Here is a 72,089-nt window from a genome sequence, read left to right on the forward strand (position 1 = left end):
AGGATGGCCTTGATAAATGCAAGGTCAATATCTAATAAATCGTTCATTTTAAATTACTTTTTCATCACAAACTCGCTGGACTTTTTATTTGTGACTGAGACATGGCTGAAACTGGATGAATTTCCATCTCTTGGTGAACTTTCTCCCCCGGATTGTGCCTTTTTTAGCACTCCAAGACTCTCTGGTCACGGCGGTGGTGTTGCTACTGTTTTTAAAAATCATTTTCAAAACAAACAACTACAAACGGATGTGTATTCAAGTTTTGAGGTACAGTTAATGAGAATCAACATAGGGGGTCCTGTATTATGTGCATTGATTTACAGGTCTCCGAAATGTAACAAGGATTTCATCCAACAATTCTCTGAGTTCTTCTCGAATATCGTATCTCGCTGTGATAGACTATTGATTCTAGGAGACTTTAATATTCATATTTGCTGTCCATCTAAACCTTTGGTGAAAGAGTTTTTATGTCTTTGTGAATCTTTTAATCTGTCACAATCAGTCTTTAGCCCTACTCATAAATTGGGGCACACTTTGGATTTGGTGTTGTCACATGGTTTTCCTGTAACAAATCTTACACCGTGTCCTAACCAGACGCGATAAGATTCCAGCGACAAATAATTTGTCTGTCCACACTAGACGCGACACGACTACGAGATGCGTCAAAATCAATGAAAAAACCCACAGCCAATCAGAACAGTGTGTGGGCGGAGTCTCGCGGCAAGTGCACAGCACCAGAGAGTAATCTTGACGGCACTCGCAAGAAAATGGAGTAAGCTACATAATCAAATTCACAAATATTACACCAATTTAAACATTATTAAAAATACATAGGCTACTGAGTTAGTAAAACAATCTGTGTCAAAGAATACACTTGTTTGTTCACAATTTAAACATTCTTGTTTCCATTTGTTTAATTTCAAGATCTGAGGGGAATTATCCATTGTTGCTTTTACAGCTTCAAAGCTGGAGCACTAAATGATATTCAAAGTCACATTTCACGCTTTTAACATTAAATAAAGCACATAAACAATACCTGAGATTATCATTGCCACACTTTGTGTTTGTTGTTCCAGCGTGTAGTTAGGACACGGTGTTAGAGTAGTTGATGCTGCAATTTCAGACCATCTGCCAATTGTGTTTGAATCTGTCTGTGTTCTTCCCACCTCGACTCGCACTCAGTCTGTGAGTTACTCTCGTTTCATCCAACTTTCCACTGCCAGTTTATTTTCCGAGTACCACCAAGCCAACCTTGCGGATGCTGTCCCCTTCGACGAATTAAACACTGAAGAGATGGTGGAGGTTTTTACTAAAGCCTGCTCCATTTCTTTAGACTCTGTTGCTCCCCTTAAGCCCGGAAAGCTAAGGGAAAGGGCCCGCCCAGCCTTGGTCAGTGTTGGGGAGATGTGAACTTTGAATTGGAACAGTACTTGGGCAGCGACTGATGACGTTTCACAAGTCCACAAGAACACAAGTACGGACAAGAACGCATATTGAGAAACGCCTTGTGTGTGTGTGTGTTTGTGTTGCGAGCTCTGCTCACGCTCACCGGAAAGGCAAAGTCCGCTAAAAAAAAACGTGCCGACATGAAGTTTCTCTGGACTTGTTTGTTTCTTTTTGCAATAGCACTACTGTGCTGTAACATGCTGGTATAGCCGTGCTGGGCAACACTGGTAAAATTACACGAATCATGATCCTCTCGTTCTCCCTGCTCTGCTCATGCTCTGATAAAAATAGCTTTGTAGGACTATACTGTCACTAATAGCGCCTCTGTGGCCCTTTCCGACCGAACACAGCGGGAACCATCACCCGAATATTAGTTCCGCCCGGACTCTTTTCTCACACGGACCCAGTACTTTTCCATCCCAGCTGTGGCTCATCATCCCATTAGTTATTGCCTTTATAGGCACGGACTTTCTCTTGTTCATTGCGAAGTCTTATCGTTCCCTATGGTCGTAATTCTGAGCGTTTATCTCCGTGTTGGATTTTCTGTGTATGACTCTGGACTGTGTACCCCGTTGACGATTCTTGCTACCTGCCATTGCGACCATTGCCTGTCTATTGAACTGTGTCCCGGATTTCCTACGTTGTTCCTGTTTTCTGGTGATTATTCCTGCCTGTTGACGATTCTTAATAAAGCCTTGCAGATGGATTCGAATGTCTCTGACTCCGCGTTACAGAAGACTTCGCCACCTCAGGATCCAGCGGCTTTAGATCAAGTAGTGACTGAAGTGACACGGCAAGCCTCTCTGTTGACTGTGCATCACCAACAGTTGGATCGGCTGACCACCATGACCGAGGAGTTGGTGCGGTCTATGCGGTCGCTCACACAGGCTGTGCAACAAGACCCCACTGCATCGAATCCTCCCACTGCAGCCCCCACCGCGCCGCCTTCCGCGGCCCTCACCACGGGAATGCACGCACCCCGCTTGGCACTTCCAGAGAAGTATGACGGCTCTCCAGGCAAGTGCAGGGGCTTTCTTATGCAGTGTGCCATCTATGTGAACTCGCTGCCGCCGGGCTCTGTGACAGAGGATGGCAAGGTTTCCCTCGTCTGCACCCTTCTCACCGGTAAGGCCTTGAGCTGGGCAACGGCCTTGTGGGAGGGCCAACAGATGGTTTTCCCGTCATATCAACACTTTCTCACCAAATTCCGGGAGGTGTTCGATCACGCTGAGGATGGCAAGGAGGCGGAGGAGGAACTATTAAACCTTCGCCAGGGATCTTCCACCGCTGCGGGTTACGCTCTCACGTTTCGCACGCTAGCAGCCCAGGCGGGCTGGGAAGGAAAACCCCTAAAGGCCATGTTCCGTCGAGGGCTTCGCACGGACCTGCAGGCTGAGCTCGCTTGTCGGGATGAGAGCAAGACTTTGGAGGAGTATATGGAGATGGCGATCAAACTGGACCATCTGCTCCGCTCTCGCGGGAGTCGCCAACCACGATTACCTCTCACCTCACCCCAGTCTTTGGCTCACGCCCTGGAAGAGCCCATGCAAGTGGGATTTTCCCGCCTCTCTGATGAGGAGCGCGAGAGAAGGATGAGAAATCGTCTATGCCTCTACTGTGGTCAGTCTGGTCACTTCCGAGCTCAATGTTCCGCTCGTCCTCCTAGAACCACCAGCACTCGGGTAAGCCACAATTCCTTGTCACCCTCTCTCTTGTTGGATGTGTGCTTGATCGTCCACGGCCGCCACATCAAGACTAAAGCCTTTATTGACTCAGGGGCGGCCGGTAACTTTATTGACCAAGACTTTGCTAATCGCCATCGCATATCTCTTGTTCCATGTGACCCTCCTATGGCGGTGGCAGCCCTGGATGGAAGACCACTAGGTGCTGGAAAGATCTACCACATCACTGAGGCCATCACACTGATCACCAGCTCCCTGCACACCGAGACCATCCAGCTCCATGTCACCCAATCACCTCACCACGCCATTATTCTTGGCCACCCCTGGCTCACCCTCCACGATCCACAAATTTCCTGGAAGGATCAGGACATCACCCAGTGGTCCCAATCTTGTCTCCAGAGGTGTCTCAAATCCCCACAGAGGAACCATCACGTGGTCCCAGTTCCCCAACCTGAAAGTCAACCCCCGCAGGGCCTTCCCGAGGTTTACTGGGATTTCCAATCTGCATTCAGCAAGTCCCGGGCCACCCTGCTTCCACCTCATCGGGACACGGATTGCGCCATCGAGCTCTTACCTGGAGCCACGCTCCCCAAGGGTCGTGTATACCCCCTGTCTCAACCCGAGACTCTGAGCATGCAGCAATACATCGACGAGGAACTCGCCAAGGGGTTCATCCGACCCTCCACCTCACCTACCTCGGCGGGCTTCTTTTTCGTAAAGAAGAAGGACGGATCCTTGCGTCCCTGCATCGACTACCGAGCCCTCAACGAAATAACAACCAAGTACCGTTATCCCCTACCCTTGGTACCCTCAGCCCTGGAACAACTCCGCACTGCCCGTATCTTTACCAAGCTCGACCTGAGATGCGCCTACAATCTCATTCGCATCCGGGCAGGTGACGAGTGGAAGACGGCCTTCTCCACGACGACTGGCCACTATGAATATCTGGTCATGCCCTTCGGTCTGTCCAACAGTCCCTCTGTCTTTCAGGCCCTTATCAACGATATTTTCCGAGATATGCTCAACAAGTGCGTCATAGTCTACATTGATGACATACTGATCTACTCCGACACCCTGTCCGAACACGTCCAACACGTACGGGCTGTGCTCCAAAGACTAGTCCAGAATCAGCTGTACGCCAAACTCTCTAAGTGTGCCTTCCACCTCTCCACCGTCTCCTTCCTAGGATACATCATCTCTGCTGAGGGAGTCACGATGGATGATAGCAAGGTTTCCGCCGTGCTACACTGGCCCCGTCCCCAAACCGTCAAAGACCTCCAACGGTTCCTGGGGTTTGCCAACTTCTATCGAAGATTCATCCGGGGTTTCAGTCAAGTGGCAGCTCCTCTAACGTCCCTCACTCGCAGTGGAGGTGGATCCAACAAGCTGGCATGGTCTACGCTCTGCGAGAAAGCGTTCCAAGATCTTAAGACTCGTTTCACCTCGGCTCCCATCTTGAAACACCCAGACCCCCGACGTCAGTTCACTGTGGAGGTGGACGCCTCCAGCACAGGTATCGGAGCTATACTGTCACAACGCCAGGGAACCCCAGAGAAATTGTACCCGTGTGCCTACTACTCTCGTAAACTCAATCCCGCGGAACGTAATTATGACGTCGGGGACAGAGAACTGTTGGCCATGAAAGCGGCCCTGGAGGAATGGAGACACTGGTTGGAGGGCTCGACCATACCCTTTCTCATTCTAACCGACCACAAGAACTTGGAGTACTTGAGAACCGCCAGACGTCTCAATGCCCGCCAGGCCAGATGGTCGTTATTCTTCTCCAGGTTTCTCTTCACCATAACCTATCGGCCCGGGTCCAAGAACGGTAAGGCGGACGCACTCTCCCGCCAATACGACTTGTACCAATCAGACACCTCTCCGTCCACCATCATTCCCATCTCCCAGATCGTCTCCCCCGTGCAATGGGACATCATGGCCGAGATCACTGAGGCCTTAGAAACAGATCCTGCTCCTCCGGAATGTCCTCCTGGACTGACCTACGTCCCCGCTCCCCTACGGCATCGCGTACTGACACTGATCCATGAAAATCCCAGCGCCGGCCACCCCGGCGTCCAGGCGACCAGGGAACTCGTTCTCAATAAGTTCTGGTGGCCTTCCATGACTCAACAGATTCTAACCTTCGTCAAGGAGTGTGTCACATGCAACCAAACCAAATCCCTACGCCAGCGCCCTGCCGGTCTGCTCCAGCCTCTCCCCATCCCAGAGAGACCATGGTCCCACCTGGCCGTCGACTTCATGACCGACTTGCCACCTTCTCACCACAACACCGTGATTCTCACCATCATTGACCGGTTCTCCAAGTCATGCCGCCTTATTCCGCTTCCCAAACTTCCCACTGCATGGGAGACTGCTCAAGCCTTGCTCAACCAGGTTTTTAGATTTTATGGTTTGCCCGAAGACATAGTCTCGGATCGAGGACCCCAATTCACGTCCCGTGTGTGGAGGTCCCTCTGGTCTCAGTTAAATGTCAACGTCAGCCTCACGTCAGGGTACCACCCGCAATCCAATGGTCAAGTGGAGAGGCTGAATCAGGAACTCTCCCGCTTCCTACGAGCTTACTGTCACCTCCATCAGGAGGACTGGAGCGAATACCTCATGTGGGCTGAATACGCCCAGAATTCCCTAAGGAAGCCCTCCACCCAACTTACCCCATTCCAATGTGTGTTAGGCTTCCAACCTCCACTATTCCCGTGGTCCGGGGAACCTACTAACCTCCCCGCAGTGGACACCTGGCTACGGAGGAGCGAAGCTACCTGGGATCTAGCACACACCAACCTACGGCAGGCAATCCAACGAGTTACCCGCCAAGCCAATCGCCTCCGGAGAGCCGCTCCCCCATACCAGGTCGGACAGTGGGTCTGGCTCTCCACCCGGGACCTGAGACTCCGACTCCCCTGCAGAAAGCTTAGCCCAAGGTACGTGGGTCCGTTCAAAATCCTCAGACAAATCACTCCTGTGTCTTTCCGTTTAGATCTCCCATCTCATTACCGCATCTCACCCACTTTTCATGTTTCCCTGCTCAAGCCCGCTGTGGAACCGGGAGGAGAGGGGGACCAGGACGAGGCCGCTCCGGCAGAGACTCCTCCCCTAATGGACGCAGAGGAGAGCATTTATCAGATCAACCAGATCTTGGACTCTCGGCGCCGAGGCGGGGTTCTCCAGTATCTCGTGGACTGGGAGGGATACGGCCCCGAGGAGCGGTCTTGGGTCAATTCTAAGGACATGCTCGACCCCCAACTTACTGCTACATTCCACCGGGAACACCCGGAGAAACCCGCTCCTCGTCCTCGTGGTAGACCTCGGCGCAGAGGAGGAGCTCACGTCGGGAGCCGTTCGCAGGGGAGGGGCTCTGTCACTAATAGCGCCTCTGTGGCCCTTTCCGACCGAACACAGCGGGAACCATCACCCGAATATTAGTTCCGCCCGGACTCTTTTCTCACACGGACCCAGTACTTTTCCATCCCAGCTGTGGCTCATCATCCCATTAGTTATTGCCTTTATAGGCACGGACTTTCTCTTGTTCATTGCGAAGTCTTATCGTTCCCTATGGTCGTAATTCTGAGCGTTTATCTCCGTGTTGGATTTTCTGTGTATGACTCTGGACTGTGTACCCCGTTGACGATTCTTGCTACCTGCCATTGCGACCATTGCCTGTCTATTGAACTGTGTCCCGGATTTCCTACGTTGTTCCTGTTTTCTGGTGATTATTCCTGCCTGTTGACGATTCTTAATAAAGCCTTGCAGATGGATTCGAATGTCTCTGACTCCGCGTTACATATACTTTATTTTGACAAAAAATTAATCTGTTAAATCTGATTCTGCTGCATAGAACTGATTGAAGAATAATATATTGATATTTTATATTATTTTAATATAATAATATATTAATTTAAATATATTACATAATATTTAATATAATATGTACCAGTATTATCCTTTTCACCATTTGTATCACTCCGCTTGTCTGTGTTTGCGCCACTTGCATCATTAAGCCAGTAGGTGGCGACAAGTGACTGTCTTTATGAGTGAACAATTGAACTTTAAACTGATTAGTGCCAAAAACATTAACTCAAGAAAGAAACAAGTTGCTGAAACCAGTCTTTAATGCTAATATAAATTGCTTATTTGCCTCTGGACACAAAAAGATTGCACTGTTTTTTGATTGAAATGTAACATCTATGCAAAATAATCCTTGAAAGACTTCTCATTTAAGGCCATTCCTGTTTGGAATATGTGATTGTGTATTGTCAACAATAAGCAGAAACATTCTGCATTTCCATTTTGTAGTGTGGATCATTCATTGCAATATTTATCCTCATTCTCATGTTTAAAGGTGCATTGCGCGAGAGTCTGAGTTTTCGCAGAACTACGCCCCCTCTGGCGGCAAGCGAAACTGCAACCAGAGGTGTGCACGCTCACGGACCACACGCACACGCACGCTTGCACGAGCTCGAGCTGGTCATATAACCCAAGAAGCATCAGCCGCACAAATCTTTTGTTTACAATCATAATGTCTTCAGAGGTAATAAAGTTTTAAATCTGCAAGTAATTTAAAATATGTGAAAGGAAAGGCAATTGAGTAAATAACACTTATGTGTGAGGGAAAAAATGGGGGTAGTAGAAAACTTCGTTTTTTATTCCCATCTATCTCCATGTTGAACTGTGTTATGTGTTTACTGTATCCACTTATGACTATTATTATGGAAACACGTTCATGAACAATATAAGTTATAACTTTGTAAAAGCTCAAAATTGTAATCATGATACCATACCATACACAGTCGGTCAACAAAGTACACCCAAATGTCTCAAGGTAATAAACAATCAAGTGGCACTATGACGTTACCATAAAAGCCAAACAGGCTAATCCGCCGAAGATTTGCGGGGGTTTAGCCTGTTTTATTGATCAGCTAAGTAGCATATTCCAATAGCAATACATCGTAATTAAGCAGTAATTTGCTCAAAATTTGTGTCTAAGTATCTAACTTATATATCAGCATTTTATATCACAATCATTCTGAACCTGATCACTGACAATGGTAAGTTAGTAAAACCTATTCCGATTGTACATTTATCTAGCTTACGCTAAAGCATTACACATTTTATGGATCGTCATTTATTGTCATTATTGGCCGTATCAGACATTAGAGAATGGGATATATCTTACCTTTTTATCAAGAAAAAAGCCAACTGAGGATCCCGTTTGAGCCCTAGAGCAGACCGGAGATCTCTCCATTTGTTGAAAGCCTTCCCTATGTTTACTCTCGTCTTACCCCGACGCCTGTCTGACTCCAATTTGGACCTTTTGGTTGCACTAGACAAAAGTTCTCTTTTTTTTTTTATCTGACGTGGAGTTTGCGTTGGTGTTTGAAATGAACTACAAGCCGGTCTCTTAGAATCCATTTTCTACGGAGAATGGCGGGCGGCGTCGGCGCATACACAAACCTGCCAGACATATGAGCGTGCCGTGAACGCGCATGACGTCACGCCCAGTCTCAGATTCCGACCCGAATCCCTCTTATTTATTTTACTGTACAGGATTATAGAGGCAATCGCAGTGATCAGAGAAGGGCTCAGTCAGCCCATCAGGCAATTGTTTAAGCATGTATGGGTTAGAAAACGGGTATTTTTAACATGAAAAGTTGCGCAATGCACCTTTAAGAATCTGTTATCTTGACAAATAATTTATGCTACTGCCCACTGACATGCTTTTAAAGCTATTGTTATCCAAATTTTTTGGCCTTTAAACACCTTAAAATGCACATATGTAGGTCCGAGAAATCCAAATTTTATCGAGGGAGCATGTCCCCGAACCCCCCTAACTACCTCACATTTGAATATGCATGACTGTGTGGTAATGTGGGCTTTATTGTTCAAATAAAACTGTTACCCATCTCTAAAAGTTGTCTGATTGTTCTCTATAAATCTTTCAATTTGAGATGATATACAGTGCTATGCATAAGTTTAGACACCCATACTAAAGTACACTAAAAAGAGAAATAAAAAATCATCTTTTGGAAACTGAACTTAATGCCTTAATTAAAAAAATTTGGAAAAATCCAACATTTAAGGACACCAATTTTCTTTGTGAATGAATAATGCATCGTAAATAAATAAATGTTCTTCCTTAAAATACAGGGTGCATAAGTTTGGACACCCCTATGTTAAATTCCCATAGAGGCAGGCAGATTTTTATTTTTAAGTATTTAAAATTTTTTTTTTTTTAGGATACTATGCATCCTGATAAAGTTCCCTTGGCCTTTGGAATTAAAATAGCCCCACATCATCACATAGCCTTCACCATACCTAGAGATTGGCATGGTTTTATTTCAGTTAGCCTAATAGCTAGTTTGATTTGCATTGAGAGATGATCTTATGGAAAGTACCCCATGCCAATCTCTAGGTATGGTGAAGGCTATGTGATGATGTGGGGCTATTTTAATTCCAAAGGCCAAGGGAACTTTATCAGGATGCATAGTATCCTAAAAAAAAATTTTTTTTAAATACTTAAAAATAAAAATCTGCCTGCCTCTATGGGAATTTAACATAGGGGTGTCCAAACTTATGCACCCTGTATTTTAAGGAAGAACATTTATTTATTTACGATACATTATTCATTCACAAAGAAAATTGGTGTCCTTAAAGGTTGGATTTTTCCTAATTCTTTAAATTAAGGCATTAAGTTCAATTTCCAAAAGTTGATTTTTTATTCCTCTTTTTAGTCAACTTTAGCATGGGTGTCTAAACTTATGCATAGCACTGTATACAACCAAATTACTTTTAGTGCATACGAAAGTGAGCCCTGCCCCCTGATCTGAGCCTCTTGAGTGCAGTTCTCATTTGCTGTTTATATTGCTTGTAATGGGAATGAAGTAAACATCTGTAGAGTTTTTTTAACATAAATTGTTTGATTATGTTGAATTAAAACCCCAAAAATGCAGCGGGTGCACCAGACCCAGGAACACTGGATGAATAACAAAAATATGAACACCACACAAGGGTTAACACACATTTGCACTTATTGAAAACTATTTTAGAACAAACATTATAAAGAGATGTAACAAAACATTTTTTATCAGAAGGTAACAATTCATTTCAATATTTACAGATGGTGGACAACCAGAGTGCCTATTACCGCCGCGCCAGCTGCCGCGGCGAAATCACCGCGGCGAAAATAAACCAGCCGCATTTCAAAGTCGTTCCCGAAATGACCGCCAGGTGGCGCAAAGGGACATTGTGCAAAACAGCAGCAATTGCCGTATTTTAAAATGTAAGCGGGTTAAATATAAAAACCCTAAGCCTAATAGGCATATTTTTCATATATATAAATAGGCCTATTAGGCTACAACAGAATAGAACCAAAGATAGAATCAATTTTAGAACTGAAAAAATAGAATCAAAAGTTAAAAATAGAGACGATATTAGGAGCAATGACGCGGAATATTTTTACTATTCTATTGAGGAATTAGATAAATGAAGAGCTCTCGTGAGCGATACAATTGCATAGTAATTTATAGTGATTTCAAAAGCAGTCCTTAAAAAAAATACATGGAGTAGTGTGGCATAATTTTTGAGAGATTACTCGGAACGCATTTTAGTTAAGATCCTGGTTTCAATGCCCTTAATGTATATAGGCTAGGCTACTGCTTTAAAAAAAATGTCACAACGCGTTTTGAGATTGTTTTGAATTAAACATTGAAGTTTAAAATGTAGTGTTTTGGCACACCAGGCCGAGTGGCGTTACGCATTGTTCAAAAATCAGGTTTTATTCTGGCATGTTGAATTAACGTTAATTTTTTTTTTTTTTTTGATTTATTAGATTTAGATTTTAGATTTCGTTAGATTTATTTTTCTCATAACAGCTAAAATAACTAATATATGCCTTGTCTTAATATGACCTACTTAATATAGGCAATAGGCATACACTTTTGTAATAATTTAATTTTATTAAATTGAACAAGCGCAACAATCAGCATTTAATCAAATATTCTAAAATATGTATTATTAATAATAATGTTATTTCAACATAATATTTCGTTTTTTCGACATAATGTGTGCGTGCAACAAGCAAGATGTGTATTTGTAAATCCGGTGATGCGTGCATTGATTTTTATCAATAAACTAGTGTTTTCTGACAGTGTCGACTGCAAAGATGAAGTTGACGATCGCCATATTTGTAGTGAACGCACCTAGAGAGAAATGCACATAAAGACATAATCAGAGAGTAGCCTTTTTCTTTTCGTTTTGAATTATTTCGTTTGAAGACATTTCAAGCTTTGTGTATTTGATGTATTTATCATGTCTGTGTGAGGCATACGCTGAGTTTCGTTAAGTTAGGAGGATGAGATGCGCTTCAGCTGACGTGCAATGCAAGTGACCGCGCGGGCGCCTCCATGATTAGTGTCTGTTATATTTGCTTCTCTTACTTATTTAAATCCAGGCAATTGCTTGATGAAAAATTGATTAAAATTAAGATACAATTTATAGAAAACGAAATTCACTTTAAAGAAAGGTTTTCTACTAAACAAAACTTAATGAAGTGGTCAAAATCATGTCTGACCCACTCCATATCCATCTCTCGATATAATGCATATCTTACTCATGCTGTTAACTTTTCATATTCAACAGATGGAAAAAAACATAGATGGAAAAAAATAACATTATAATATTTTAACAAATATGATACTAAATGAGATTATTTAATGGCTACAACAGTATAGTAGGCCTATAGACTTTTTTTTTTAGAATAGAATTTTGCTGTGCACTTGCATATTAGTGTCAGCTGGGAAGGAAATATAGAGACCAGACCTCTTGGAACTTTAATTGAATACATAGCGTTGGTAAAGCATACTGAAATTACATCCCTACAAATTTATTAGGCCCTCCTGAAAATAAATGTATCGAATTTAAGCAAAGTAGCCTAAATGTTAAGACTGTAAGCCCTTTGCTTTTTTACGTAGCCTATAAAGGACTCTTATAGCCGACTTTGTGTTAATTTAATTTGTAGAGGATTTTTTTTAACTCAAACATTAACACTGAAATAAATGAAACTAAATTATTGTAAATTTTTTGGCACACCACGACGAGTGGCGCTATGCATTGTTCTAAAGCCAGGTTTTATTCTGGCATGTTGAATTAGTGTTCGACAAACGCGGCGGTGCGTTCATTTGAATGAGCGAACACACACTGGAACGTTAGGCCATGAAGCAACGAGTGAATCGTGGCCGAGTGGTTGAACTTACGTTACGATCATTTAGATGACACGGGTTCGAATCCCGAACTAACTTGGACTACTGATATTTTTATATTAGCCTATTAATGCATTTTATAGTCTATTGTTGATGCAGAGAGATTTGTCTAGTTCTAAAACATAGTTTTTTGCTTATAGCCTATTTACAAAATAAAATCACCATGCATTTCCATTTTACACTAAGGAACAAATATTATACAATGACTTTACTTAGGCTATAGCCTATAATAATTCCAATCGTAATTTCAAAAGCAGTTCTGTTTAAAAAATAAAAAAAATATATAGGCCTATATATATTATCGTTTAAACGACAAACAAAAAAATCAGAACCAGTATTTGCGTTCATGGTTCCAGTGGCAGTAATGCATCCACGGCTTTTCAGAATGTCACAAAGCGTTTTGAGATTGTTTTGAATGAAATATTGAAGTTTATAGTTTTGGCACACCACGACGAGTGGCAAACTCTTTGTTTTGTTTTGCAAACTCCGCTAGCCTGTGGGGGGTTTGGAGAAGGCAATAGTTGCTTTATTGTGGGGGTGCAGGACAGAGGTGTTAATGTTCCGTCTTTCATATGGAGAGTGTCGGAGCCAGCCTGATGAGCAGGCAAAGGCAACATTCTTCTAAGGATTAATCTCAAAATCTCCAAAAGTCCATAGCCTATGTACAGTAGGCCCTATATCTTATTAAATTATATATTGTAGTTTTATTGATTGTATTTAAAGGTTTTCCACACACAATTTCAATTTAGCAGATACAGAGCTCTTTAATTCGCGACCCACCTCGTTTTATTGTAAGGTGAATTCAGCAAGGCATGTTGTATCTTTGAAGGAACAAAAGCTATTTGTTACAGTTTTTTCTTTCGTGATTTGTGTATGGTGTTTTTTACGCTGAAATGCTTAATTTCGAGAAAGACCCGCCGCGCGCGGTGAGGGAGACCAAACTTAGCCTACTAAAAAAAATATCCAGCGCGAGAGAGGCAAAGAAAAACGCCTGTTCTTAATTTATGTTGCTTTGAACTTTTTTCGTTTTGTACCGTTTTAATTTTTTAATTTAGCTGCAATTTCTTTGACAATAGAAATTTAAAATGTTGCAAGAATAAGATTCTGTGTTTCTTATTTTGCATCACAAAGGGAATAAACTCTATCGATGCAACCCTGTTTAAATAAATAAACTGTCCCGACACTTTATTCATACCTTGAAATGTGCGATGGGTTTTCAAACTTAATTAATTTTCTTTTTCTTTTACATTTTCATTGTTTATTTTTTAATTGAAAGTAATACTGTATTGAAAGTATTTTTCTGATTTGTTCGATCTGTTTTGAAAAATGTCTTCCGTTGCTATGGCCGGGTATCACTGTCAGTCATCTCAATCTCGTGAATGATTCACACACAAAAAAAAAAATAATTTAGCAGATTAAAGACGAGCTTCATCATCTTCATTTTCTGGTGCAATCGGCTGACAGTCTTCCTTCATCAGACACAACTGGAATGTTGCAAATTCATGTTGTAATGTACAATTGATAATTAAACAAGACGATTGACTTTAAACAGATGCATATTTAAGCATCAAGAACGGAAAAACATAAACACTGTCGGCTACACTGAGATTCGATCTCAGATCGTTTGAAACTCCGAGAGGCTATTGTTAATGCTTTGACCACAGACCTATCGTCTGAATAGCCTAGGTCGACTACTGTTTGGTCGGGATTTGAACCTAGGGTAGCTATTTTTACATAGGCCTATTTTTCTTTCGTTAATGTTAACCAATTCTGTTGTAGCATAATAGGCCTATATTTTTTCCCTAAAAGTTTGTTTTATTCTCTGCTTTGTTTGTTTATATTTTTACATATTCAATCAGTCTCATTTTTGTTCAAATAATAAAAAAGTTTTTTTTTTTTGCGCCATGTTTCTTTTTTTTCAATTTTTTTTTAAAATAAACAGATAGGAAACTTACCTTTTAAAATGCCGCAGTTGCTGCTGTTTTGCCCTGTCACTTGCGCCACCTGATATAGCCTAGTCATTTCGCGAACGACTTTGAAATTCGACTGATTTATTTTTGCTGCGGCAGTAATAGGCATTGAGGTTGATTATTTATTAAATAATTTAATTGATAATCATAACAACATGTAAGCCTATTTAATTCTGAATATAACAAAGAATGCTTAAACCGACTAACATCGGTTAGTAGCCTAACTGCAAGTCCTGAAAATGTTTTAATTTTACGTAAGTAAATGACAAGTAACCTATTGACATAGCCTTTCTAAATTATAGAAAAACTGGCCACACAATTTTAACGTGTCTACTTTGTTTAAATTTAATGAATTTGAATTCGTTTAACCACAATATTTATCTTGAATTTATCTGTGGCCTCAGCTCAGATTACTGCCGCGGCAGATTACGTCATAAAGAGAATAAACTGACACTTTTCAAAGTCTGTGATTACAGCGCCACTCAGCGGTAAAAGGCAGCAAATACACATCCCAATTCTGCCGCCGCGGGAACGGCGGCGGTAAAAGTCTCATTCTGGTTGTCCACCATCTGTAATTGAATTACTATACTTGATTGTTATGATACTTGATTAAACGAAATTATTTACAGAAATAGCACAAATTCAATCAATCCAAACTTGATTCCCAAGCAACGGAATCGTAAGTGTCTTGTGTAAGTGTCTTGTGATGCAAGTCAAAGGGAGTCAAGTTGTGAGGTTTTAGAAAATGTGTATAAATAAAGTATGAATAAAGTGTTCGAATAGGCAAAAAATTAGAGAGTCACACTTAGTAGGGAGACGTGCATCCCAGCAGGAGTTCCACATCACAACAGTATCAGGTGAGTGTCTCCAGGCTGAACTATAAACAGAAAAGACTGACATTAGTGATGTGCAGACACAAATGCAAATGTGAACCAAGTGTTTGAGAAAAAAAAAAAAAAACTACCAAAGGGAGACGTGCATCCCAGCAGGAGTTCCATATCACAACAGTATCAGGTGAGTGTCTCCAGGCTGAACTGTAAACAGAAAAGACTGACATTAGTGATGTACAGAAAAAAAGTATTAAAGTATTTTAATTTTCAAATTAGTAAACACTTACTTAAGAGAGTCGTTGTCTCTTGCTCCGAAATGCCCGGATTGTTCTTGCAGGCCTCCCTTGCTCCTCACATGCCTTGAGGTAAGCCTGGTAGGCTTGTGCATGGCTCAGACCTGGGTTAGCCATAACTAACTTAAGTTCTTCATCCGACCACATGGTTTTTGAATTGGCTGGCACAGTCTTTGTTTTGAGTCTTTCAATGACCTGCTCCATTTCCACTTCTTCCTGGTCCTCTTGTTCAGATAGTTGGGGAGATACTGAACGCTTTGGAGGTTCCTTAGAGGTGGAGGCTTTGGGCTTTACTGGCTGCCGTGGTGGCATCTTGTGGGGAATGGACTGGTGCAGCCGGTTGAGGGTGGGTGTGTGGACAAGAATTAACGGAGACATTATGTTTAGTTTTTGCAGTTGGCTCTGGCTCAGGGTCATATCTTGAAGTAGGGATCTTAAACATGTGAATGATACAAAATCGCCATTTTGTATCAGCCCTGCGCAACAGACCAGGGTGAGGGTGTTTATTTTCTTCACTCGCTCCAGGGTCTTTGGGAGTCGACTTATTACCGCTTCCATCCAGGGAATCCCATTCTCCTTGTACCTCTGGAGGTTGGTGGAGTAGCACAGGCCCCGCTTTTCTATTTCTGCGCATACATCTCCAAGAAGTGCAGCTGCCTCTGCCGCATTTGATGGTGCCTCAGTTGATTTATATAGTTCAATGTAATCTTTCCGATTCCATCTTGCTTTAGGATGTCTTTGTTCATCCCAGAAAGTAAACGCTGGGAAGAACTTTAACTCCTTGGTACCTAACTCCAGACAGGAGTAAACATCATGTCCTGCCGCCCTTGCCATCTCCTTTGCCCTTCCAAAGGTCATAGGATAGTCAAAGCCTTTCCTCTCTGAAAGGTCCCGGCACAGCTGTTCGACTGTCCGGCACCCGACCAACTTCGACAGCAGAGGAGGAGCGTCACCTTTCAGGCTTTGGATAGAGATTCCCTCGTTCGAGACAGGATGACCCGCACGAGTGCCTCTCCGATGACAGCCGGTCCAGCCTCAAGCGTGTCAGTGAAGGGAAATATCCGTTCTATTCTCATCCTTTGTATTGGGTCACTGATCCAGATTTTGATCGATGGTGGAGACTCCCCGACGCTGGCACTGCCGACAGGGGAAAGTCCCAGGAAACCTCTTCTTTTCGTAAGGCTTTTTGGATCTGTGGAGAGGGTCCCGAGGCTGATGGCGTAAGTCTGAGATAGAGGATAGAACAGCCTTCCAAAGAACAGCTCCTCAAGGGCAAGCTCCATTTGGAAAGCCATCCAGCTGTTCTTGTATCCCCCTTTACTGTGTGAATTCCTTAACAGGCCTTCAAGGGTGCTGGTCAGGTATGTGGCAACAGGTTTCACCTGCAAAAATGTGATTTTATCATATCGTTGGGCACCGTTATATACGTCAAGTACGATCTTGTCGACAGTCATGGGGTGCCGATCCAAGTTGGACTGGAAGTTTGCCACCTCTGGGATGCCGGTGGTGGTGTACAGGTTCCCCCTTCTTGGAGCCCGTAGCGTGACCACAAGAGATCTACCCGGGGGTCCTTACCAGACAGGGTACATGCCGCGTGGCATGTTAAACTCTCCACTCCTTGCCTGCTCACCAAAGACGCTAGATCAAGTGGGATGGTTTGTTTTTGTCCAAACTTGGAGAGAAAAATTACTATTCTCTGCGTGGGATCCTGGTCAACTTCTCGTATGGCCTGCATAAAGATGTCTAGGATGAAGTTTTGGTCGTCACTTAAGATATTCATGCGGGTAAGGTCATTGATGTTGTTCTTCATTACAGTTGGACGCTGCATTTCTTTGTCTGGCAGTGTCTTTAATTTCGCTGTGAAGACCTCAATGACAGAATTGATCAATTGCGCAGCGTTGGCTCTCGCTGCCACCTCGGTTCTGAACACTGGGTGCGGATTGATTTTCTCCGCAGTGACGCAGCATAGGTTCAGAAGGTACCCACCGTCGACAAACCCCAAGGTGTGCCCAAAGGTCTTTTTCAGGGCAGATATCCCCTCAACGCTAAAATCACAGAGGTAGGTGTTTCTTCAGGGAGTGCCAATGTGTTTGAAGGTTTACACCTACAACCTTGGTCACCAACAGATAATGAAGGGAAGCCTTGAGTGCGGTGATTTCCCTCAGCTCAATGACGAGGCCATCGATGTCATAGGCAAAGTTGATGGTGTCCTTTGAACTGTCCACCACAGTAGGGAAAAGGGGGATGTGGACATCTTCGTCCCTCAGGAAATCTTCCACGTCCGCATGGTTGTAGAAAGCGTCAAGGAGATTTTTTGCATTTTCTACATCTGCATAATGGTGCCTATCCCCGTAGAGAAATTCAAGTTCCTCTTCGGTGTGCTCATCAATGAGTGTGTTCTCTGCCATAATAATGGTTGGCCAATAAAAAGAACAGGAACCTACAGAAATACCCCAAAATAGAGATCACTAGTGTCAGACAGAAGTATAAGAAAATTATCCAAGAGAAGTCAAAGTCCAAAAATTGGGACTGAAACGCTGGGAAATAGGCGTAAGTGCAAAAAAAAGAAAAAAAAAGAAAAACAATGAATATTTCTCCAAAATGTGTGAAATATGGAGAGAAAAAAAACAGAATCATGACCGAAAAAGCAGGTAAGACCATCTCGGAGATGTTCAGATATGTTGAGAATGGCCTAGTATCTCCAGAACTTCATGGAAGTCAGATACCAGTAACATGGTATGTGACAAGTGGTTTACTACAATGAAAATGATCTCTAAGAGTCCACAATCATGCATGATTTGCATGACACTTTTTGGTTTTATACTTGTTTTTGTTGTGTTCTGGTTGTGAAAAGTTTTTGGGTAACTTAGAGTGAGGCACAGCCAATGTCAATAATTAACTACTGATCTTGGCACAGCGGCCCAAAATGTAAAAACATAAAACTACTCACTCATTTGAGTTGCATTATCCGGGTTTTTATTTTATTTTTATTTTTTTCGGCAAATGAATCCACGCTCTCACTGGTGTTTAATTCACGACTTCGTGCATTCTCGATTGAAAAAAACTGATCAGCTGCATTGTTGCTCTCAGCCAAAGACGTGCAACTACTAATATTAGCTGACAAAACTTCTCTCTCACCTTCGACATCGTTGTCATTCGCACTAGGTCGGCCAAAAAAGAAAAAAAAGAAGAAAAAAAAACACACACTATTTTAACAAACTTCAACTTTCTCTTTTCTCTTTAAAAGGGTCATGACATGAGAAACCAAATTTGCCTTGATCTTTTGGTATATAAGAGGTCTTTGTACCATTAAAACGTCCTGCAAGTTTCATAGCTTAAGACGTCCTCCCCATTATAAACGAATCATTTATTTAATCAAGCTCTAAATACAGCCCATTTTGGATCCATGGTAAGATGTGACGTCACGGTACGAAGTGACGCACCAGTCGTTTGCATATGACCGCCTCCAGCACAAGACTACTGTCTGTGCCTCATAGTCATTTCGCGTCGACGTGCAGCGAGTGGGTGTCTTTACAAGATTGCTATGGGGCCGCCAAAGCCTTATTTGATCGGTGAGTGATGTGTAGAGACGATTGTGACAGGGCGCATGTTACTGAGAGAGCGAGCGAGAGTGCCCCGGCCGCGCGCGCGCTCTCTCACTGTCTTTCTCTCTCTCCCTCCCTCCCTCGCGCATATGCATCAAAATAACCCGTATTCAAGTGTTTCTGGTTACAAATCTGACATATTTATTCAAAATAGCTTCACACTGTCCATGTGGACACGGGGTAATCCATTCTTAATTGTTAGTGGTGGACAGATGGTTCATTTTCTGGCTTTCTATATCTATGTTAATAATTGATGCATAGGCGCTGACGTTAGCCAATCATAACAGTGGGCGTTAACACTGAACTCTTAAAGGGGAAACACCCCCAAAACAGACTGTTTGAATCAGAGCATGAGAAACAGGGTGGGAAAAGGTCATAAATCACTCAATTTTAAACGTTTTTTGTCCAAAAAACTATAGTAATACTATAATTGCACCTAAGGGAACATAATAAAATAAAAGAAAAAACCATGTCATGACCCCTTAAGGCCCCACTTTTATGGTTATATTTTCCCATCCTTTAATATTCATTTAGCTAGCGACATATACCTGCGTAGTAGCTGCGGGGTGCCACAAAAAGAAAAAGAAACGCATTCAAGAAATAATACAGAAATTATACATTACGGACGAACATGAAACTACTACACATGACATGCATTCAAAAATATATTTACTGTGGCCACAACTGAAAAATTAATTCCCTCGTTTTAATTAAAAGTTCCCCATGGGCGGGCCCCCTATCAGCCCAGGCCCATTTGCACGTGCACTGATGACCCTTATATGTTTATCATACTGTACACCCGTCTGTGGTTTTGGGAGATATTTTGTGAATTTTTGGTTATACATCATGCTTTATTATAAACACGTGTCGGGCCTGTGCTACATCAAAGGGTTCACTCAATATGTCAATCGAAAAAACAATATATATATATATATAACTAAAAACTAACCCAAATCTAAATTGTATTCTTTTGCTGCTTTGATGTGCGTTGTGGGTCAGTTCTTGGAGACAATCTTTTGAAGGTTTTGCCGATCGATCGTCGTCTGAGGATTTCAGGGTGGCCGCGGGTCCTTAAAAAGTCTTAAAATGTCTTAAATAAAGTTTTCCTAATAAAAGGCCTTAAAAAGTCTTAAAATGTCTTAAATTCAGATTTGATAGGTCTTAAATATTTCTGGTCACGTTACCGCTAAAATTTCTCCAGTCTGACGCACCTAATGTCCGTCAAATAACCAGTGAAGCATCGAATCGCGAGAATGATTCAGATTTTATTACATAAACAGCTATTGATAATGATAATGTAGGCTTTTTCTGGTAACGCCGTTTCGTTGTTTCAAATGTAGGCGCGTTGCGCGTGGAAAGCGCGCTCATAATCTAAGACACGCCGGCGCGACCACAACAGTGCCCAACATCAAATGGCAAACGTAAAATGCAAGCGGAACGAAACTGCTCGTTATTGTGTGGTTGAAGGACCGTTTATCAGTTTGGACCAGTGCAGCGCGAGCCGATCGTGATCATGCGACACTGTTACTACACAGCGCTAATAAGAGATGCAGTAAAGAAAGCATTTGAATTCGCCACAGAACTGACGGAAGTAATATCATCGCTGCGAGATCTAGTGAGAAGCATTCATATTTCTCCGTTATTAACGGATCAACAGCGCTGACGTGGAAACCAGGAAGAAACATTGTGCCATGAATGAACTATCAGTGTCCACAGATCAGCAACATTCACCATGGATTTACTGTAGTAACACTAACTGCAACCATAGACGTTTGGTTAATAGTAGGCTATAATGCCTTCAAGTAACACGTCGGTTTTATTTTGACATTATGAATACAATTGCTGCCCTCAAATGTTAATCTGAACTAAAATAAACCTTTGTTTATAACTATTACAATATGACATTTCATTTTTTCCAAGGAGCTGTTTTGTTTTATATGCTCCTAAGAATAGTCAATTATAGCTCTAGAATTGCTCAAAGTAAAAAAAAAAAAAAAAAATCATACTTTATGATGTTAGTTTTAATATAAAAAAGAATAAAAAATTTAAATCAAGGACATTTCTCTGGCATTTATTTCTTTATGCTGTATCAAAAACGTACCGAACCGAACCATGACACAAGTGTATCGTATCGAACTGAACCGTGAATTTTGTGAACCGTTACACCTATCTCTCACTTCATCAATGCATCTCTTACCTCTGCTTCATTTCCTCTGTCACTCAAAACTGCAGCTGTTACCCCTGTTCTCAAGAAACCCAACCTTGATCCCTCAGTTTTATCTAATTATCGTCCCATTTCAAATCTCCCCTTCATAGCTAAATTACTAGAAAGTACTGTTGCCTCCCAGCTTCAGTCTTTTCTAGTTGAAAATAATCTTTTTGATCCTTTTCAGTCTGGTTTTCGCCCTTTGCATAGTACTGAAACTGCACTAGTTAAGGTACTGAATGATCTGCTTCTCTCTGGTGACTCTGGTTCTCTGTCTATGCTCCTGCTGCTTGACCTCAGCTCTGCCTTCGATACCGTCTCCCATCAACTACTCATTTCGCGCCTTTCGGATGTGGGTATTTCTGGTGCTGCTCTTTCCTGGTTTTCCTCCTATCTCTCTGACAGACTATTCTACATTTCACTTCAGAATTTTCGCTCACCTACTGTCCCCCTGAAGCAAGGTGTCCCTCAGGGATCCGTTCTTGGGCCATTATTATTCATAATCTATATAATACCTCTTGGTCAGATCCTCCGCCGTCATGGTTTTAATTATCATTTTTACGCTGACGACATTCAATTATATACTGCCTGTACATCGACTTTATCTCTCACAACTGACAAAATCTCTGCTTGTGTACATGAAATAAAAGATTGGCTTCATTCAAATTTTCTAAAACTTAACATGGACAAAACTGAGATTATTTTCACTGGACCTCCGTCACTCAATAATAAAATTCCCACCAACTTCACCTGTGAGATCGCTGGCTCTCTTATCAAACCATCTAGTACTATTAAAAATCTTGGTGTAATTTTTGATTCCTCTCTATCTTTTCACTCTCACATTAATTCTATCACTAAATTGGCATTCTTTCATCTACGTCGTATCGCTCAGCTCCGTCCCTTTATCAGTATCTCAGATGCTGAAACTGTCATCCATGCATTTGTCACCTCACGTCTTGATTACTGCAATGCACTTTTCATTGGCCTATCAGCTAGCTCCATTTCCAAATTACAATACATTCAAAACTCTGCTGCCAGACTACTCACCCACACCAAGCGTTCTGCACATATTTCCCCAATTCTGCATGATCTTCACTGGCTTCCTGTGGCTTACCGTATCAAATTCAAAATTCTCCTTCTCACTTTTAAGTCTCTGCACGGCCTGGCGCCCCCCTATCTCTGTAACCTGCTTCTCCCCTACACCCCGACTCGCTCTTTACGATCCGCTGATTCTAGCCTTCTCGTCGTCCCTCGGCATCGCCTTGCTTCAATGGGGGGCAGATCATTCAGTGTTGTTGCGCCCAAAATGTGGAACTCTCTCCCCCGATCACTCTGTTCTGTTAACACTATCTCTGAATTCAAATCCATGCTCAAAACTCACCTATTTTCTGAATGTTATAATTCTTAATTTTCCAATAATTTTTTTTTTTTTTTTTTTTTTTTTTTCTCAGTTATATCTGTTTGTATTCTGCTGGTTGCCGCCCCATCTACCAAATTTTTCACTTACTGTACTCAACTGCCTACTGTTGTCCTGTCTGCTGTCTTTGTCAACTGCCTTTATTGTTGTTTGTTTATTGTAAAGCGTCCTTGAGCTCTGGAAATGCGCTATATAAATAAAACTTATTATTATTATTATTATTATTACCCCTAATATATACTTATGTAATATAATTTGTATTTCCATCACAGGTTTGGTCTTAAATTTCATTCAAAGTGGAATTAAAAAGGTCTTAAAAAGTCTTAAATTTAACTTGTTCATATCTGTAGACACCCTGGGATTTTCGCCAGGCCTCTCAGGTGAAAAATAATGTCTACAATGTGTCAATGATGACACGAAGTACAGTAAATGAGCACGTTTAAACTATCGAAAAAAATCGGATGCTCATGAATCGTCCCAACACCTCATGAAAAGGGCCTGTCCCGAAGCAGGATCGCGCCGATGTTTGACTGACCAACACAGAGAAATTTCCGTCAAAATTTCACAGAAAGAAAAAAAAGTAGCCTACTGACTTCCGTCATCATATGCGATGCTATTTACTGCAAACCTTCATTAATTCATACATACACTGTTCTATGAATGTATTTCTGGACCTTCAAGAGATCCCCTATCATTCTTTTTCAATAAATGGGAAGGGATAAAAGATAAACCCCTGTCCAATAGACTAGTTTGCGCTAATGTTAACTGAAAACACAGAGACAAATTAATCACTGAATGCTTTTTTATTTCATTATTTAAATTTATAGTGCACGGGGCCCTGGCGGAATGGCCCCTTCATTCTTTTAAATGTCTCTGCCAGTGCCTAAGGATTTCTCTGGCTGTTGCGGACGTCCAGTGCACCTTGTCCGATTCCACCTTAAATTGCCCTTCTGGCAGAAGGAGAATGCTACATCCCAAATCTGCTATCTTTTTATTGAGAGCAGCAAGCATTGTTTTCTGCTGCCCCGGAAGGGCTCGATCAAAATTGATCAATGGAATGTAAACTTCAGCCTCCGGAAATAACCTCTTGGTTGCTTCTACTACTTTTTCGAGCATCTTCCCCAACACTATTATGCTTCCCCTACCCCTATCATTCAGGCCAAATGAGAGGATCACATGCTCTAGTACCTCAGACCGTTTTGTCCCATGTTTTAGGATAGCATAGGCATCCGCTATTGAGGCACCTGAAAAACTATGAATCTCCAGGTCCCAGGCCTCTGTCTTTGGCAGCCGATTCACATTTGAGTCCCCCACAATAAGAATGGGACTAACCGGAGACAGGGACCACTCCCTAATATTTTGTCTCCCTCCATGATTGAAGTGTAGACTCCATTTTGAGGCCTCCTCACGATCCCCCTTATCCTTCCCCTTCACCTTTTCCTTCTTTTTATTCTCATTTTCTTTTTCTCTTTCTTTTTCCTTTTCCTCCAGTGCTGACCCTGCTGAATCCTCCAAAAGCCAGTCAAGGGCCCCCTCTACCTCAATGAACTGAGGACTCCCCTCCGTTCTTTCCTCCTCCCGAGGTATTTGATGAGGAGTGAGGGCCGGCAACATCGCCACAGCTTTGCTTGTGCTGGGGCCCCAACCTTTCTTGGCCTTCGGAATCCTCTGCCCCCTCCCCTCGGCTGCAGGTGCCACTGCGAGTGCTACTGGGATTACTGGTCCCTGAGGTTGGTCCACCTCCATAGGGGCCTCTTCACCTTGTTCCCCCTGTTCCTGCTCCTGCTCCTGTTCCTGGTCCCGGTCCTGGTCCCAGTTCTGGCTCCGGTTCCGGTTCCGGTTCTAGCTCTGGCTCCCGCGCAAATTGAGGTATAGCTTCAACCTCTGGGCCCACCCCCATCTTCTCTCCTTCCCTTTCTTCAAACCTTCTTCCTGTCATCAAGTTCTTCAGCACATTCCAGGCCCGTCGAATCGTCTGTTCCCTTAATCTTTTATACCTCCTCTGGGTCCATTTGATGGCCACCTGCCACGCTTCCTTCGAATCGACCCCCGGGCTCACCATTATCTCTTTCCCCGCCCTTCTTAGGGCCCCCTGATAATGTTCTTCCATTATTGATAATCCCGTCTTGAGCCAGTCATTGGTATTATCTTGTAACCGACATTCGGTTCTGGCCGACAAAAAAGCAGGCTGTACCTTTTTTGCTTGGGCCGCCAATCTCGTCAGCCTGCCTGCCGAACCCTCCCGGCCGTCCTCCACCTCCACCATATTGTGGAACAATTTTAGGAAAGTATGGAAGGCCCGCACCAGGCTTTTAAACTCTGGATCCCCCGCTGGTCTTTCCTGCACACTCTCCCGCACACTCTCCCGCCTCCTTATTCCTCCTCCAGCTCCACCCTCTCTCTCCACATTCCTCCTCCTCCTCTCACCCTCCGATTCACCCCCTCTTTCACCGCTCGCCAGTCCTCTTCTATTCCTCTCCCTTCTTTCATCCCTCCGTCCTCTTTCCCCTTCTCTTCTTCCGCTCCTCTCTCTCCTTTCCTCCAGCCATCTTCTCTCCACCTCTCTTCTTCCGCCGCTCCTCCTTTCATCCACCAATCTTCCTTCCGCCTCTCTTCTTCTTCCCCTCCTTTCCTCCCGGTAGCTTCCTGCCTCTCTCCTTCCATCTCGGTACGTCCTTTCACGCCCCCTCTCTCCAAAATATCCCAACCGTTGTTCTCTTCCCATCCTCTCCCTCCTTTCACGTTCTCCGCTCCTTCTCCACCTCCAACCTTCTCTTTCTCCTCTTCTTCCTCTGCCTCTTTCCATGCTCTTGACAATTTTTCCTAAGAACATAAAATCTGCGTCATTTACACATCTAGTTCTTCATACTGGGTCAAAAAAAAACCCGTCCCCAATATCCACCAACTGGATACGCCCCGGTTAGTCATGTCCGATGGCTCTGGCTAGGTTAGGTTTTTTGAGGATATTACAACAGCCCTCCCCCCCTGGTTTTTCAAAGGGGTTAGGGGAAATAAAGATCCAAGGTCCAAACCTAAGGTCTAAACCTGGTTATGCACTGGCCATCAAACAACTGGCCACTTCAAACACACACACAAAAGGATGGACCAAAATAATGTCCAGAGAAATGTATAAAAATATAAAAATGAGGGCTAGATCGCCGTGGGTTACGCCAATGAGGGCTTGATGCAAGAAAAATCAGGGGTAGGTTTTAGTGAGAAAGTGAGAGGGGACATCAATACGATTTACCCATGTCTGTTTGGACGAAGGGAGACATTTAAACATTAAAACAGACCAACTCACGCCTGTTTGGGCGATGAGAAAAATGTATATTAGGCTCTAGGGTTAGGGTTAGAGGTTAGGTTTTTTGAGGATATTACAACAGCCCATCCCCCTCCTGGTTTTTCAAAAGGGTTCCGGGACTGAGGATATGCACTGGCCGACGCTTGTCTGACTACCTGTCGGGCTAAACTTCGGGACTATAGTGGGAGATTCCTGCCTCCCCTGTGGGTATCCAATCACCATGCTTTTGAGATTCTACCATTGGACCGAGTATGGACCTCATTACACTTGGACAAGGGTCTCACTTGATCCCATAGTTTCTATCCGATTCTATTTGGGAAGCCACTTATGGGTCACTGAGTCACTATGGGTAAATTAGAGCAAAAATAGATATACGCTACCTCAGAATCTAAAAGGATTCTGTATACTAACCACAGAACTACCTTTGGTTAGGGCAGAACAATAATAATAGGTATAGGCCTAAATATAAATTGACATGGCGAAACTGAACTCCATCCACATGAATCCACTTATGGTCAAGTTTAAAGCCTCCCTCGGTATAATTTCAGACCTCCTATCCCTCAAATGCGTGTGAGAGGGAAATATTCAAGACACTCATCAGTGGTGTACCTCAGGCTCCTTGGGTGTTTCGGCTCTTTAAACATCAGACACCCTCCTCTGAGGCGGCCTATCCTGGATGATCAGTCCAGGATGAGTGTCTCATAGCCAATTTCTAATCGAACTGGACCAGATCCTCAAAAAACACTGTGGCTGGGTTCTGGTTATAAGATTTTACCAGGATTGGAACTAACCACTGTTTCTTTTCCATTACAGGACGACCGCTAGCTACGCTGATCTCCAATATTCGGAACTACCAGGTAAGAACATGGATAATTTCTCCTGAAACTAACCACTCTTTTTCCTATTCCTTTTCTTATTAAAGGACGACTGCTAGCCATGCTGATCTCCAAATCGGAACTGCCAGGTAAGAAAAATTTCTCCTGAAACTAACCACTCTTTTCTAGGGGATGTTTCACACCGGAATAACTTCCCAGTCTCTCGACCTGGTCAAAAGAAGACTCACAATGAGGCAGGCGTCGAAACTGGCGGATGCGGAGCATCAAGCTTCTACCAGTCCCTTGCCCTAAGAGTCAAGACCCACCAAACCGACATCATCCCATTACAGGACAACCGCTGGCAGTGTTGACTCCTGAATTGGAGTTCCAGGTAAGAGAATCCGCCCCTCTATCATAACCGAGGACGACAAAACAGTCAGTGCGTAGGTATGTTGTTTGCAAAAATGTGCTGTTGCATGGAAGGTGCTAACCACCCATATAAAATCAGGCACCAATTAAGACCTGTTTGCCCCAGGTCACCGTCCCTGCAGTGCTGTCCAAGTGGACGCAGGGGGGCTGGATACGTACCGCTCTCCCAAGTAACCCTTCGTTAACACCGCAAGGTATCCAGGTTACCCGAAAAAAGCCTGCGAGGAATGGTCTCTTCCTTGGGGCCCTTTGTCAGTCCCACTGACTTAACCCAAGGGGCCCTGTCCAGGAAGTCCCAAAATAGCAACAGACTTGCTGCCAGGTACTTCTGATTCCCAGGACAAGACCCCTTGTATCCACTCTAGCCGAAAGGTCGAAATTGGCGGATGCGCATTTCTGCACATCAAGCTTCTACCAACCTCTTCCCTCGAGAGAGCAGAAAGAAAAAGCAACAGAACAGATCAAATCCTTACCCAAAGGATGAAATCATCAAATGCTCATACTACTAGATGGCACCCCTCCAATATGTACCTTACTGATGCGGTTACCTTGACTGCGGTAACCCAAACAATTTTTTTTCTCTTTTTCTCTTATTCTGCTCCCGATTCCTGCTCGAACCGGTTTAACTCGACCAACGAGGATAAACCTATCCTTCTTTAGTTAAAACTCACCTTGGGGAAGAACCATTTCCCCCACACCAAGTTCATGGAAAAAATCGGTTTTCCCGAAATATCCAAACCGATTTTAGCTTCTTTTCCTAAAGTTTAGGGAAAGAATCGGTGTAGGCCTAAATCAGGTGTATTATCCATAGGGTGTTATGGGTAGGTTTAGGGAAAGAATCAGTGTAGGCCTAGATCCAAATTGATAAAGGAATACCAAACACAATCAGGTGTATTATCCATAGGGTTGTTATGGGTAGGTTTATGGAAAGAATTGGTGTAGGCCTAGATCCAAATTGACAAAAGTAATGCCAAACACAATCAGGTGTATTATCCATAGGGTTGTTATGGGTAGGTTTAGGGAAAGAATTGGTGTAGGCCTAAATCAGGTGTATTATCCATAGGGTGTTATGGGTAGGTTTAGGGAAAGAATCGGTGTAGGCCTAGATCCAAATTAGGGGAAATTGATCCAAGGCCCCACCTGAGGTAAGGACCTGGTTATGCGCGGGCCATCACACAACTGGCCGCTTCGAACACAAACCCAAGGATGGACCAAAATAATGTTGTAATGTTTCCTGTCCTGTGTTTCCCTTGTCTTGTGTGCACTTTTGTTATTTCCTGTTCTGTGTCATGTTTTGTAGTCCTTTGTAGTTTTTCTTGCTTATTAGTTCTCCCAGGTGTTTCTAATTAGCCACACCCCCTTGTTATCTTGTTTAGCTTGTTTGTCTGTGTATTTAAACCTCTGTGCTTCAGTTGTTGGTTGTCGGTCGTTGTTTAATGTACTGTTACCTGTTCTTGTCCTGAGTTCCGTGTTCCGCCTGGATTACCTGTTTGTTTAATTAAATGTATGCTTGCACTTGGATTCTCTCTCTGCTTCATCCTTGCCGCAGCGTGACAGAACCCCCCACCTAAGGAGTGGATTCCAGACACTCCTCAGAAGAAAAAAAAAAAAAAAAAAAGTATGTAATGTTTCCTGTCCTGTGTTTCCCTTGTCTTGTGTGCACTTTTGTTATTTCCTGTTCTGTGTCATGTTTTGTAGTCCTTTGTAGTTTTTCTTGCTTATTAGTTCTCCCAGGTGTTTCTAATTAGCCACACCCCCTTGTTATCTTGTTTAGCTTGTTTGTCTGTGTATTTAAACCTCTGTGCTTCAGTTGTTGGTTGTCGGTCGTTGTTTAATGTACTGTTACCTGTTCTTGTCCTGAGTTCCGTGTTCCGCCTGGATTACCTGTTTGTTTAATTAAATGTATGCTTGCACTTGGATTCTCTCTCTGCTTCATCCTTGCCGCAGCGTGACAAATGTCCAGAGAAGTGTATAAAAATATAAAAAGAGGGTTAAATCACCATGGGGTACGCCAATGAGGGCTTGCCCTTACGAAAATTAACCATGGTTTTACTATAGTAAAACTGTAGTTAACTACGACCGTAGTAGCCGTGGTATTTTGGCGGAAACCATGGTTTTTAAAAACCATGGTTTTGATACCATGGTTTTACTACAGTTATATTGTAGTAATACTATAGTAAAACGGTAGTTAACTACAACCGTAGTAGCAGTGGTATTTTGGCGGAAACCATGGTTTTAAAAACCATGGTTTTGATACCATGGTTTTACTACAGTTATATTGTAGTAATACTATAGTAAAATGGTAGTTAACTACAACCGTAGTAACCGTGGTATTTTGGTGGATACCATGGTTTTTAAAAACCATGGTTTTGATACCATGGTTTTACTACAGTTATATTGCAGTAATGCTACAGTAAAACCATAGTAACCATGACTGTAGTTTTCTCCAAAAACCACGGTTACTACAGTCATGGTTATGGTTTTACTGTAGTATTACCACAGTGTAGCCATGGTTTTACAAAATTCTTGAATTACCATTTACTTACAACAAACATCTACAAAATAACAACAGAAAAAAGTTACCATTCTATGATACAGACTTTATTACAGAAATTACATAATCTGAAAACATATAGACTTGCATTTGTTCTCACATGTGACATAAAACAATAAACTACAAAGTTATACAAAATTATTGGTGATAAAGTGCAATGGTTAAATTCAGTTGCTAATTTACAAATAAAAAATAGCAATTTGTTCCACTGTAATAATGATTTATATACAAATATAACACAAATAAACATGACCTTTAAATACACAGCATCTACCTCCTCTAAAAATGTCTATAACATGTAAACACGTGTTCAACACAAGCATGTTTGCAATTTATACTGTACATACATTAACAAGATCACAACAACATTACTTAATTACTTCATTACTTAGGTATCTGATGAACATGTGACTCAGTTAGGGCAGGTATCTCATGTGTAACCCCTGTACACACACACAGGTATCTGATGAACATGTGACTCAGTTAGGACAGGTATCTCATGTGTAACCCCTGTAAACACACACAGGTATCTGATGAACATGTAACTCAGTTAGGACAGGTATCTCATGTGTAACCCCTGTAAACACACAGGTATCTGATGAACATGTAACTCAGTTAGGGCAGGTATATTCATGTGTAATCCCTGTACACACACACAGGTATCTGATGAACATGTAACTCAGTTAGGGCAGGTATATTCATGTGTAATCCCTGTAAACACACACAGGTATCTGATGAACATGTGACTCAGTTAGGGCAGGTATCTCATGTGAAACCCCTGTACACACACACAGGTATCTGATGAACATGTGACTCAGTTAGGACAGGTATCTCATGTGTAACCCCTGTACACACACACAGGTATCTGATGAACATGTAACTCAGTTAGGGCAGGTATCTCATGTGTAACCCCTGTACACACACACAGGTATCTGATGAACATGTAACTCAGTTAGGACAGGTATCTCATGTGTAACCCCTGTAAACACACACAGGTATCTGATGAACATGTAACTCAGTTAGGGCAGGTATCTCATGTGTAATCCCTGTAAACACACACAGGTATCTGATGAACATGTGACTCAGTTAGGACAGGTATCTCATGTGAAACCCCTGTAAACACACACAGGTATCTGATGAACATGTGACTCAGTTAGGACAGGTATCTCATGTGTAACCCCTGTAAACACACACAGGTGTCTGATGAACATGTAACTCAGTTAGGACAGGTATCTCATGTGTAACCCCTGTAAACACACACAGGTATCTGATGAACATGTAACTCAGTATGGTAACGGTAAACACAGCTCCGCAAAATCCGCATGTTTTGAAAAGGGGGCGATAACAATTGATGCATAGGCACTGACATTATCCAATCATAACAGTGGGTGCTAACACTGAACTCTTAAAGGGGAAACACCCCCAAAACAGACTGTTTGAATCAGAGCATGAGAAACAGGGTGGGAAAAGGTCATAAATCACTAAATTTTAAATGTTTTTTGTCCAAAAAACTATAGTAATACTATAATTGCACCTAAGGGAACACAATAAAAGAAAAGAAAAAACCATGTCATGACCCCTTTAAGGGTATTGTGGAATTAAGATCATGTCTGCACTATGTTGTGATTGTACTGTACAATTAAATACAATCGTTGCTTAGTCTGCAGTCTGAATTTACTTCAGAGCGTCCGTTACCTTAGAGTGTCTGTTAACTGAATGAATTGAGAATATCACATGAAAATCCGATAACATCAGCAATTTTCATTCAAGCTGCTGATTTCTGTTAATGAGTGTAAAACTGAATGTATATTGCAGCACAGGGTGAAGTCAGTATACACTTTAACGACGATTTGAGACAATGTACACTCACAGAGAATAATGTGTTTGAATTTTAAAGACGTTGCCCTGCACTTCTCGTCTGGTGTGTGACCCCTTTTAGACATACGGAAATATAGTAGGCTAATCCTTACATTAACTGATCTGTTAAACACTTGCACTGTCATGCTCATCTCAACAATAAATTAAAGGCCTGTCTCATATAGACACCTGTCTCAAATACAAGACAAATAAAAATGTATTCCCAAAATCATGCAGCCCTATAGTTTCTCTTGATATCAGCATGTTCACAGCTGTTTTGTTGTTGTTGTTGTTGTTGTTTTTACAGGGATCAGATACACTGATGAGTCCTGCTAACTTCAGCATTCACATAAGTCCTTGTACATGAACATGGTAAATGAAAAATCAAACACCTTGGAAATGACAGGTATGTACTATGTTTCAGGAATGGCACAAAGGTGTGTGACTGTTCAAGTCTCTGTCTTTAGATCAGTGTGTTAAATAATGTGCTTCTTTGTCATTTGCTGTGTATTTTTGGATTATGTTGTGTTGTATATAAATCCAAACAATCAAAAAGCCATTTAAATCTCCTCATTCTTTGTGCAAGGTTGCTCAGAATGACAGGGCCTGATAGCTCCTAATAGGGCAATTAGGGAGTGTCTTTGTCTTTCTCAGGTGTGAAAGCCATACATATTCAGGATGTGTTCACGCCTCCTCACATAAAGCTTTCTTACACAAAACATGTCTTACAAGTTTAAAATCGATATATTGTTTTATCTGAATGACTTGTCAGGATGAATTTCACAGTTTTGGAGCAAATATTCTAGGCTATGTGATACAATTTTCAAAAGTCTTGTGAAGAAATAATCAGTATGGGTTTCATGACCTTATTTCAGTGACAATTGTTCTAGTTTTTTTTTCACAAACCCGCATAAACATCATTATCTCAAAACTACAAACTTTTACACACATGCTGCTGATATATTATTGTAGCAGAGTTTGTGCTGAATACAGTGTAATTACACTTTAGCCATGAAAATGTCACAAGTAACAGAAATAAGCACAAATGTCAGAGCATGTCATGACCAACTAAAAAATAATTTTGCCATGATCTCTTTAGCTAGACAAAATAATGATAATTGAAAAAAAAAAATCATAATTCTTAATCATCATCAGCATGCACATTTAAAAAGGTACATAAATCAATTTACAAACTGAAGTGAAGTTCACAGAACAGTTAGAGTTAAATTGAGTTGTATTCTGGTTATCTTTATCTCTGGTTAACATTTTAATAGACTGGATGGAAATTTAGTGAAATTTTGTCAAATACAAATATTTACCAATATTAATATTTTAAAACTAGATAAACTTGAGTTAATTGTATTGTTTAATTAAGTACTACAGTGCTAACTGTACCCCTATTTCACATCAAAACAATGAAGTCCTTGTTTTGAGACTACAACAAGGTTGCTTTAGAGAAATACAAATTACAAATCATAAGTATGTGGAATTGCTCTTATCTTCACTCTGATATTCGTCTTAACAATTTTCCTCCAGGATTTTAGTGAGAGTTGCCATTGTGCTATTTGGATCCAGCAGAGTCACTAGAGGGACAATCACTCCTCTATCACTTAAGATGCGATTCTGCAGAGTCATGGCTAACATTGAGTCAATGCCTATATCAAAAAGATGAACATCATCATTCAGCTCATCCATCTCAACACCATTCGTTTCGCTAATCATGAACCTCAGATAATCACGTGGTGAGGATGATGTCATGGGTTGCTCAGGTCCAGTCATGTTCCCTCCAGTCTTAACCGCGACTTTCTCTCCAATTGGGAAAAGCCGCAACTTTAGTGGAGTGTTCTGACTTAAATTGAATTTGCAAACAACCTGTTGAGGTTTGTTGATCAAGAGGCACTGCTCAAGACTTTCTTGGATTTCTGGAATCTCCAAAAGCATGATTCCCTTTGCCTCCAGAAATTTTTGGATATGGACTTTGTTCAACAAAAGACCAAGATTCAAAGCCCCCCAATTAATGGACAGTCCAGAAAGCCCAATGTTTCTGCGATACTGACAGAAAGTGTCCATGAATGTATTAGCCGCAGCATAATTAGTTTGCGAGGCATTGCCAATGAAGGCAGCAATGGAGGAATAGCACACAAAGTAATCCAGATTGCACTGTATGGTAGCTCTGTGAAGGTTAATCACTCCGTTTACTTTTGGCCTCATGACTTTCTCATAAAGAGATTTGTCAAGACGTTCAATCAGCCCATCATGTAGGACAACCGCACTGTGAAACACCCCTTTGATGGGACTGGATGGAAATAGTTTTCCAATGTTTACAATTGTCTGGTCCACTTGCTCAGATATAGAAACATCACATGGCAGAGACTTAATGACATTACCCCAATGGCGACTGACCTGACTTATCTCTTGTTGCATCTGAGGGTTTGGATTACTTCTAGACAGAATGACAATGTTTCCTCCTCCTTTCTGAGCAATGAACTTTACTGTCTCAAAGCCTAACCCTGTTAGACCACCTGTGACAATATAGACAGCATTTTTCTGGAATAGACTCTGTTTGGCCATTACTGGAATGTCAGACAGCTGGTGCTTGTCTTCACTGTTCAGGATGATAATGGGTATGATCTGGCATCTGAAGTATGATTCAGATTCTTTTACAGACAGAAGATCAGTGTCTTGAGATTTCACTCTTTGTTTAGCTTTTTCATCCAAATATAAGGACTTTCTGTCCAAGTGCATGGAGTTCAGCCAACTGTAGATTTGTGGCATTTGCATTTGCAGAGACCCTTTTTGCATTATCTGGGACATGAGGAGGGCATGAAAGCGGACTTCCTCATTTGTACCTTGGAATGTTGTAGTATTGAATGGAAATTCTGTCTGGTTGTCATAGAGAAGAACAATGTCTTTGATGCCGCTAACATTACTAGCTATTTCAGCGATTTCTACATTAAAAGGAGGCAAAAGAATAGCTCCCACAACCTCACTAAAATCACAAGACAGCTGATCAGCCTGTGAGCTCACTCTGACATTCCAACCGGATCTGTTTGCAATAGTAATTAACACATTCACCAAAGCTGAGTCAGGAACTGTGGAGAAAATTCCCAATTTCCATTTCTCTTTAGCTTTGGGTAAAGACTCATGCAGGATCTGCCAAGCCAGTATCATATAAGAGACACAAGGCACGTCTTTCAGGAATGAAAGGTTTTCTGCTTTGCAGCAAACAGCTGCTGGGAGAACTACTTTAGTGTTGGCAGCCACAGGGAAACAAGACACAACGTGATCACCAACTTTAAATTCACTGACATCTTTACCCACAGCTGTGACAGTGCCACTGAAGTCAAGGGCCAAGAGCTTATGGTTTTCATTTGTGTGCTTGTTCCAGTACAATGTCTTACCATGATTCAGGTCAGAAATGCTGACTGGAAAGTAATCTGATGAATGAACACAGATTTTACTGAGATGAAGCTCAATATTTTTTCCTTTAATTGGTTCAATCGAATTTTCCATTTGAGTTGCGGACACATTTATCATTATATATGGATCAGATGTTTGCAAGATGAAGACTTCTTCATCCAACATGTCCATGTTTCTTGAAGAAATTGCCATGGTTGGCAGAGGTGTGTGGTTGATTTCAGGTTTGAGAATATTGCCCTCCTTCACTACTAGCTCTGGATATTTCTTACAGGGGTAAGACCTGAGGACCTGAACCAGAGCTTTGATGTCTTCAAAAGTATCAGAGCCCATGTCAATCAGCTGGAAGGAATGTTCTGGCAGCTCAACTTCACATGCTCTTGTCATGCCCGACAGAACAAACCCAGGATTGATGTAGTCCACTAAGCAATCAGAGCACCTATAGGTTATTACTCTGATATTGCCTGGGAAATGAAGTGCCCTGAGATATGTGACAAGCTTTCGGAAAATCTCACAACACCCTACCACACTGTCCAAGACCTTCTCTGATTCAAGAGAGGTTAGGTCTGCATCCCCCCACATGAATAAAATTTCCTGGAAGTTTTTCTTTACATCTGAAATTTTCAGTTTTGACAAAAGAAGTTCAACTCCATCTTCTAACAGTATGTTACTGTTTGATGAAGACACATATCTAGATGTTGGGTCCAAGTACTGTTGCAAAGCTTTACCAATTCCTACCTCGTCAGAAAAGACCAGTGCCTTAATTGGTGTATCAGATGTGGCATCTTCAGAGAGAATGCTGAAATTGTTGTGAAAGAAGTACTCCTCGACTATTTGAGAACGACTTCCAAGCATTCTGATCTTCCCATGCCTGAGTTCAACTAACACCCTACCCTGTTTGTTGGCTAAGCAGCCACAAATATCAAACTCATCTTCTCCCATATGTACTGCTCTCAGATATGCAACCATCTCCTCTTGCAATGGTTCAAATACAGCCAGACTTCCTATTTGCACAGGATATCCAGGTCTTGCTGTTAAACCCCATATAGCTGCAGGAATAAGTTGCAAGATGTAATCCAAGACCACAGGGTGAAGGTGATAGTCATGTAATTGAGGCAGTAATTCTTTTGGGACACTCACAATAGATATAGCCTCTCTAAATTCTTTCCCAAAATAAACATCTGTATGATTTCTGAAGACAGATTCATACTCAAATCCTGCTTGACTTAGAAGTTTGTAGAGTTCTTCAGAAGTCATGTGGGATGTGCATCTTTTGAAAATACGGTCTAATAAAAGTAACTTTTCTTCAGGACTTCTACCTGGTTTTGCTTCCACTGTGCCAAACGCATAGACTGCAGAAGTAGACTGTATTTTGAAGTTGCATGTGTTATCAGCCACATGGTCAGAATGATGCAGCTGTACTTTTAAATCTGGGGCATTCTGGGTGAAAACGAATGGATTCTGGAATGTTATGCTGAGCTGCAGAGAACACAGTGGAACCTTAGGCTTTGCATATGCCATGTAAGTTGCTAAACCCAACTCTGCATAAAATGCTCCGGGAAAGATGGCAACCCCACTGTGCTTGTGGTGCTGCAGAAAGGCCAATGATTCAGAGGATAAATCACAGCTGAACACTGAACTGTCTGTACCCATTTGTGTAACTACTGGATGGTTGCCAGTAGGACTGATCAACTGTGAATTAGGAGGAAAGACATCTCTCTTCACATCATCAAACTGGTATCGTGGGTAGGGAACTGGTTCAGCCTCAAAACCTTTGTGGAACGCTTCCCAGTCTACTTTGATCCCAAGCTCAAACAGCCTGGAAACAACTGCAAGCATGGTCTCATGATCTTTATCAGGCTGCACTGAGGGAATCACAGTGAAGTCATTTCCCAGAGTCTCAGTGATGTACCTCTGCAAAGATCTTCTTGGACCAATTTCAACAAATATCACACTCCTTTTGTTTTTAGCTGCAGACTTTACAGCTTGTTCGAATTCAACTGGCTCTCTGATATTCTTTGCCCAATATTCACCAGTAATAAAATCTGAGGAACACAAACTAACACCTGTCACTGTTGAGAACAATTCTGCCTCCAAATGATGTGCCTGCAATGAGCCTATACTCTGTTCCACTTTGGATAAAATGGGATCCATCTTGTGACTGTGGTATGCTGCAGGTACATCTAAAATGCGAAGGAACAAATCTTTTCCTCTGGCTGAGTTGCTCAAATTCTGTTGCAGCCTGTCAATGTCATCTGCATCTCCTGAGAGGGTGCAAGACTGAGGGCTGTTATAAGCAGCCAGACAAACCCTTCCTGAATAAGATGGTAGGATTGTCAAGACTTCAGAAACAGCCATATTACTGACTACCAGCATCTTCCCTCCTGTCATAGTGCTTTGCAGAGAACTGCGATAGTGGATGACTTTCACTGCATCTTCAAGTGACAGCAAACCAGAACAATGAGCTGCAGCGACTTCTCCAATAGAGTGCCCCAAAACAGCATCAGGACTAATGCCCCAGTGTTTCAGGAGTTTGACAACAGCAACCTGAATAGCAAACAGAAGAGGCTGGACAATCTTTGGATCAGACAGCTCTGTACTTTTCTCAGATTCATTTTCTAGTATCTCTATCAGATTCAAATTTCTATGGCTTTGCAACAGAGTTTCAATCTTCACGATTTCCTCTCTGAAAACTGGCTCTTGTTTTAGCAGCTGCTTGCACATACCCTGATATGTAACACCATTGCCACAAAACACAAAAACTAGCTTGGAGTCTGTCTTTGACGGGGCAAGCTTTTTCTCCACAGCAGCAGTAAGTTTCACTTGCAGATCTGCCAATGATGATGTTTGAAATACTTTCCTGTATTTGTGTTTCAAGTGACTTCTTCTACATGCGGATGTGTACAGTAAAGACTGTAGATCTGATATTTTCCCTTTGCTGATCTGTTCTGCCGTATCTTTAATAATATTTTTTGTGGATTTTTCGGAGGCTGCAGAGACCACAAAATACTGATGGGATTTGCTGATCTGCTGAGCTTTTGGCTTTTCTGACTGTACATATTGTCTGACAATTGCATGTGCATTTGTTCCACCAAACCCAAAGTTATTGATTCCTGCACACCTCCCTGATCTGTAGTCACTGATCCATTTTTCTGCTATGGTTGGGATTTTGATATTGAGAGATTCAGTGTCTATGCTGGAGTTTTCCACGGAGTAGAACAATGATGGCACTATGGTTTCGTGCTGCATCATCAAAACAACCTTTATGAGCCCAGCAACACCTGCGGCAGATTCTGTGTGTCCAATATTGCCTTTAACAGAACCAATGATGAGTGGCCCTGACTTTTGAGGTCTTGCTTTGGCAATGACTTTTGAGATGCTACCTGCCTCTATTGGATCTCCAACTGGGGTCCCAGTCCCATGAGCCTCAATGTACTGAACATTAGTCAGATCAGTCTCTGTTGAGTAGATTCTTCTGAGCAGCTCCTCCTGCTGTACCATGGATGGTTTAGTGATTGGACTAACGGTGTGGCCATCTTGATTTACTGCAGTTTTGCTGATGATACCCCAAATATGATCATGGTCTTCAAAAGCCTGTCAAAATACAGACAACATATGGGTGTTTCTTGCAGTAGTTTATCATTAGGTACATTGCTGTCATTGTGTTGTGTTTATATGAGATAATCTTTTTATTTACTTTTTTCAGAGGCTTTAATAAAACGACACCGCATCCTTCACCTCTGCCATATCCATCTGCTTTGTTGCTGAAAGGTTTACTCGTTCCATCAGAAGAGATTAATTTTCCCTTGGAGAGAGTCACAAAAATGGTTGGCTCCAGTATAAAGGTTGCACCACCACACAAGGCCATGTCACAATCTCCTGTTGAATACAGATAATCACACAATTTAGGGGGATAGGAGGAGCCTATTGGCTAATCATTTGTTTGTTAATTCAAAGGCAAAACATACTTAAAACATGAAGCATCTAATGTCATTTCCGCAGTACTGTATATTAGTACACATACAACATACAGTATATGGATTCTTAAAATGTGCAAATCAATTGATCCACATGGTTAACATACATATATTTTTGAAGACTACCTTGTTTTATGGCTTGACAAGCTAAGTGGAGGGCGACGAGGGATGAGGAGCAGGCACAGTCAAGGGTCAGTGAGGGTCCAGTGAAGTTGAAGATGTATGAGATGCGATTGGCAGCTATGCTTATAGCAGAGCCAGTGCCTGTGGTGTGGTCTATGTATTTCGGATTATTCCTCACATTTGCCAGCTCAAAGTCTCTGTTCATGAGTCCTGAAAAACAAGCAAGCCCTTAGCTGTAGCCACCTTGTGTGCTGTTTGTGCTGTGACACAAATGAGTTAAAGCACAAGTGCACATATTGAGGTCAGGACAAGTTAGATCCCTCTTTTGAATAGCGGGAAAAACTGAGAAAATCTATGTGCTATTTAGCAATGAATCTTAACCAGAGGTTGCTCTGAAGGTACTTCCTATGCAGTTAGTGCATATACTTTTTTCACTGGGATTAAAGACACCAAAAGTAACTTCTTTTTTTTATTGTATCTTATATTAGCTTATATGTTACCCAAAAATACTCCTGTGCGTGTTCCACTGGCCTTTTCCATTGGTAGCCCAGCGTCCTCTAGGGCCCTGTAGGTGCACTGCAAAAGAAGTTTTTGCTGAGGGTCCATGGTGATTGCTTCAGCATTAGTGATGCCGAAGAACTTGTAGTCAAACTCATTCAAGCTACAGAGAAAAAAAAGTAAATGATGATGGGGTTATTACTTTTTGGAGTTCAGATCCTACAGAGATAGTTCACCTAAAAAGGACAATTCCATCATCACTCATCCTCACGTGATGTTATTCCAAACCTGTATGACTTATTTTCTTCAGCAGAACATGATAAGACTCTGAAGGTTAGTGGGCTCTAAACAACTTGGAACCTCACCCTAACAACAACCCTATCCCTAAACCTAAAAAAATAGCATGAGAAAGCATGGGTGTCGGCAGCAAAAAAAATGTGTTTGTGTGTGGGGTGGGGTGTTAAAGTAAGTGTTAAAGTATGTGTACTTACAATATTTTTATGAATATCTTCAACCATATTTTTGTATTTTTGTGCTTTAGGACAGTCATAAATTTACAAACAACTTCTTTAAAGCTGTCATTTTTGTATTCAGCGCAATATTTGACTGAAAGGAAAGCCTAACATGAACTATCCACAAAAGCTGCCTCAGCGTGTTGAATGCCCAAACACGAGATGCAACTATTGTGGCCATCTGCTGGCGCCAGGGTACGACGGCATCCAGAAACGCACAAGCAGAATGAGATCTTGAAAAAGACGCAAGGTCACGCTTGTGTTGCTCTTTTAGTCAAATAAAAAAGATTGGAAAAACACTCTCTTAGTGCTGAGGCACCCAGGGGTAGCCACAGTGTGAATGAACACACACAAGGGAAACGCCCACTGAACCGACACACACACACAGACACAAACAATAGTGCTGTGAAAACAGCAGTTGTGAGCTGCAATGCTCGCGGCCACCGCTGATCGCACCGTCACACCAACACTGCAACAGAGAGATGATCTCCTTTTGAAGTCTTCAACAGCGCTGATTCTCATAGACAGAAGTCTCATAGAAGCTCGGTTCCGAAGTGAAAGACAATGTGTGCGTGCGCCCGCTTCCTGTTTTTATACCCGCGCTGCGGGGCGGGGGCGCGTAACGCGATTCACGTACGCCAACGTTCATTGGCTCGTTCTGTAGACACTCGAAGTCGATAGGGCTCCCTGAAGTGATCCCAATTACGTCGTCACGTCGACGTTACGTCGAACGTGAGCGACTGAAAGGGAACTGACAGTTATTTAAGTCACTTACTGCTTGTCACAATCTGCCCGCTTTGAATCAGACACAGAGATAAAATAGTGTGAATTAATGAATTCTATACAGTATGTAGTCAACCAGAATGCCTATTACTGCCACACTAGCCGCTGGGGCAAAAGTCACCTATAAGCTATAAAAAGTAAACTATAAGAGTTTTTCAGGCGAGAATGTAGTTGTTTAAAGCTCAAATCTGTGGTTTATTTATAAAGATTTATGAAAACTGTATCCAGGTTGTGAGATCCAGCGATGACCGGGCGCTCGGGCGTTCATGTACCCCGCCTGGAACAGCCTTTCCTCGGCTAGTCGTTCTGACGTTTGCCGCTGACTCTGGCGTCTCTGTAGTGGTTAAATATGAGATATAATTCGTCTTGTCTATATGTAACGGGCGATTTTTGGTCTCGTAAATCTATAATTTGTTCCCTGGCCAATTTTTGTTTTGGCTGAGGGGAAGTTTCATAACTTTATAAGCTATTTAACTTTACCGTTGTATGGTTAGACAAGCGCTGACTTTGTATGTTTGACTGAATTGTTTGCTTTATTTGTATAGCTTCTTGTAACTTTACCTTTTACTTATACTTTTATAATGGCTAATATTGATAAAACTGAAATTTAACAAAAAGAGACTGGCTTGAGTTTTGTCATTTTAAACTTTAATACAACGAATATGATCTGTAATGTTGTTTACTGCAGAATCTGTTGTTTAGTACAAATGCACATATTGCCTGGACCATATTAAAATGTTTAATATTTGTATATTATATTTAAAACGAAAAGAGGCAGGTTTGTGTTTTATATTTTGTTTTGTTATAAATAGGCAAACGTTATATGCAGTGAATATAATCAATACGCGTTGCCTGAACCACATTTGTGTGGCTATAATGCTTAAGATTTCTTTAAATGAAAACGAAAAGAATTAGTATGGTGTTTTATAACATATTTCGTTGCCTAAAATATACATACAGAGATAACCGGAGTAGCAGAGCGAGCTGAGTGACGCGCGCTGCATCCTTGACCCGTATATGGATTGGCCAGAATGTGGGCGGGGTTAGGATTTCCCAAGATTTTCCAAGATGGCGCCACCCATACCCCCCATAAACGGCTTCAAAACCGTTCTTTGGAAAGTCTATGGGTGACGTCACAGACGCTTTGTCCGCATTTTTTCAGTCTATGGTCACAGTGAATGAAGAAACTACACAGGCCTGCTGACTTTACATTCCTAACCGCATCTCTGCCCTCTCTCTTTCTTTCTGGTAATTACAAATAAACTTATGCAAAATAGCAGCCATTTATTTATTTCTGACCAGGTTACAATGTAGTAAAAAAAAAAAATCATATTGTATGTAAAACTGTTGGAACCTTTTCTGCTATCTAGCAAAGAATATGGAGGGGCGATATGACCAAAATCTCAGTAACAATATACATCATGGTTTCACAATTCTCAATATCAGTTTTGATTCCACAGCAAAAACCGAATTTCAAACTCTTTTGAGTTTTTTTTTTTTTTTTTTTGCAGGTAGTCCAATGCCATTTAAGTAATTTTATTTTTATTTTATGTAAACTTTGTTTCTATAAGTTTATTAAAATTAGAAAGTTTATCTAAAATTTTTAATTAGAATTAATTTAGATTAATTTGACACTATTAAATTAATAGTGTCCTACCCCTAAACTATCACTTTTATTATTTTTATTTTTATGAACAATAAAACTAAAAGCTGAAGATGTTTGTGGTGTATCATTCATCAGTGCTTCTTTTTCCACTCCAACGTTCCCATCATTCCTGCCCACTAAAAGCTGCACGGATAACTTTGCTTTCCCCACAAACAGGCCCATCTATGTAAAAGTTCCATTGATTCACGCTTTTCCACACTGGGGGCAGAGGCGTGTCTGAACTAGTTAATGCACGAGATCAGGACCCTGATAAACAGGTTGACTGGCAAAAAGTATTGTATGTGTATTCTGAAAATACAAAAATACTAATCTTAAATGTATTTAAATACAAATTACATTTGATTTTTTTTTCTAAATAAATCTAAAGGTTTTTTGTACTATTTACAAAATAGTATTTTGTATTTCAAATACTTATTTTAAATACATGTATCTGAAATACTGCCCATCCCTGCTCACACACACACACACAGAGAGAGACAGAGACAGAACAAGATCAAATGCTTAGATTGTTTACCAGTAAATTGAGTCAGAAGATTCAACATTTCAATAAATTAATAAATACAATTCTACACTGTGACAGATTTAAGACTTTGATAATGTCGAAATATACATCCATAATGCTATACCTATGAAATGTAATGATGCCTGAATAATGTTATTAGCAAACAGTTTTTTTATGAGCGTTTCCTCAGCCGTTTAAAATGCTGTTATACTATGTATGACTTTTTTTTATTTTTTTATTAATTTCTACCAGATTGCACTAATCTGCCATTTTTTTACTTACACCAGTGGGTTTTTTTTACAGACGAAAACGAGACGATAACTAAATAAAAACCAACAAATAAAAACTAGACAAAAATGTTTGGTAGGGACGATTTGGGAAGAGATCCAGTCAGAATTATGTCCTGCGTTTGTGGTAGATGCGCACATTTGTACTGTAACGTGCTGATCTACCCGGTGGGACACGAGTTGGCATGCGCTCGTCTCATAAACGTTCAAAAATGCAAACATCTGGGAGAAAGAGGAGAGCAGACATGAGGATAGATCTGAATAAGAGTGACAACTCTAAAAAGAGAACTCTATTCGGGACAGACTGAACATTTTAGAGAAATTCAAAATGAACAATTACAATTAAACTAAACTTTTATTGTAAAAGATTTTAGTCAACAAAATTTTTGTCGATTTATATCTACTGTAGATCATTAAAATCTTATTGTATTTCGTTGACTAAAATTTAATTCAGATGACTAAAATATGTCAAAAGACTAAGACTAAAACTAAACCAGAATTTAAAATTAACCCTGACTTACACATACTTAAATAAAAAAAAATAATAATAAAAAAAATATATATATATATATATATATATATATATATATATATATATATATATATATATATATATATATATATATATATATAAAATATTTGTATGGTTTTATATTGTTATAAAAGATGTATAATTGTTGAGAAGATATGAAACTCTTCCTGTTACTTTTTTTTGCACTACTTTAATCCCTCACCATGGCAACACCATTTGAGATATTCTACATCCATTCACAATTTAACATCTTCACTGTCTTGGCACCATGTTGAAAAAGTGTGGTGTAAATCATATAAACTTGTTAGGAGTAGTATGCTACTGATTAAAAAAAAGTATTTACATTCAAACCAAAATAGCTGACTACCTGTTGGTTCAAGCGAATGACTGTAAATTATAAAGTCAGAAGTTCACATGAACTGAAGACGTACCCATCGATGAGCGCTGCTTTAGCCGTGTGCGTCTTCCCGGCCTTACTCTCGTCTCGGTCGTACCACTGAGAGAGCTTAAACCTCTCGTCTGGGATCTGAACTGTACAGTTCTCTCCATGAAGGAGGACTCGCCAGAAGTTTTCAAGTCCCTCACCTAAAAGAGAGGAGAACGTACAATGTAAATACTATTAAGGCCAAAATCATAGCATGAACAAATAATGAAAATAATGTTAGCCTACCTCCAGGAAAATGGCATCCAATGCCAACAATGGCAATTTCTACATCATCATCCATCATGTTTCATGTGCCGTGTGTTACAATCTATAGACAACAAAAATAAACAGTGAGGCAGTTAACTTAATATTCATTCATCACAATTCATATTTTAGCTTTCTTCTTTATGCATTCTTTCAGCAGGAAAATATATATATATATACTACTTATTACTTCTAGTCAACCAGAAAAAAAAAAGTCCTGAATAAAGTAGAGACAATCTGAATATCGGATAAAATGTGGAATCTAATTTTAAATATTGCTAATAAATAAATAAAGGTTAGAAAACGTTTTCTAAAAGTAGATATATATTCCACTGTATATGAAATGATTATTTTTTTAACTTCTTACATTTATATTTTTATGAAAATTTATAATATATATTGATAAGCTGAAGCTGTTCATACTTTTCTTTTGGTAAATAGTTTCTCTTTTGTATTATTATTATTATTTTCAATTTTGGCACGGAGAACAAGAAAAAATAAAGCAAATAATATGAAAAATATGGACTTACCTGGTTACTCATGTTGAATCTTGTCTTGTTGAAAATGCTTACATGATGCGGAGTCTACCCTAATATTTATTGAGCTTAAGGAGAAGTAAAAGGTCAGGATTCTTCATGGGACTTCCTGTTAGCTCATGAAACAATTTCTTATGAATGTTCCTTTAAATAGATAAAGCTGACTCAACTCTTTATCACATGTTTGATATTTAGATATAACCTAAGACAATTTAGCTCTATATTTTCCCTAAACCTCTACATCAGCAGAATATGAATGATATCAAAGACTGCATGGTCAGTATTTTCCTTCTCAGCTCTGACTAAACAGAGGTATTAGCTGTTGCATTAGACAAGTGAATATCATTTTGATTTAATGGATTTACTGTTTGTCTTTTTCTTGGCCATTACCTCAGACCCCTGAGGGTTAAGAACCTGGATGTTATGTTTGACAGCAACCTATAATTTGACAATCATATTTCCAATGTTTTCAAAACATACTTTTTCTACCTTAGAAATGTTACCCAAGACATATTTTAGGCCAGTGGAGAACTGAGCTGACTGGGCCTGTCCATTCTGTCACCTGATGGTCTTTCTCCTTTAACTTGAACAATGTACAGTGTCATGAATCATGATACCCCTGTTTTAGCCTGGTCGTTCACACCTCAGGGTTGGAAAAAGTGGAATGGGCATGTAAAGCTGTGGAAGAGTGGGAGTGTAGACGGGGAAAGAGGGGAAACAACAACTCTCAGCAGTGATTTGATTTGTCTGCTATATAGTCTCATTCGTTTCTTTGCTCCTCTGGATGTGTGGATGTTTTCCGGGACTGATTCAGGTTACCGACCTTTATCGCCCAGCTTTCCACTACGCTCGATCCCCTGTCTGCCATGTACAGAACTGGTTTTGTTCATTAAATCTTCTTATCTGCCTTTGCTTTTTATGCTTTATTTATTATTCTTAAAAGAAATTTGTATATTCCTTTATTTATTTATTTATTTATTTATTTATTTATTTTTTTCCCAAATGTATGACTTTTGGAAGTGCAATTTAATCACCATATGCAGTTTTAATAAAGTTTAATTAACGTAACCTTCTGTCATTTTGACTCTTTAAAGTGCACACTTGCAGGTGTTGATTATAATTAATTAACTGTTAGGCATATTACATAATAATAAGGATAAACAATATTTAAAAAGCATCTAACATCTGACTAATTACAAGACATAACATGCTAAATGGGGGATATCGTACTCGGTTACTAGCGTAACCTTGGTTCTCTCTAGAGAGGGAACGAGTACTGCGTGGGACGGTGGGGACGTCGAACGAACTGTAGCGAATAGCCTCTTTCAATAATGTTCAGCACCCATTCTGATACCCTGGGAAGCTTTTCCCACGCATTTGCATGGATAGCTAGGGGTTGAATTAGATCTGGGCTCTGGGCTCTGGGCTCTGGGCTCTGGGCGCGACATGGTGGTGGCCGGAGCGCTCCGGTGTGCTGAAACACAAACATCGCGCTTGAGCGTTCGAGGCGGGGGGCGCGCTGATCACAGCAGGCAGCCTGCCCGCGCTCGACTCTCTTACGGCGGGTTGCCGAGGGAGAGCGAGCGGGGGGAACCCCGTGGGGCTTGTCATGTCCGTGAGTGAATGTGGGCGCGGGACAGCGGGCACATTTACTGCACTGAAAACACCGTCGGCGTGAGCTGACTGTATGTGTGTTGGTTTCGTTTTTTACAGAAACCATGAGACATGCAATGTGTAGTGTTTGTGGGCACTGGGTCGTGGGCACATTCACTACATCTAATGCACAATCGACATGAGTCAATTTTATTTGTGCGAGTCGCGTGTGGCGGGCTGTGCTTGTGTGTAGGAATGAGCACTGGGCTGTGGCCATTTTACTACACTCATAACACCATCGGCCGTGGCCGGAATACTAGAAAATACACTCTTTATGGGATTTATCTGGGTTTGTGTGCATGCAAACCGGCTGTGAAACCGGCTTGTTTTCTGCTGAATACACTGGAACAGTCACATTTTCTGGAACTGAACGAGCGAGAAGTTTTGGTGGAAGTCCGGCCGCAGCGGGACTTGAACACCGTCTTTTCCCTAGACTGGCTAGGAAGACTTTGAGTTGCCATAGAAACAGTGTTTGGGTGCAGGCGAGCGGGTTGTACAACGCGCTCGTTGGCTGCATAATACATCTGCAGTCGCCTTTTTTAAGGGAACTGACAGAACAAAGCATTGACGGCATAATTTTATCTGCCGGCCGACACAGGATTCGAACACAGGTCTCTGGCGCGAAAGCCTAAGATTCCGCCACTGAGCCATGGGGGGAATACATAAGCTTTCAGTTAGCGCGAGCATATAAGAGAGCGTCAACGTGTCTTGTGAAGCCGTTTGTTTGCAGGCGTGCGTGTATTACAACAGGCTCGTTTACTGCAATATTGACATTTCCAGTCGCCTGAACTTCAGAGGGGAAAGAGAAATGTGTGAGAAATGGAGGTTGGTCCGGCCTCAGCGGGACTAAAAACACTCTCTTTTCTCCTTTCGCCAGCGACGCACACGACGAGAGAGAGCGTCACATCACGTTTTGCTGCGGCGTTTGTTTGCAGACGTGCGTGTATTATAACAGGATCGTTTGCTGCAATATTGATATTTCCAGTCGCCTGAACTTATAAGAGGGAACTGAGAAATGTGTGAGAAATGGAGGTTAGTCCAGCCTCGATGGGACTAAAACACTCTTTTCTCCTTTCGCCGGAACGACGCGTGAAAGGGCGGGGGTAGCTTTCTTGTTACGTAAAGAAAAAACTAATCATCCCCCACAGACGCGGCTTCTTGGTCGATATCCACGACGGAAGCGGCGGCAGACGGCGGCCGCTGTCCGTTCGCAAGAGACTCTAGCAAACCTGGTGAAGCAGGCGGGCGAACCGGCGAGCTTTGCGGGTTGGGGGAGGTTCCGGGACCCGTTGAGCACGGCGCTTTTTACAGCGCGGTACCGCAGCGGGCGGAGGTGTAGTCTCGGAGAAGGATGCCAGGCGAGTCCTCAGAGTCACCATAGGCATTAGCTCGCTGAGGGCAGCCGCCGTTGAGGGCAGCCGCACTTACACAGTGCGAGAGAACCTCTCGTAAGAGAACTATATCTAGCATAAAAAAAAAGAATTGTCAGAACGTCGTCTCTCAGTTGCTGAATGTCGCGCTACAACGTTTCTACAGCTCTGTCGCGTCTTACAGTTCTACATTGTTTCTAGCATAGTAATTGTAGTGGACAACTGTAATAAGAGCAATGTGATTATTACGTTTATTTTCCTGAAGCCAATTAATGGATCATTAACCATTGAATGACTAGATTAACCAATGTCAAATTAAAATTATAAAATGGGTGTCTGTGACCCATTTAAAATAATGTAAATGTTTTTTTTTTCAACGGTTTAGCTTTACATGCACAAATTGTTACGTCAAGTAAAGGCGGAAGCAAATGCAAGAAAAATACTCTTTATTTGAACAATGGTTGACTCAGGATGAAGAAAGCAGATCGCAGATGGCAGACAGCAGATCGAAGACGGCAGACAGCAGGCGGCAGGACATCGTTGACGCAGGGACTGAGATGGGCAATCTCCGAGGAATGAAGACTGAAATATCCTAGTGGTGAATCCATGAATGAAGAGAACAGCGTCCAGAGAAACGGGAACACACAAGGAGAACAGCATCCAGAGAAAAGGGAACACACGAGGAGAACAGTGAACAGGCAGTGACACCAGGAAGCCTCAAACAACGATTTGACAAACACAAGACGAAAGACAAGGCATTAAATAGCCTGGCTAGATGGGATGCAGCTGGCGCTGATGAGGGAATCAGCAATAAGCGGTAACGTTCCCAGACGAACCTACCTGCCGATCATAATCATCGATAAGGGAGTGATCCAGGATGTCCCTAGCAGGAACCCAACTTCTCTCCTCCGGACCGTAACCTTCCCAGTCCACCAAGTACTGGAATCCGCGTCCCCTCCGTCTCGAGTCCAGAATACGATGGGGAACCGGAGCCGGCGGATTAATGTGTGAATGAAACATGGGTTTGATTTTGGATACATGAAAGGCGGGATGAATTATTCTGTATGCCGGAAGAAGTTTGAGTCGGACTGCCACCGGACTAATAATCTTGGTGACAGGGAACGGGCCAATAAATTTGGGAGATAACTTGTTGGAAACTGAACGGAGCGGAATGTTCTTGGTAGAATGGTTAATGGTAAATGGACTGCATTTATATAGCGCTTTCAACAGACACATGGCTTGTTCAAAACCTTCCGCTTTGTAGAAAACCTACATGAACCAATGAGCCACTGCCGCCCCATAAAAAAGAGAAAGAGAAAGCCACAAATTTGACCCACAACGTATATGGGAGGCTTCAACCGGTGGCGAAGAAGAGTCTCATGGGCTCTACTCCATGTGTGACGGCACCTTTGGATGAAGGTGTGAGCGGAGGGGACCGCGACTTCGGATTCCAAACTGGGAAAAATAGGTGGCTGGTAACCTAAGCTACACTTAAACAGAGAGAGGCCCGTGGATGACACTGGTAACGAGTTATGGGCGTACTCATAAAATCTAGCGCAATGTGGGACCAGGGTCTCGAAGGGACAGACAGCGGTTGGAGTAACCCATCTGGGGGTTGATTGGAAGTCTTACCAGTGGCACAAACTGAACAAGCCAAAACAAAATTGCGAATGTCGTGAGCCATCAAAGCGGCTCTTAAGTTTGGCGAATACAGCCACAGCTGTATCGGACCATCTGAACGTCGTTCTGGGGGAGGTCAAGGCGGTCAGAGGCGTGACTAGTTGCCTGAAGTTGCGTATGAAACGCCGGTAAAAAATGGCGAATCCCAGAAACCTCTGTAGGGCCTTACGGGAATCTGGACTTGGCCAATCTACCACAGCCTTAGTGTTGTCAGGGTCCATACGCACTCCCTCAGACGAGATGATGTACCCTAGAAAAGAGACAGACTGTGCATGAAAAACGCATTTATCTGTCTTGACAAAAAGCCCATTCTCTAACAGCCTCTGAAGCACTCGCCTGACATGCTGGACGTGTTCCTGGAGAGAAAAATGTCATCCAGGTAGACATATATGAACTGATCTACCATATCTCTCAGCACGTCATTGACGAGTACCTAGAAAACCGCCGGGGAGTTGGACAGCCCGAAAGGCATGACCAAGTATTCAAAGTGCCCCCTGGGGGTGATAAAGGTGGTTTTCCATGATAAATCCGCTGCCTTCTCCTGAAACACAGAACCAGACACAGACGGACAAGCAGACACAAGACAGGACACATAACAATGTTCGCTCCACATAGAAATGGAGTTCAGGACCCAATCCACTCTAGGATTGTGCCGCACCAGCCAAGGGTGGCCCAAAACTACGGGTGCTAACGGAGAGTCCATGAGGAGGAACGTGATGATATCAGTGTGGTTGCCTGATATGATGAGGGTTATGGGACCAGTGGTAAGAGAAATACTGGGGAGTTTCTGTCCATTGAGTGCATTAACGGAAATCTGACGGGTGAGTGGTGTGATGGGGAGATGAAACTTGTGAGCGAAATGAAGGTCCATGAAGTTACCTTCGGCTCCGGAGTCCAGTAAGGCTTGGCAGGTGTGAGTGTGGTTGGCCCAGTCTTACTGGAAGGAGAGTTGATGGTGAGGTCTTCTCGGCGGAGATTCCACCTGATAGTAGCCTCTTCATTACTACCGGGCTTGATCTTTTACTGGACACGAGTGAAATGTCCTGTGCCCCCACAGTAGAGACAAAGTCCCCGGGGTCTCCGCCTCTCTCTCTCTTCCCGGGAAAGTCGAGCTCTCCCCACCTGCATGGGCTCGTGATCGATGACGGGACCGACCGTGTTCTCCTCGCTGGCCAATAGACCCTCGCCGCCTCCGGAGGTGCGGATAAGGCGGGTGTACCGCTCCATGCGGTAGAGGTGAGCATCCACTCGTAGAGCCAGATCGATAAGTCCGTTGAGATTCTGGGGAAGGTCCAGGATGTAGATCTCCTTTTGAACCAGGTCGGCCAGCCCATGCAGGAACATATCCCACTGCGCCTCCTCGTTCCACTTGCTCTTTGCCGCCAACGTGCGGAACTCAATGGAGTAATCAGAACGATCACCTTGCCTGAGGTCTGCAAGCAGTCTGGGAGCTTCCTTGCCCGTCAACGCACAGTCGAAAACTGTCTTAATCTCGGCGGAGAGTGAACGAGGTGCAGCATAGGTCTTGGTTCTCCCACACCGCCGTTCCCCATAATGCCGCTTGACCCGTGAGCAGAGTGAGCACAAACGCTACCTTGGACTCCTCCGTCTCAAAAGTCCTGGGCTGTAAGGAGAAATTTATTGAACACCTGGTAAGAAAGGCTCTGCAAAAATTAGGCTCACCAGCATAGCTCTCAGGAACGGGTAGGCGTGGCTCAGGTCGATTTCTTGGCTCCGGAAGTGTGGGGGAAACTGGCGGTGTGGGTGGCGCAGTGGGATTACTCAGAAGTTGGACCTGCTGGGTGTGCTCGGACACCTGCATCATGAGCACTTGCACAGCGCGCCCCGTGCTGGTGATACTCTCCTGCAGCTGGTCCATGCGAGAGATACTGTGATTGATGAATTCAGTCAGTGAGGCGGAACTGCTTCCATAACTTGGTCAGATCGTTCTGTTACGTAAAAGCGGAAGCAAATGCAAGTAAAAGGCTCTTTATTTGAACAATGGTTGACTGAAACAATGGATGAAGAAAGCAGATCGTAGATGGCAGACAGCAGGTTGCAGACAGCAGACAGCAGGAGATCGTTGACACAGGGACTGAGATGGGTAATCTTCGGGGAATAAAGACTGAAGTATCCTAGTGGTGAATCCATGAATGAAGAGAACAGCGTCCAGAGAAACAGGAACACACGAGGAGAACAACGTCTAGAGAATCGGGAACACACAAAGAGAATCGGGAACACACAAGGAGAACAGGGAACAGGCAGTGACAACAGGAAGCCTCATACAACGATCTGACAAACACAAGACGAAAGACAAGGCATTAAACAGGCTGGCTAGATGGAATGCAGTTGGCGCTGATGAGGGAATCAGCAATGAGCGGTAACACCCACACGAAACAATCAGTACGAACAACATACACACACACAAGACATGGGTAAGTCAGCAGATCTAACAACCGTGATACAAATAGCAGCATAAACAACAGAACAAGAGATTTCACACATCATCACAAATAAAAATAGAATCAAATTAAATATATAAAAGGAATCAAATTAATTAAAATTAATAGGACTAAACGAATATTTAACTTAATTATGCAACAAGTAGTATAAGCTACACCCACTTTTGTGACACTCCACTGCAGAGGTACTCAATAGGCGGGTACTCAATCCAGCCCATCAGCATTCATTTTATGGCTCGCGTCATGCAAAAGATGAACACACTTTTTTTATAGAATTTGAGCTCAAAAGTTGTGCGAATATTAGACGGTGTGACTTACATCTGTATTCTGTGAACGCTTTAGATAATCCGTGGCCCGATTAATTCAATTCAATTCAAATTTATTTGTATAGCGCTTTTCACAATACATATTGTTTCAAAGCAGCTTTACAGAAAGTGCATTTCAGAAATGTACATAGAAAAATACAGTTAGTTAAACATGCATTAATTTAGGGCATAAACATATCGCCAGCGTCGAGTCGTCTCTTATCAGGCGTCGAGTCGTCTCTTCACATGCTTCTAGTCGTCTCTGCACGGGTGTTGGGGCATCTGTAGTTTCCATGGGAGACTGGATACAAACTTGAGCTGACAATCTGTATTTACCTCGGGACAAGCGTCCCGAGATAACAACAGAAAAGCAGATAGGAAATAATTAGCGTAGCTGCTGTTCATAACAATAATGGATTCAATCTGATTCAACTGTAGTATAAAAGGTAAGTATTATGTGAATGTGAATGCTTGGCTAAAGAAATGCGTCTTTAATCTAGTTTTAAACTGGGACAGCGAGTCTGAGCCTCGAACAATATCAGGAAGGCCATTCCACAGTTTAGGAGCTAAATGTGAAAACGCCCTCCCTCCTTTGATGGATCTGGATATCCTAGGAATGACCAGAAGCCTCGAATTTAGTGATCTTAAAGAGCGCGATGGATTGTAGGGCGATAGAAGTTCCGTTAAATACCCAGGAGCTAAACCATTTAGGGCTTTATAGGTCAGTAGTAATACTTTGTAATTGATACGGAACTTTATAGGTAACCAATGTAGAGATGATAGAATAGGTGTTATATGATCATATTTCTTTGACCTAGTAAGAACTCTAGCAGCTGCATTTTGGACTAACTGTAGCTTGTTTATTGAGGATGCAGGACAACCAGCTAATAAAGCATTACAGTAATCTAGTCTCGAGGTCATGAATGCATGAACTAACTTTTCTGCATCAGAAACTGATAGCATGTTACGTAGCTTAGCAATGTTTCTAAGGTGGAAAAAGGCTGTTCTTGTAACATATGAAATATTATTTTCGAAAGACAAGTTGCGGTCTAATATAACACCCAGGTCTTTTACTGTAGAGGATAAAGTAACAGGACATCCTTCTAAAGAAAAGTTGTATTGTAAGAGGTTTTGTGGGCAGAATTTAATAGCAGAAAATTACACGTCATCCAGTATTTTATATCTTTAACCCTCTGGGGACCAAGCTGTTTTTGGGGTCCTTGAGATGTTCTGACATGCTCTGACATTTGTGCTTTTTTCAGTTATTTATAAACATGTTAAGGGCAAAAGTGTAAATTCACTCTATATAGCACAAACAGGGCTACCATAATATGCGAGCAACGTGTATGTAGATGTTTGTATTTTTAAGAGAATAATGTTTATGCGTGGTTATTGGAAAAAATGTAAATGAAAGTTGCTGAATTAAGACCACAAAACACATATTAAATATGTGTCCACAAGACTTTTGACTAATGGATGTTGTCCCTTTGAGTTCTAGCTTCAAAATTATGTGAAAATAGTCTTGCTTTATCGTTCACAAAAAAAATACATTGATTTAAATGGTGTAAAACAGGTTTTGCTTGGAAAGCCAATATGCGAGGGGGAGGAGTAGTTTACACCTTAGATTACAATGTCCCACCCACTCTGCATAATGACTCTGCATAATTAGCTATTCATTCAGGTGTGACACTGACTGAGCCACAATGCAAGGACAAAAGATGTATTTAGAAGAAGACTTATATTGACCATTTAAGATTTCGCTTACATCTATCTTGTAAATATGTTTTGCTATTTTATTAAAAATGTTACAATTACAACAATAATTACAATTTCAACAATATTTCAAGTGTACTCTTTCTTTGTAAAAAAAAAAATATTATAGGCCTACATTTTATCATATGTATTCATTAGTTTGAATATAGCAAATATATATATAATATATATAAATATATATAATATATATAAATAATATAGTTATATATATATATATAAAACGTTAGATATGAGCAGAAATTGCTAAACAAAAGCTTATTTGATGTGGCAGTATATTTTACAGTAGCCTAAAAACTGTACCCAGATCTAGTCAACAAGTGACTGACTGTAACGTTGTTTTTATGAAATATTAGGGCATATAAATGCTAATTTGCAGTTTAATACGTTGCTTATACAAATACATTTTATTTCAACATATTCTAGTCGATTTTTACTCATCTCAGTAGGCTATAGCAAAGCAGTTTATTCTTTCACACACAGACGCGCGATTCATATTTAGGCTAAACTACGGTGGCCGAGAGAGCTCAACGCGCTGCAAATGAAGAAAACGCATGCAAACAGAAAAAAACGCATGCAAACAGAAAAAAAACGCATGCAAACAGAAAAAAACACATGCAAATAGAAAAAAACCCACCAGCGAATAAGAAAACATCTTCATCAGTTTTACAATTCACGTGCGTCCCAATACTCACAACACAACCAAATACGGAAACGCGCTGCAATTACAGAAACGCGCTGCAAAAGTTCACAACACAATCAAATACAGAAACGCGCTGCAAATAGAACAGAACACAACGGAAATGTTTCCGGGGAACGCAATAAGTGACGGACCCGGCTAGGACGTGCGTATTACAGCTGTCTACTTTTATTATTTATTTATTTTTTATTTTTTTGCAAAACATACAAAGATGACACGTTTATGACATACAACTTTGTATACAATATAGGCCTACAAAATGTATATTTGCGATATGTTCAATGCCATAAGAATACTAAAAAGAACAATGAGCTGAAGACTAAAATAAATAAATTAATAAAAAAGATAGAGAAAAAGAAAGAGGAAAAGACATTAATCTATACATCAGTTACATTGAACACATTTTGTCATGTTATGTTAAAATAAGTTTCATAATAAATGTTAGAATGTAGCTATAGGTCCAAATATGAGACGGCAAGTTTTAAAGTTGAGACACTCACACACAGATATAACGCATATTTTAAAAACTTTGTTGTATAAAATGTATATTTATTTGCAACAGTTATGTTAACAGCATTAATACTATATTTCTGGTGAGAACAGCTGATGGACACGCACTGCGTTGTCATGGGAACATCCCAGGTGAAAATAATGAGGAAATTACGTTGTCTTTCGTTGCTCCCTTCATCAACATAATGGCACACAAGTGCCCCTCCAAAGTGCCCAATTCAAGGGCTCTGCCGTCTGCCCTTTTAAGAGAGTAGGGCATAGGTAAAGCCAGAACCCGCGTCTCTCTGGTAAAGCTCGCGAGCCGTCCGTCCGTCACTTATTGGGTTCCCCAGAAACATTTCCGTTGTGTTCTGTCCTATTTGCAGCGCGTTTTTGTATTTGGTTGTGTTGTGAACTTTTGCAGCGCGTTTCTGTATTTGGTTGTGTTGTGAACTTTTGCAGAGCGTTTCTGTATTTGGTTGTGTTGTGAGTATTTGGAGCACACATGTGTTGTGAAACTGATGAAGATGTTTTCTTAATTTGCGGGTGTTTTTTCTATTTGCATGTGTTTTCTTCAGTTGCAGCGCGTTGAGCTCTCTCGGCCACCATACTAAACAGTCTTTACAAATATGTACCCTTCATTCATCTCACAGAAAGGCGAGTCATATTATAGAAATGCGATTCATCTTTTTGCGGTTTGCATAGGCCTACACTAACGTTATTCCATAACGTTATTCCACATCAACACTTGAGAAAAGAAAACAGCCTACCTCACTCCTCAGCGGGATCTGCTCCTCATATCAGGAGATATTGCTCCTCATATCAGCACTGTTCTGAGGAAACTTTTCTCCATAAGGTAGGCTATATTATGCCTCACTCGATTGCGACGCGCTTTGTTTACAGCTGATGTGGGGGCGTTTCACAGACTGAAATGGTTCTCAGAATTTGCATTTGAATAGCGCGCGCTCTCCGGGGAGTGGTCAAATTACTTTTGAATGGCTCGTAATGAGCTCGACTGGAGTCGCTCTCTTTTTGTACAGATTACAGAAGCTGAGAATATTTGTTTTTTATATAAATTACTTTATTTAAAAGATGCAATCTCAAGCTTTATGCCCGTGGGTCTGTTTGCCTGTTTGACTGAATTTTCGCGGAGTTATAGATCATTTTCGAACGCGTTTCAAATGGGAGTTTACTGACAGAGAGAAGGCAGAAATCGCATCATGTTAATTTTTCTTTATTTGTCAAAAAGCAAAACACTTTATTTTTATTGTGAGTATACAGAAAAAAAAAATAGAAATTGAACAGGATCGATTGATGTATTACACGAAAATGAAAGATCAAAATTAACAGCATTTAGTGTTTATTTTCATTGCTAAAAAAAAAAACGAGCAAAACGCGCGGGCGCGTTTTTGGTCCCCAGAGGGTTAACACACTCTGTCAATTTAGATAATTTATTGTTTTCATCTGGTCGTGATGAAATAAATATTTGAGTGTCATCAGCATAACAGTGGAAATTAATTCCATGTTTTCTTATAATGTTACCAAGTGGCAGCATATATATTGAGAATAGCAGAGGGCCTAACACAGATTCTTGCGGGCACTCCATAGTTTACTGACGTTATCTTTGATTTTTCCCCATTTAAACCGACAAAATGGTAGCGGTCTGATAAGTACAATCTAAACCAGCTTAATGCTTGTCCTTGAACACCAGTGTAGTTTTGTAGTCTATCTAAGAGTATTGTGTGATCTATAGTGTCGAACGCAGCACTAAGATCGAGTAAAACTAGTATTGAGATACAGCCTTGGTCAGAAGCTAGAAGTAAATCATTTGTGATTTTAACGAGCGCAGTTTCTGTGCTATGATGCGGTCTGAATCCTGACTGAAACTTTTCATAGATGTCATTTTCTTGCAAGAAAGAGCACAATTGAGCAGACACAACTTTTTCTAATATTTTAGACATAAATGGAGGATTTGAAATGGGTCTGTAATTTGCTAGATTATTATTATCTAATTGTGGTTTCTTAATAAGCGGTTTTATAACTGCCAACTTGAATATTCTTGGAACATGACCTAAAGATAAAGACGAGTTAATAATATTGAGAAGAGGCTCTTCCACTACAGGTAACACTTCTTTCAGTATTTAAGTTGGTATTGGATCTAATAAACATGTTGTTGGTTTAGATGCAATGATAAGTTTATTTAGCTCTTCCTGTCCTATAGTAGTAAAGCGCTGTAGTTTTTCTTGAGGAGCGATAATTGAGGCTGAATCATAAGACACCATTAAAGATTGTACATTTACAATTGTGGTTCTGATGCTTTCTATTTTCTCAGTGAAGAACTTCATAAAATCATTACTACTACACTGTAACGGAATATTTTGCTCAGGTGACGTCTGTTTATTTGTTAGTCTAGCCACGGTGTTAAATAAAAACCTTGGATTATTTTGGTTATTTTCTATTAGTTTGCGGAGGTGCTCAGCCCTGGCTGCTTTTAGGGCCTTTTTATAACGTGACATACTGTCTTTCCACGCGATTCTAAAGACCTCTAAATTAGTTTGTTTCCATTTACGCTCTAAATTACGAGTTTCTCTCTTGATAACATGCGTAGTATTGTTATACCATGGTGCTTTAGTTTTCTCTCTAACCTTTCTTAATCTAATTGGTGCAACAATGTTTAATGTACTAGAGAAAATGGTGCTCATAGTGCTAGTCCATTTCCTCTAGTTCATCTCTTTGTTTGGGTTCACTAATCAGCTGAGTTAGATCAGGTAAGCTATTTGAGAATCTATCTATAGTAGTTGGAAGGATTGTTCTGCCTGGTCGATAACGTGGCGCAGCATGACAAATTTCAGCAGTACGTAGTATGCAAGTGACCATGTAATGGTCAGTGACTTCATCACTTTGTGGTATAATATCTATATCGGTTGGATTGGTTCCATGTGATATAATTGAATCCAGCGTATGATTAAGACGATGAGTGGGACCAGTGACGTTTTGCTTGACCCCAAATGAGTTTAATAAATCTGTAAACGCAGCCCCTAACGCATCATTTGTGTTATCGACATGTATGTTAAAATCTCCAACAATTAATGCTTTATCGACATTGACCAATAGATCTGAGAGAAAGTCTGCAAACTCTTTTAGGAAATCAGCGTAAGGCCCTGGAGGTCTATATACGGTAGCCAAGGCTAGAGATAATAGGGATTTTTTTCTTACATCTAAGAGAGTAACATTTAGCACAATTACTTCAAACGAATTAAACCTGTGACCTGTTTTCTGAGTAACATTGAGAATATCTCTATAGATTGTTGCAACACCGCCGCCACGACCAATCAGACGGGGCTCGTGCTTATAACAGTATCCTGATGGAGTAGACTCATTAAGACCTAAATAATCATTAGGTTTAAGCCAGGTTTCAGTAAGGCAAAGTACTTCGAAGCTATTATCTGTGACCATTTCATTTACAATAACCGCCTTAGGTGTGAGCGATCTAATGTTAAGAAGACCTAGCTTTATAAATTGTTTTTGTTCACTAATATTGAGATTTTCTGGTTTAATCACAATTAGATTTTTCCTGGATCCTACAGTAGATTTAAAGTTTGACCTCACTAAACGAGGAATAGACACAGTTTCAATATAATGTTCTACATTGGTACTTATATCAATTAAGTTTGCACAGCATAGAGTGTGATTTGGACTTTGACTTACTAGTCATATGGTGTGTAGCGTCTTGGAGATGTTGTCCGACAGAAGAGCCGCTCCGATTCTGCTGGGGTGAAGGCCATCAGCGCGGAAGAGCCTAGGTCGCTCCCAGAAAAGATTCCAATTATTTACAAAGAGCAGTCTCTGTTCATTACACCATGACATTAACCATTCATTTAGAGCAAATAATCTACTGAACCTTTCTTGTCCTAATCGGTACGTGGGAAGCGGTCCAGACACGATGATCATTGTTTCAGGCGATGTGCTGCGTACCGTCTCGATCAGGCTCCTGTAGTCCTTCTTCTAAACCTCCGTCTGCCGCAACCTGATGTTGTTCGTTCCCGCGTGCAACACGACAGCTCCGACGCGCTTGTCACCGTTCAGCGTCACCGTTCACCGTTCGAATTATAGCTTTCAGTGATACGGGTGTAGATAGGCGCGACCACACGTGCAATGCTAGCGGGCTAAGGCTAGTAGCGGAAGTTCGGAAGGTTGGATATAAGTAGTGATATCAAAGCGATCCGATTGTTTTTTAAGGGGAATAGTATTCCAGATATGTTCACACGCTATAAAAATGAAAAATGTTCGTTCGTTTGTAAAAGAGTGTAAAGAAGAAAATCAAGGTTTATGAATTAATTCGACGGAGCTCCAAACACAACAACGCACTCAGTGGCGACGTATGCGCAGTATATGAACAAAATCAATGAACAGTCCCTCGATTAATAAAAATTAACATTCATCATCATCATTGTGATGTGTGTGAAATGTTTAAGGAGACTTTATATAACTATTTGATTTCTCTGAAATGTATCATTAACTTGCTAAGCGCAACAATATATATTTAATGGCCCTCAACATCTGCTCATGAAGGCTATAACAAAAATCATGTGAAAACTGGGTTGTGTACCTTTAAGGTTGTGGTGCTAACCGAACCCGCGAAAATGAAGAGAGCCTGTTGGCGAAACCCCATCTGTCATCTAAACCTTGTGAAAATACTGTATGTTGTGTGTACGTACGTACATTAAATAATGATGGGTTGACGATGAAAACAGAATTTTCAACCCTACGTGACAAATGGAATTTGCAGACATAGGTGGCAAACCAATGTGTCTCATTTGTCAAAAAACAATTGCTGTATTAAAGTGAGCTAATCTGCAACGCCACCATGAGCAATTTCATTCCGATTTCAGCGCTGCATCTCCACATAGCAGCTCAGTCAGGAGTCACAAGGTACAGACATTGTTAGCTGGTTTGAATGCCCAGAGATTCCGATTCCGATTCCGACGTGATTTACTGGCAGCCCTCGAAGATGACACATTCATGCACAATGCAACTTTTCTGACTGATGTTTAGCGACATTTAAATGCACTCAATCGTAAGCTTCAAGGGAAACAAAAGATTCTTCCGATGATGCTGAATGATGTGGCTGCATTTGAAGCAAGAATTTACCTGTTCGCGCAGCAACTCCAGGAAGGAAATCTCACTCACTTTTCTGTCCTGCAGTCACAAGTGACAGAACCAGCCTCATTTTCACCCAGCACTTACTGTTCATATCTCAGGGAGCTGAAAGACGAGTATTCCTCCTGATTTGCGGAGGTTAAATCCCTCACAGCTGTACTGGCATTCACAGAGAATCCATTTGCTTGTGACATACAGGCAACGTCTGTCGCAGTCATGTCAGAACCCTTCAGCGTGGACAGGGCAGGGTTTGAGGAGCAACTCACAGAGCTCCAGCACAACAACATCCTTAAAGAGAGACATAAAGAAGAGAGCTTTGACACATTCTGGACCAAGTGTGTTCTGAAAGACACATACCCTGCATCAATCCAGTGAGCTTTAAAAATCTTGACCTGCTTTGGATCTACATATGTGTTTGAAAGTGCTTTCCCTGCAATGGGAATAATAAAGTCAAATCAACGTTCACGTCTAACTGACAGACATTTGACAGAATGTCTTAGAGGAGCAGCCAGACCTGAAATCACTGGGAAAAAGAATGGACTCAGATTTCCCACTAGGAATAAGGACTACTTTTCATCAGGGCTTGAGAAGTAGCCTGTATTTGCTCAGTTATTTTCTTCATACATTTTGAGGTTTTTAATACTCTAAAAAGTATTAACACAAAAATGTGTTAATACTCAATCTACTTCTTGTTAATCTACTTTTTTGTTCCAGATTTTTTTTTTTTTATGTTCAGTATTACTTTAAATTGGACCTAGCAAGACTTATCTTGCAAGGAGGTTTTTTAATACTCTGAGTATGAACACTTTTTTTTATTTTGTTTTTTGCTTACGATTAATAATTAATATTGTTAGAAAACGTCTCGGGTTACGCATGTAACCCTTGTTCCCTGAGAAAGGGAACGAGACACTGCGTCGGTGACGACACTAGGGGAACACCCTTCAGCGTAGCATGTCTGAATTCATGAATGAAAACTAAACCAATCCTATTGGCGTTGCGTGATGACGTAGCGTGTGACGGCATATACGGATGTGTAACGAAGTACGCCGGCACACAGAAAAGTCAGCTTTTTGTTATTCAGCAAGTGCTCTGTGTGAGTGACCGCTCTTATCTCTAGACAGTATATGTGTAGGCCTTTCTCCGGGTCTGTCCATAAGCCGGAGATGGGCCTGCCCTCATATAGGGCTCCCCGTTGGAGGCATCTGTCATCTGTCGAGATCACTTTTCTCTTTGAAACCACACCCATACTCACCCCAGACTGATACCAGTCGGCTGCTTTCCAGGGAGCCAGGGCTTTGATACAGCTGTGGCTCGCTCTGATTTTTAAGTGGCCAGATCGCCATGCGTGAGCTGGTACATGAGGTTTTAGCCAGCATTGGAGAGGACGCATGTACATTAGTCCTAGCTGGAGTACTGATGATGCTGAGGCCATGAGACCCCACATCATCTGAAAGCTCTTGAGAGGTGCACAAGTGCCTACTCTGAAAGATGCCGCTAGGCGCGCTCTCATCTGTATAGAGACTATCACTGTTTTCAGGAAAGAAATACTCTAGCTGGGAGACAGTGAGCTTTTGGAAACACTCATCCTGAGGCCCAGGCACTCTTTAGATCAGTGGTTCTCAACCTTTTTTGGGCCAGTGCCCCCTATCTGTCTGTCTATCAATTAGGGCTGTAACGTTACACAAACAGGACAGTTTGTTTATGTACTTGTATATTATTGCCATATTGTTTGTTTGATTGCTTCTATGATTAAATGTACATGTAAATGTGTATACTATATGAGTGTGTGTCTAGCTTTTCAGTTAACCCCGCTAATTCTATCATTAAATCGTATTGAGCTAAAAATTCCATGTTAGAGTTTTCAGAGTTTTAGTTGGGTGTCGAAATATAATCTTTATGCATGTCATTAAAGGGTTAGTTCACCCACAAGTGATCATTTGGTCCTCATTTAATCAACTTCATGTCTTTCCAAACCAATATGACTTATTTCTTTTGTGCAATCTGAAAAATATGCTGGTAACAACGGTTTCAGTTCCCATTGGACCAACAATTAAACAGAAGTCAATGGGAACAGAAACTGTTTTTCTTACTGGCATCCTCCAAAATAGCTTCTTTAGTGTGTGTGTGTGTGTGTGTGTGTGTGTGTGTGTGTGTGTGTGTGTTAAAAACCTTCACGGTCCTCAAATCTAGGCCCTAGCCCGGTCCGTGTCGTACAGCTCATCAGAATTCTGAGTCTGACTGTTTTTTTTGTTTGTTTTTGTTTTTTCATTACTCAGCCTGCCCTATGTTGCAGCCATTAAATTAGGTCCGTTTTGTTTTCAATGGAAAAGTAGTTATGTTTCTTTTCATTCCTTTATTAAGTTAATTTAGACAAATGTTAGGAGCAATTTTTGTTCTTTTTTTTTTTTTTTTATGACGACCAAGCGAGTTCAACATGTTTGATCAATTTAGCCTCTCAAATCAACAATTTACTTGGCTAAAATAAAATCCATTAGAGGTTTTCTCAGTCTTTAGTGCATTTCTCACATCACTATTTACATTTGCACAACAGTTAACCTCCACAACATTTAGTCATTTGTGCACATCATAGTAACAGTTTCTCATTCCTTCCAACAAATTGCCAAAATTGCTTTCATACAACTCTCTGCTGTTTTATAACATTATCATTTGCTTATGTCATGTTAGTCAAAATTAACTATACTTGTGAATGCTGAATAGTCATTCCATATAAAACTAATAGTCCTCGTTTCATTGCTTGAGTCATTACATACAAAAATGTTGAACTAGTTGTCAAAATCTGTCAAGCAAATTTTACACATTTTTTAAAATATTTTTTTTGATGAGATGATATTCGCTGTGATGTAGATGAAATTATGTGGCCAGACAGAGAGGAACGTCTGGATGTGCATGAATGATTACAGTACTATGTATGTTGTATGTTCAGTTCCAATATGTACTGCAATTTTGTTTACAGTTGTGCACAGCTCTACCCAAAGCGAGTTTATGTTTGTTGTAAATAAGGGTGTATTTGTTCTTTTGCACAATGCTGTGAACAAATTAGAATTGCAAAGAGCATATGCTGTAAAAATGTGAAACATACATATTCAGTTACCTCACTAAATACAGTAATGTGTAACTTTACTGTATTTTTCAAATGGCTGTGAAAATAGTATATAGTGCTGTCTTGAGCATTTTCAGGCAGTGTCACCAAGATCTGACTTTGTTGCATTGGAAAACATTTACAGAGTAAACTGTCATAATGAAAACATGACAAAGCCATTTGACTATCTTGTTCATAAACAATGGTGTCAGGACTTTTCATCTTGATGACACTTTCATTGACATGAATACTTGCTTTTGAGGAATGAGCTATCCATCTTGAGCAAGTGACACGCTTTTGCAGGTTATCAACTAGGTTTTGCAGTTTGTACTAATTGTTTTGAGAACTGCATTAACTGTTGTGCAAATGTAAATAGTGATGTGAGAAATGCACGAGAGCGACTGAGAAAAACGTACTCGGTTACTCACGTAACCTCGGTTCTCTCTAGTAGAGGGAACGAGTACTGCATAAGAGTATCTTACGCTAGGGGAAAAATTATTTTCTGCGAAATATTGAAGCCAGAAAATTATCCTTAATTTTGAAATAATGCAAAACACGTTGCGGCAGCATACAGCCATAGGCAAGACGGCTCGCGCGCCTATTGGCTGCTCTGCGGCAACTGCATGAGCCTATCGAGCGAGGCCTAGCGTGACGTCAGACCCAATGGGGGTGCTTCGCGCCCGCTACGTCCGAAACAGGCGTGGCTTAGGCCTATAAATTCCGCTCGCAGGCGACCAAAATCTGTTTTTTTCATACGCGAAGCAACCAGAGCGTGAGCATGCACGGCAAGATACGCAGTACTCGTTCCCTCTACTAGAGAGAACCGAGGTTACGTGAGTAACCGAGTACGTTCTCTTACGAGAGGTCTCTCGTACTGGGTAAGAGTATCTTACGCTAGGGGACCCAATGTAAGACGCTGTGCGTGCTGGGATCTGACACCACAGACCCAAGGGCCAAAGACCCGGGGTTCATACGGTGCAAAATCACCAGGGGACTCACAGGAAGTCCGGGAAGAGGGGGGGCGAGGCCACGCTCTTCCACATATAACAGCGCCACATGACGCAAAGTACACAATACAGACAGGGCGGGGTACGGCCTGAACTGATTGGGGAACAATGTAGGTCTTATACAGTTTGCCCAATCGTATATTTATTATTATTATTTTTACGGTCGATCAGTGAGCTTGTCCTCAACAGACATAGCATCCTGGACTGATAGCATCAGAGCAGATAATGCTAGCCATTAGACCGACAGCAACCTGGCCTGCAGGGTGGGAACCTCTAGGTTGTAAAACCTTATAAATGTAGACGGGGAGGCCCAGCCTGCCGCCATACATATATCTTGCAAGGCAATCCCACTTGACCAGGCCCACGATGAAGCCATGCCTCTCGTGGAGTGCGCTCTGACACCCAACGGGCACTGTAAGCCCTTGGAAGCATACGCCAGCGCAATAGCGTCAACTATCCATCTGGATAGGCTCTGTTTCGATGCGGCTAGTCCCTTATAACACCCGCTGAATGAAACAAAGAGCTGCTCTGTCTGTCTGAAGACAGAAGAGCGAGACACATAAGCTCTTAACGCCCTGACTGGGCAAAGGAAGCTCGCGTCTCCTTCCTCGTCAGAGCCCGGTAGAGCTGACAGGGAAATTACCTGAGGCCTAAACGGTGTGTTGAGGGATTTTGGAACATAACCGTGCCTAGGTTTGAGTATAACTTTCGAGACATTAGGCCCGAATTCCATGCACGTCGCGCTTACTGAGAGCGCGTGTAAGTCCCCTATGCACTTCACTGAAGCGAGAGCCAGAAGAAACACCGTCTTGAAAGACAGGTGTTTGAGATCAATCGTCTGTAAAGGCTCGAAAGGGTGACCTTTCATGGCTTCCAGCACCGTAGAAAGGTCCCATACAGGGACTGAGGGAGGTCTGGGAGGATTCAGCCTCCTAGCTCCTCTAAGGAAGTGGATGACTAAATCGTTCCTTCCTATTGACTGACCAAGCGTTGTTCTTGAGAACGCTGCTATAGCCGCCACATAGACTTTGAGCGTGGAAGGGGTCCTGCCCTTATCCAACAGCTCCTGTAGGAAGGAGAGAACCTCCGTCACCCCGCAATCCGGGGGTGACACGCCACGAGCTGCGCACCAGCCGGAAAACACTGACCATTTTGAGGAATAGAGACATCGAGTAGACGGAGCTCTAGCCTGTGTGATCATGTTTAACACTCCCATTGGGAGGTCAGCGGGTACCCGTTGATGGCCCAAACATGAAGGGACCACAGCTCTGGGTGAGGATGCCAAATCGAGCGTGTGTGTAGCAGCGGCGCACACACACAAGCACAGAAAAAAGGATACAGCGCCGGATAGCGCAGCAGGAAGGCGATGAAGGCGGCACGGCCAGCGAGTCCAAAGACTCGTCCCGCTGAGAGGCTTTATCAGACGGCGCGGCTTCTTCTCCGGATCCAGCGATGCGTGTGCTTCGCTTGAAGGATGAAAAAATCAGATTTTGGTCGCCTGCGAGCGGAATTTATAGGCCTAAGCCACGCCTGTTTCGGCAGGACGTGACACAGCGGGCGCGAAGCACCCCCATTGGGTCTGACGTCACGCTAGGCCTCGCTCGATAGGCTCATGCAGTTGCCGCAGAGCAGCCAATAGGCGCGTGAGCCGTCTTGCCTGTGGCTGTATGCTGCCGCAACGCGTTTTGCATTATTTCAAAATGAAGGATAATTTTTTGGCTTCAATATCTCGCGGAAAAGGATTTTTCCCCTAGCGTAAGATACTCTTACGCAGTACGAGAGACCTCTCGTAAGAGAACTGTAATATAAACCACTTCAAGCATATCACACAGTTTAGTTTAGACGTTTATTATCACAACCACAGTAAAATGACAGTTTCGAAAAGCTGAGGCAGGCTGCTCTGCTGCTCGCAGTTGCAACAGCAAACGAAATGAGCAATATGATCTAAACAAATAAAATAAAATAAATTAAATAAACAACCAACATGCAGGTTATCTTGCCTCAAAAATCGTCTCGGTTACTTACGTAACCTCGGTTCCCTGAGATGAGGGAACGAGTATTGCATAAGGCAAGACGGTTCGCATCTCTTTCGTCCTCTGGCAAGGGAAGAGCTACCAGCGAAATCACCTGTGCTCTGAATGGAGTAGAGAGCACTTTAGGAACATAACCATGCCTTGGCTTGAGGCCAACTTTGGAGTCGTTAGGCCCAAATTCAAGGCAGTTAGGCACAGAGGGGGGTTGAGGAGGGTTTAACCTACTTGTCCCTTTAAAGGAACACTCCGACTTTTTGGGACTTTAGCTTATTCACAGTATCCCCTAGAGTTAGATAAGTCCATACATACCTTTTTCATTTTTGTGCGTTCTGTAAGTGTTATTTGACGCACCCACCGCTAGCCTAGCTTAGCACAAAGACTGGATGTAAATGGATAAGGTAGCATACTAATCCCAATAAGTGACAAAATAATGCAAACATTTTCCTATTTACATGTTGTGATCTGTATAGTCACAGCGTGTACAAATAACAAGGCTATATGAGACAGAGACCATTTTTAATCGTATAAATACTGGGAACTATATTCTCACTAGGCGTTAGGAGCACAGCTACTTGGGCGGAGTGGCTACTTGGGCGGAGTAATTAACGCAGCACACGAGACGCCCTGTGGTGAGGAGCAGAGAGTTCGCTCAGAGTTGGAGTAATAGAGTCAGCAATTACTAGATAGTAAATTTATAGTTTACACAGTAAAATTCCTCTGACAATTCCTCAAAGTCAGCCATGATCACGAGTCACGTTCGCTGCTAGCTAGTTAATCACGTTTGTTTTGTTTACGGAACCATCAACAGGGTGTCTCGTGTGCTGCACTAATCACTCCGCCCAAGTAGCCACTTGATGACCTGTAGTAGCATCGTGACCGGAGGAAATGCATATAGCGCACGGCTCGGCCAATCGTGGGTTAGCGCGTCCCTGCTTTTTGTAAAAAAAAATTGGCAATGAGCGTTTTCTCCTGAGGCGAAAAGGTCGACTTCTGCCTCGCCGAAGATGCTCCATATCAGCTGAACCGTCTATGAGTGAAGAGACCATTCCCCTGGGGGAACATTGTCTCTGGATATCATATCTGTACCCTGGTTCAGAATGCCTGGCATGTGCGCCGCTCTCAGCTAGCGCAGGTTGTGCTGAGCCCATAGAAGGAGGCTCTTGGCCATGGCATGCAGGTTGTTCGACCTAAGGCCACCCTGGCGATTTATGTAGGACACCACCGCCCTGTTGTCTGTCCGGGCCAGGACGTGTTGGTCCTTTAGAGAAGGGAGAAAAGCTTTCAGTGATAGAGTGACCACTCTTATCTCTAGACAGTATATGTGTAGGCCTTTCTCCGGGTCTGTCCATAAGCCGGAGATGGGCCTGCCCTCATATAGGGCTCCCCGTTGGAGGCATCTGTCATCTGTCGAGATCACTTTTCTCTTTGAAACCACACCCATACTCACCCCAGACTGATACCAGTCGGCTGCTTTCCAGGGAGCCAGGGCTTTGATACAGCTGTAGCTCGCTCTGATTTTTAAGTGGCCAGATCGCCATGCGTGAGCTGGTACATGAGGTTTTAGCCAGCATTGGAGAGGACGCATGTACATTAGTCCTAGCTGGAGTACTGATGATGCTGAGGCCATGAGACCCCACATCATCTGAAAGCTCTTGAGAGGTGCACAAGTGCCTACTCTGAAAGATGCCGCTAGGCGCGTTCTTATCTGTATAGAGACTATCACTGTTTTCAGGAAAGAAATACTCTAGCTGGGAGACAGTGAGCTTTTGGAAACACTCATCCTGAGGCCCAGGCACTCTTTAGATCAGTGGTTCTCAACCTTTTTTGGGCCTATCTGTCTGTCTATCAATTAGGGCTGTAACGTTACACAAACAGGACAGTTTGTGTATGTACTTGTATATTATTGCCATATTGTTTGTTTGATTGCTTCTATGATTAAATGTACATGTAAATGTGTATACTATATGAGTGTGTGTCTAGCTTTTCAGTTAACCCCGCTAATTCTATCATTAAATCGTATTGAGCTAAAAATTCCATGTTAGAGTTTTCAGAGTTTTAGTTGGGTGTCGAAATATAATCTTTATGCATGTCGTTAAAGGTTTAGTTCACCCACAAGTGATCATTTGGTCCTCATTTAATCAACTTCATGTCTTTCCAAACCAATATGACTTATTTCTTTTGTGCAATCTGAAAAATATGCTGGTAACAACGGTTTCAGTTCCCATTGGACCAACAATTAAACAGAAGTCAATGGGAACAGAAACTGTTTTTCTTACTGGCATCCTCCAAAATAGCTTCTTTAGTGTGTGTGTGTGTGTTTGTGTGTGTGTGTGTGTGTGTGTGTTAAAAACCTTCACGGTCCTCAAATCTAGGCCCTAGCCCGGCCCGTGTCGTACAGCTCATCAGAATTCTGAGTCTGACTCTTTTTTTTTGTTTGTTTTTGTTTTTTCATTACTCAGCCTGCCCTATGTTGCAGCCATTAAAATAGGTCAGTTTTGTTTTCAATGGAAAAGTAGTTATGTTTCTTTTCATTCCTTTATTAAGTTAATTTAGACAAATGTTCTGAGAAATTTTTTTGTGTAAAGTTTTTTTTTTTCTTTTTTTTTATGACGACCAAGCGAGTTCAACATGTTTGATCAATTTAGCCTCTCAAATCAACAATTTACTTGGCTAAAATAAAATCCATTACAGTTTTTCTCAGTCGCTTTAGTGCATTTCTCACATCACTATTTACATTTGCACAACAGTTAACACCTCCACAACATTTAGTCATTTGTGCACATCATAGTAGCAGTTTCTCATTCCTTCCAACAAATTGCAAATGCATCAAATGCTTTCATACAACTCTCTGCTGTTTTATAACATTATCATTTGCTTATGTCATGTTAGTCAAAATCAGTGGTGGAGAAAGTACTGAATCTCAATACTTAAGTAGGGTTTTCATTGTGGTACTTCTACTTTTACTAAAGTAAATATGTCTCTGGTTATTTGTACTTTTACTTAAGTAAAAGGTAAAAAGTACCTGATTTTAAATGTACACTGTAAAAAATAATTTTATGTCAAAGTAAATAAAACAGGAAAAATCATGTATCTTTTTCTGAGAATCATTTTGTAAAAATGAAAACTTTAATATACTAAGTAAATCCTAATTATATACTAATTTTTTACTTGTAAATATTAGACATCCAACAGACAAGTAAAATAGACTTCTGACTCTCTGGCATATTTACATGCATTAATTAAGTACTTGAAGCAAATTAAAAAAAAATCAAGTAAAAATTTTGTCATTGAAGAAAGGAATCTGCGCATGCGCGGAAAGAAGAAAACACGCGATGATTGAGGGATTTCCAATCTCCACTCCAGCGGCTCTCGACAGGTAAGCAACAGTAAAAAACTGCATTATATTACGGATTTATAATGATTTTTTGATTAATTCAACGATTGTCTTGTCATCACTTCATTCTATACATTTGAAAAGTTTAGTGTTCTTAAGTTTAGAGACGTGCTCCAGAAAAAAGTTCACAGAGAGAGGCAGAAAGCACCCTGTTTATTTTCTTTCTTTTACAAAAGCACAATGTTTTATTTCGATTGAAAGTGGAAAAAGTAGACATTTAACAGTTTTTCATATTTCTTAAGTCTGTAATCTTTATTACCAAAAATGACGGAGTATTTTAAGTCTAATTTGCTGCCATGTGAAAAAAAATCGAGCAAAACGCGCGGGCGCTTTTGCCGACTCAAGAGGGTTAATGACGAGTTAGCTTTGTAGCCATATTTTTTTCTCAGTTTTAAACTTTACGTTTTACATGATTTATCAGTAATTACGCCTAAAAACCATGAATATGTCACTTAAATCATGATCTTTTTGTTTAATATTTGTGTGCAATTTTCTTTATAGATGACAAATATTGGCCTCGAATTAACAATAGGCCTAAGTGAGACGGTTCTCTCATTCCCTCATCGTGCACAATATAATTCATTCCCTCATTCATTTGCTAAATCGTGCATACTATCTATTAAATGGTCCCTGCTTTTACTAAATCGTGACCACGTTGTAAATGACAATAATTCGTACTCCCAAATTCCTAATTCGTAGCCTTGATATCTGCATGCTGTGTGTCACATGTTAGCATTAATGTGTGTAAATGACTATGAGAGTAAGGTCATGCAGGATGTTTTTAATGATTTGGTATAAATGAAATGAATAATGTGAATGCAAATTAATTAACTTTTAATTTAAAAGTATTTGCTGTTTACTGATTATTGTTTTTTTCTCTCTCTCTTTTCTAAATTTCAGGATATTTCTCAAATGCATTCAACCCTTTGTGCCTCTGTTGCTGTAAACCGGTTGAGAGGGACAAAGAGAGAGACCGAACACACTGACTTGTTATTATTGTCATTATATGTTTCTGTAGATGCTTATTTCTTAATAAATTACTCTTAACTGCACATTGTCACAGTATTATTTTGTCACAATGTAAGAGTAACATTTAATTTTATTTAAAATAATTACCAGCACTGCATAAAACAAGTAAAATGTATTTAAAATATAAACATTTTGAACGAACCAACCCCCCCAACGCTCTGCGCTGGTTTTTAAAGGGTTTTTTAAAACAACAAAGGTTTTGTTACTCCTACAAATATCCTGACTGCTTCTTTGTTTGCAAAGTCATAAATCATGTCTTCCCTGGGGGATCTCTAATTGAAGACCAGATGCAACAGTTTAGGCATGATTTCTAATTATCAGAATATGAAACATTTTACACAGATTTAATTCCAGCCATCTTGCTAGATTTAATTCCAGCCATCTTGCTAGTTGTGTTCGTAAGATAGCATTGATATGAAACAGTACACACTTTCATTCACACCTCTAATAGTTATAACAATTACATGAATTATATGGGATCAAAGCATATTAAAACACACACACAGGTGAAACAACACACGTAAAACAACATAGAATTCTGTAATTGCGTGATGTCTGATCATAAGTCCATTGAAAATTGTTCTTGAATGATTTTATGTATAGTTATTGGTAAGAATCAGTTCTCTGGTTTGAAGAGACAGAACTCTGTTTGTTCGTTCAGAGGTCTTAAGGAGGAGGGGTTCAGGAATGTTGTGGGGGTTCAGTAACATCTGCTGGTATCGATCCGTCTTGCAAACTA

At 41.5% G+C, this 72,089-nt stretch overlaps 1 protein-coding gene across 1 annotated transcript; it reads right to left on the reverse strand.

Moving 5' to 3' along the window:
- Positions 1 to 32,409: 32,409 nt before the first annotated feature.
- On the reverse strand, positions 32,410 to 45,261 carry LOC311297066 (uncharacterized protein). The gene is made up of 7 exons (XM_084419156.1): positions 45,193 to 45,261; positions 44,645 to 44,726; positions 44,406 to 44,559; positions 39,695 to 39,855; positions 39,198 to 39,404; positions 38,792 to 38,973; positions 32,410 to 38,688 (listed from the first exon to the last, which is right to left on the reverse strand). The coding sequence occupies exons 2-7, from the start codon at positions 44,700 to 44,702 to the stop codon at positions 33,196 to 33,198; spliced, it is 6,255 nt and encodes a 2,084-aa protein (XP_084275282.1). The 5' UTR covers positions 44,703 to 44,726; positions 45,193 to 45,261; the 3' UTR covers positions 32,410 to 33,195.
- Between the last annotated feature and the right edge of the window lie 26,828 nt (positions 45,262 to 72,089).

This window comes from Rutilus rutilus (genome assembly GCF_951802725.1).
Source record: "Rutilus rutilus genome assembly, chromosome: 1".
Classification (NCBI taxonomy): Eukaryota; Metazoa; Chordata; class Actinopteri; order Cypriniformes; family Leuciscidae; genus Rutilus; species Rutilus rutilus.

Excerpts from the sequence above, each read along its gene's own strand:
- LOC311297066 (XM_084419156.1), bottom strand. The coding sequence starts at position 44,702 with ATGATGGATGATGATGTAGAAATTGCCATTGTTGGCATTGGATGCCAT. Across the intron at positions 39,405-39,694 it reads ACGCACAGGAGTATTTTTGG|GACTCATGAACAGAGACTTT; the intron begins GTAACATATAAG and ends CTTGTTTTTCAG. Across the intron at positions 38,974-39,197 it reads TTGTCAAGCCATAAAACAAG|GAGATTGTGACATGGCCTTG; the intron begins GTAGTCTTCAAA and ends TGTATTCAACAG.